Source organism: Mytilus edulis, chromosome 11 (genome assembly GCF_963676685.1).
Source record: "Mytilus edulis chromosome 11, xbMytEdul2.2, whole genome shotgun sequence".
Lineage (NCBI taxonomy): Eukaryota > Metazoa > Mollusca > Bivalvia > Mytilida > Mytilidae > Mytilus > Mytilus edulis.
The window spans coordinates 12,868,916-12,925,332 of NC_092354.1; the positions used below are offsets into that span (position 1 = coordinate 12,868,916).

Genomic DNA, 56,417 nt, shown 5'->3' on the forward strand with positions numbered 1-56,417 from the left:
CTTGCAATATAGCCTACTGAAAATACACAAAACCTCCACATTTTCAGCTGAAAATACACAAACCTCCATTGATGACAAAGCATTGAACGAGCACAATTTTACAGCTGAAGAGATAAGACTTTTAAAAAAGATTTATTGTATAACCCTAAAAATTCAAGGACATGTCCATTGAAGTTAAGAACTTGCCTTAATGAACAAGATCTTTGAGAAAAACAAACTTAATTTAATTTGGGAAATTCAACCAAATGAAGGAAATATTAAAACAAAATGCGAACTTTTATCAAATACATGCTAAAAAAAACCCGAATATTTCGTTTGCCAATCCTTGCGGCCAAAATGAGTAGAATAAACAACTAAATAATAATTGTCCGTTTCATGTGTCAATTCAATTGTTATATTAAATTGTTCTAACACAAAATATGATATTCAGGATGAACTTTTAACAGAAAACAACACATTAGTTTTCGGCTATCGACGGTAGAATAAAAAACTAAAATTTTTTAGTAAAATTTATACTAAATTTAAACAACAAGAATATTTAAATTTTAATATTCCTAAATACCTTAGAAAAAAACTCACTAAATTAAGAATAAGTGCACACTCATTAGCAATAGAAACTGGGAGGTATGCAAGACCAAAAATACCATCTAATGAGAGATTTTGTAAATTTTGCACAGAAAAAATTGAAAATGAGATTCATTTCTTGATTGAATGTCCGCAATATAAAAACATTAGATCTAAATATAAAATAAATGATATTAATTCAAATAATTTGGATGAAAATTTTACCAAAATGTTAAATCCTATGTCTGAAAAGGAATTAAAATCTATTTGTATGTATATTGAAGAAGCTCTTGATTTGAGAGACCACCATACCGTTTCATCAGATAATAATCTTTTACAGTAGTTTGTGCATATACATATATATATATATAAATATCTTGTATTGTGTGTTTTAAGTAAATATATGAAAATCTATAATAATACTGAAATATAAGTCTATGGTATCAATATCAGTCTATAATGTATTTGTATACATAGAATTGGCTCATGACTTGTTACATGAATCTTTATTTCATTTATATGTTGTTTTAATATTATAATTGTCTGTATTTGGATCACGCCTCTATTGTGCTCTTTCCAATAAAATATTGAATTGAATTGAAATACATTGTTATGTTAATGTTTCTTCAATCTCAAGTCGCCAATAATATATTTTAATGCATTCAAATAGCACTAATATTGGTTTAAGATTTGTGTTTTGCACTAATTGGTATGGAATTTACATGTAGAAAACTTCTCTTTGTTGGAGAAAAAATGAAAACAACACGTTATTAAAATCATGCATCCGCTTTTCTCGATAAATTGTATGTGCGAACGAATAGAAAGGCTAACGTAGAAACCGAACGAGTACCTACCATCAAAAGCAAATATATACTACATAATATTTGTCGGGGATGTTTTCTTTCCTGGTATAAAAATTATGATATTCAAGATTTCAGCTGAGTACAAGAGCTGATAATCTCTACCTGTGGTGTTATCTTTTTATATAATCACAATTGTTATTAATAATTGAGTTAATTACACGTAGATCCTCTGAGGATCAACACATGGAACTTGCAATGGATCTCATTCCATGAAAAACAAACTGTCATATTCATCCATTTTCAGTTGGAACTGTTTACATTGTCGTTCCACAGATGCAAACATAATTGGGAAATATAGCCAAAGACAAAATTACATAGATCTGCAAAACTGTGATACTAATAAAGATTAAGATCACGTAGAGAGTTTACCCTGAGTGTTTTGGAGGGCCACCAGATGAGTGTGATTGTGCCGAGTGGTCCCGGTTACAACTCGGTACTGAACAGATGTGTTCATATCTACAAATGGTTGACTGACAACCCCTTCTCCCATTAAACCGTCTGCATGTCTCCTTCCCTGCATGAGTATAGGACGAAGGTTTTGAAGTACCTTTCCACCAAGACTGAATTAATTGACATATTTACAATGTGAGGTAGCCGGAATCTGGAGCGTAAGAGCACTGTTTTAAGATGGGGAACATCAATGCACCTGCGAAATTTATGTTGGTGTTGTAAACACATCACTCTCTGTCATGACAAGTAATTAATTGGTATATGCGCTTTGAATACAGCATATAATCTAGGTAATTTTGAGTGTTAAGAGCCTCAGTTTCCAGCAACTGTACATAATAGAAATATTGGCCATTGACCCCTGACAAAGTGTTATTGACTCCAATTTGGGTTTTACAGGGCCTTACTTGAGCGCCAATTGCCCCCGTTATCCTGAGAAATTAAAATTTCATTGTTATCCGATTGAAATACATTGGAACAAGCAAAGTCAATAATGTCTAAATGTTTAGAGTCCACTATTGGCACTGATTTTAGGCATAATTGCGGGTCCTGCCACGAAAAAAAATCACTGACTCCAGGTACTGTACCGTTCTGTGAAGTTTCTGGTAATACCGTAGCACTCAATTGGTTAGTCTTTAGTTGATCCATCAATGTATACCGGATATAAGGTCCTTTCCGCCCCGTTGATGGGAATGCACATATAATCCGCTACTTCCAGCTCTCATGTCAGGTTGACGCTCCGCGTCATTCGGCGCCATGTTTGACGTTCCGCTTACTTGCGTTTATTTCACTAATGACTTATCTACCGCACGCATTAACATATTTTCCTATCCTAGCGGGATATCGAAAGTTTTAACGACTTCTAATGTCAACAAAGATAACGATTCAAAGCTGTTTAACAATTGGTCTGCGGTATGTTCTTCATGTTTTGCGGTTGCCAACGCTAGCACCTTCTCGATATCCCCCATTGCTATAAAAATGACAAAAAGCGTGTTTGTCGATTACGTTCGAATTTAACCCCCCTCCCCCCCAAGGGTGACTGGGGAATAAAAATATGGTCATAGTGCCGTAATGAGGCGTCCGTTTGGCTGTGCGGGATGTATCACGTTCGCAGTCACGTTCGGTAAGAATGGGGACGTTAAATCCGATGCCTCGTGTATAGAGAGTGCCACGCTCTTTGCACACGTTAAGAACCCTTGCAACAACTCTTTGAGGGGTCCGTAGGTGGCCTGTTGCAAGGCAAAATTTCTGTCCCTGTCCAATATACCCTCATTTTCCAGTGGCAGTTCAAATTTCCCCGACCATCATCACAGATGTCCTCTATTGTGACAATAACTACCTACTGTATTTATTGTGAACTTGTTCTCGTCCTGAATATGCATTAATGTTTTGCCACTGGACTGGTTATGCAACCAACAATCAATCAATCGAATTTGATCAGTTGTATAGTCTGAATCGGGAAAATTGAATAGTCTGAAACGGGAATCCAAGCACAAGTTCGTAACGATGATCAGTTTCTAATCAGTGCGTTTACTTTTGCATGGTACACAAACGGGTACAACAACAGAACAGTCGCAAAAAATACAACCACTGCAACATGCGGGACAATCCAATTTTAACGATTTAATTTCTTCGGCCGATAGTTGGAACCACTGGGAAAATCCCAGTATAGCTTTCAATTGTTCATTGTTGGGCCACTGATTGTGACACTATGCTGAACGACTGTATGATGGCGGCCATGTTGTCACCAACGCTTTCTGTTGTATTTCCGGTCGAAACATTTGTATTCATCCACGGACTATTTTCACCAACTACCGGATTGCGATAATCTTCTGACGCGATTGTGGTTCTGTCGGGAGCTCTTGTCATGTTGTAGTGGAATAGCGTCGGGATTCAGGCTCAGATTCGCGAATGTTTTTATTTCATTATTCTGGTACTTTGTCTGGCTTGTGCTCCCGTAGTACATCTTTAGAATGTTGGGGAAAAGTCTTGGAAAATACAAATTTTCAATTTCTTGAAAATTCTTTTGAGCCGCCGCTATTATAATAATGTAGGAATACCAAATTGTAGGAAAAGAGGCAACATTGAAAAGTATCTTATTAAATGGCTAGGTTGCATTTCGGCGTTTTAAAACACAATGAGAGATCTACCCCATATATAGGAAATGAGAATATGAAGTGTCCGTCCGTGAATAAAGAAATGATTTTTCACATGATATATTCGTTTAACAGTTCCGGTGGAATGTTTTTTTTTAATTCTCCTTCAATATTGTCACTATACCGCACTTTGTTAAAATGGAATTCCTGACTCGTCACAGTTCATGTTATTTTCCTTCTTTTGTCTGACTATGACGGGAATTGGTGCTCCTATTGGTTGTTCTGTACTGTTTTTATTTATTATCTGTTGCATGTTAGTCTAACTGAGAATCTGTGGTTCTCGGTTAATACAAGGAAATGGCTAGGTTACTAAACCTGCTGGTCTTGTTGAATGTTGGTAGTATTTGGCAGGACTGATAGGTTCTGTCATCGGCATATATACTGGCTGAAACGATTAACGTATAACAATATTAATTTTCCTAATGTATCGAATAATATCAATCACGAATAATGGTGAAATATTTGTCACTATATGTAAAAAGACCGACCTTGTGTGGACTTAAACATAAATTAATTATTATCGTAAATAAATGTGAAATATTTGTCACTGTGTGAAAACAAACGAAATCCAAAAATATGCATGAGTGAACTTTAAAATAATGTGATATCCATAGGACAAATATGAATACTCGTTCAAATTATGAATAAAAATATATTATATAACATCATCTAACCTTCTCGAATTCTCCTTTCATAGTCTTCATCACCGCATTTATTTGGCAAACTTCATTCCATTCTTTTTAACCTAGGACTATTTATTTTTTTATATCTCGACCTATTGTCATATCAATTCATAATTTATAGAAATGGTGTACAATTTTATGTTTTTCAATATTAATCTGTAAATGGATTATTTTAATGTAAGTAAATAATCAATATCCATATTTAATCTCAAAACTATAGACTACAAGCTATTGAGTAATCAAAAATCAGTTTCCAGTACTTCTTTCATTTGACACAGCTCCCATAATTCGTCAGTTCGAAGGCTGATACTGCGGCTTGTAGTTTAACTTGATACGTGTATGTACACACATCCTCTGTATGGTGTGAGTGCTATATATATCGCTTTTTTTTCCAAAATTTAATTCCGCTCTCAACTTCACCAGCAAAACCCCATGTATATTCAATTTGGTTCATCATTTTGCTTCATAACAGACTAAGCGCTACAACGTTAATAAAGCAACATAGCTTCCGTTTCATTAACTTTGAATAATAGTTTTCAAATACTTATTTACTCCTATATATATATATATGTATATATATAAAGGCTTGTCATCCTTCCATTTTCCATGTGTCGTACTGACTTTCTGTGCTGCGTCTGATCATGACTTTTAGTGCCTGGTGTAAAACAAGAGAAAGTTCTAGTATATATAGATGTTTATTTCTTGAAATCAGTAATCAAAGTGCTACAGATTTTATACAATAAAATAGCAAGTCTCACTTGATAATAAATTTAGAATTTCACAAATGAACTAAATTAAGGGACATAACTCTATGCAAATTTTAACTAATTAAATGAAACTTGCCCAAACTCTATTTTATCAAGTGAAACAGCTTTACAAAACTTAACGTACAGGTTAATGCATAATACAATATGTTAAATAAACCGAATCATTTCGAATAAAAGAATACTTAATTTCAAATGTTTTGTATAATAATTTGTTGCTATGGAAACAATAAACTTTTAAAATTAATAAAATCATGGTCATACTATCTTAATATTTAAACGCATAAAATCTAATACCAAATACAATTTATTCTGAATAGATTTGTATGTAAAATAACTTTGCATAATTCTTAAACAGTAATTACTCTTATTGCAAAATATTAAAATATAGAATATACCCATGTTGCTTAGCAACAAACATGTACTTCTGTCACGAGTTCCGTGTATGTGTGTATAATAATAAAATTAACTAAATTCAATTTAAATATAAGTTCTTAGGTCAATTCAAAAGTTCAAACAATTTTGTTAACAAACTGAAATCCTGCGGACAAGTGTCGCTTACCATAACCTATTTTATGAACTTAATATACAATCTATATACAAAATATAATAACACAACTTACTGAATAATAAAGTAGAAAATAAGGTTTCATGTCTTTGTTATTTAGCTTTCGATTTAACTCTATAATCATTGCTTTTTCAACAAAAGACATTTCTCCCGGCAAATAAAATTACAAAATATCTCCCCTGGACATTGTAATACTTCAAGTTAATACGGATACAGTATGAAATATTTCCGGACTTTCTCTAATCTTTTGAAAGTAACTATTTTAAAATCAACTATATATTTCTAAACATAGAATAGATTTGTATAAAATAAATTCTTGAAACGTTTCTCAATTGTTTACATAAATAAAAAGTATTGTGTCCTAAGCGTAACCAACACAAAAGTAATTAACCACAATGGAAACGAAAGAAAATATATACAAAATATATACAATTTATTTAAGTGAATTTCATAAACTGAATCTGAACTTTAGTTAGCTTTTTCAAAAATATAAAGTAATTAAAACTGTTTAATTCAAATAAAACAAAATACAAAAAATATAATTCAACTTACCTGGTGTAAAACAAGAGAAAGTTCTAGTAAATATAGATGTTTATTTCTTGAAATCAGTAATCAAAGTGACCGTTGAAAACATAAATTGTTTCCATGCGGGCGTGGTCACATGGTCACTGATTTCTTAACTTTCTCCTGTTTTCACCAATCCAAAATTACCTTGTAAAGATCCCTTGACCACAACCTATTTTCACTGGTTGGTCAATAATCAAGTCATGGGTGACAGGTGTTATTAACAATTTCCACACGAGTAATAGGAAAAGGTTGTTTAACAAAAGCCTTAATTTATATGTAAGGTACATAATCCAAAGTCAATAATTTAGCGCTTACATGTCTCTTTGTTATCCGTCTTAATTACGTAATCTTAATATATTCAAGTTGTATGTGATTCTTCTTTATCAAAAATGAACATTCCAAAAATAATGTAACCTATGTGAGAAGAAAATTTAGAAATAAAATAAAAATTTAAACTTCAAAATACTTTAACTCAAATTGTAAAAATTGAATAATTTTCACTTTAGTTTTGTCAAATTGTGAATTGCCAAAGACAAAATTTTAATATAACGCATGTAACACAATTTTCTTAAATTCATATGTAATGTCTGCGTAAGGTGTGCATCATCCCGGACACTTGTTCTTTCGAGGCCTGGTTCTTGTGAATAAAATACAATGATGTTTTAATAATTTATTCTGAAGTGTGTTATTAATCTGTGATCAATTATATATAAGGAATAAAAGGGCCTTATTATAAATATACATGCACATTTGGATAACAATTAATGCAATGCAGTATGGGTTTTGCTCACTGCTGAAGGCCGTACGGTGACCCATACTTGTTAATTTTAGTGTGCTGTTGGTCTCTTGTGGAGAGTGTGTCATTGGCATCATACCTAACCTTCTTGTTTGACAGTATGTTTGTTGTAAACTTTTAAAGAATCGTATTTTGATCATTTAAGGAACAAGTAATGATTGATCATTAATATTGTTTTTGATTAAAAATTTGTCCAATCGATTAATAATTTTGGTTGAAACGACCTCCTTTGATTCTACAGCGGGTGGCATATCAATTTCCCAATATGAAGGACGTATTGGTATCTTAATAAGGGGAACTTGAAGACAAGAAGTACCAGAGGTAATCTCCCATCATTAAATATGTAAAATGTGATAGATATTTTCTTAAATTTGGCCTGTTTGGTTTTGGTATTGTATCTATCCGACCATTTAATAACGGTTCTGGTAAATCTTGAAATATGATATATTTCGCAATTTAATAATTTTCTTTAAACTAAGAGGTTCTTGTAGATCTTTACCAAACATGAAGTATCTGAATGATTATAAATCTTAAAGTCTGGAACATTTATATTTTTTTTTTCTTCAAATGCAGAACTAGTCTACCCTGCATTTCTATTCATTGTTATTAAGTGAAAAATTGCTGTAGCGGGTAAATGTGTTTTTTTTCTTATGGGACAATTCTAAATATTCAGGGTCATCAACTATTTGAGTAGCATTCAAGGAAGTGTAACTGGGACTAAAAGCAATGACTGAAAATAATTTTGACGTTTTTTTATGCTATTTGAAGTTTATCAATATGAAAACATCAGATTCTTTTTTGGAGTATACAAAATTTTGGGATGAATAATAACAGTTACCAATATAAAATCCAGGACACTAGTGATGCATTGTTTTTAAAATTGTCCACCATTCTTAAATGATGGACAGGAGAGGCTTGTAGTGCGGTGACAGAAGTGTAAAAAGTCGTCTAGATCGCGAGTTTAATCTCCCCAAATAACACACGGCTAAAAATGGTCTTAACTTAAAGACAAATATGTCTTCTTTAGTTTTTGCCCTGTCGTCAGAATTTCGTACGGTCACATTTTTCTAAAAAGTCGTTTTAATGACTAGTAGTATATTGGAGAGTTTCAACCCCCCTTTTTCAAAATGAAAAAATGTGTATGTTTTCTCACATTTAATTGAAATAGTTTTTCCTGAAGCCATTTTTATATGTCAAAATATTCTATTTAGTATTTTATTTTCTTCTAATCTATAAAATTTGCGAAGTTTGGACTGTTTAAAATTGAGGTAATTTTAATTGCAAATTCAGACACAAACTTTGGTTTCTTCTTCATAGCAGTAATAAAAATTATCCCATAATATTTTAAGCATATAGTATTTCCTAAAACTAATAAGTGATAAAAATTTCGGAACCAAAATATGAAAAAAACCTTAAGAAATCAATGGAAAAAGAATGGACTAAAAACTTTAATTTCAACACGGAACTTAATCACTTGCCTTCCGTCACATTTTGTGTATTAGTCAATAATTTGCTCTCAACTGATATATGGAATTACTACCTTTTCGCTATTATATACACATATTTTCAATTAAAGTGCACATATATGCCACATACTTAGTTTGTATATGTTTATATTCTATGTTTTTTTGTTACAAAACATCAAATATACTTTGTCAGAAAAGTCTTATTGTAAAATCAAAATAATTGACGGATAGTTTCAGTAAATATTCCGTGATATGTGAAGTCCGTTGCAACTTGCTCCAATAAGTCCAAAGAAAAGAATAAAGTCGTTCAATTTTATGCAGTGCTTAATATGCAAAAATAAAACTCGACTGGAATTTTGAGTCAATTTAACCATATAGGGAAGTCGACTTTTGTATCTGCATCGAATAAAAGATTGGATGAGGTGAACATGTTTCATGAAAAGGCACTTGTTTCTGTCAATATGGGTTTACTATCCATACCCGTACGAAAAATCACCCGTACGGGTATGGATAGTCAACCCCATATTGACAGAAACAAGTGCCTATGATTTCATGCGATAGCTGTTAATTCGAAGAACTCCGTGCAGGCAGTTTACCATCGTTCATGCTACAAAAGTTACACAAGTTAACACATTTGTGCCCCCTTTTAGAGCGAGGAAGCTTCTTATCTGATATTTAATGACGACATACAATTATCGGACTGTTGTCCCACAGTTTCGAGTATTTGTATGCGTTCTAGAATGCAGTCGTTCAACTGGAGCGCTTGTACATTTTGTTGCAACAAAACATTTTAGAAATATAAAAAAAACTACGCAAGTTTGAATCAGATGAGCGTATGAAGAATGTTTTATCTGTGTCAGACAAAGTTAAAATTGAAATAGTTTTTCCGTCCATCTTTTAAACTTCAAGCACTCTGTCATTTTGGTTGCATAACAAATCATTTGCTAAAAACGAAAAAAGACCCAAAAAAATCCAAACCCGTGGAAGCAGATATCTCAGATCACGATACTGAAAACTGACCTCTAAATCTCAATGTCAACGGTAGTAGACACAAATAACGGACAGATATTTCATTCCGCTGCAAGTATACTTAGAAAAGACATCGAAACTCTAAAGAAGAATACCCAACTTCGGATGAATTGTCTCTTCCTTCTTCAATTCAGTCAATTTTTGCCTTCGTATTTATTGCAATTCATTTTATAGTTACTCGATGAAACTGCATACAGCCAAGACTATTCTCAGGAAATGGCACCAGAGAAATTGCGTAAATGCTAAGACATTGTTTTAAAGTCAATCGTGTGTGTGGCCAATTTTGTTTTACTATTTTTTATTTAGGATTGGCTTTACAAATGTACCATGAGTTTGGTTCAAAACACCTTGTTGAAACATTGAATGCCAATGGACTTTATGCTTCTTAAAGTAATGTGCGACGCTATATAATGTATTGCCAACCATGAAATTGAGCGAATTCAAGATAGTGTGTACATCTCGTATAATGTTTCCTCAGCATCTTTGCAGACACGCATATGGATGTCATCACACCTTCCTAAACCCCCTTTTAGATCTCTGTTAAATCTTGGATGAATTGATAGGGATGGTTTGAAGCTGGTATTTTTTTAGGAACAAATGTCTTCGGACTTCCTACAATACCTTGTCTATACTTGTAAAGAAAAACTCAAAATAACGTGTTTGCTGTGAGCAGAACCTTTCATGTGCAGACATGTGGCCATGAGTGAAATGAGTAGAAATATTAAAACATGTCTTGTGACGGTTGATGAAAATGAAGATGATGAAGATAACGGTTGATTTGGTATAAAGCTTGTTGCACTGGTACACCCAGGTTAGGGGAGTGTTGGTGCGCCCTTAAAAAAGTTTAACCCGGCCACATTCTGTATGTGTCAGTTTCAAGTCACGAGATGGTAATGCAGTGTTTGTCGTTTGTTTCTATTTGTTTCTTATTCATTTTGTATATTAATCGGGCCGTTAGATTTTTCGTTTGTTTTACATTATTTGTTTCGGGAATTGAAGACTATGCAGTATGAATTTTACTCATTGTTAAAGCCCGTACAGGACCTATAATTGTAAGTTAATTTATGTCTCATTTGCAATCATATCACATCTTCTTTTTTTATATGGAATACTTTTGAAGTTTGTGGTACGTTGCAAGGAAAAAAAGGGGGGATATATAGGTACAAAACCTATAATGTAATAGGTTTTAACCAGAGTAAAATACACAACAACAGATAATACTATGGAAGCAGTAATAATTGTGAAAAAAAACTTAAAGCAACGAGTAGTCTTTAAAAAAAAACTAAAGTATCCGCAAATTCAATTTGAAGTCATATTTGACTGTAGTGTTCTATTGCTTTGGTTTGATGCCTCACCCAATATGATGGTTTAAAAAATAATTTTAAAGTATTGTCCTGCATGACACTTGATGTTTACCTGAAATTGAAATTTGTCATAAGGTTAAGGTGCTCTAGACATTTTATAGGTTGAAAACTTGATTTTTGAAGTTTTGTTTATAAAACGTCGTTTTATGATTTTTTTTGATAAAAAAATCTCAATGATTAAGGTTTATGTATAATAAAAAACATTACTAAAGCCAAAACAGTATCATTTGTATTTAGGTAGAGTTTAGAAATATAAAAAAAATGTCAAAATTGAAACCCTCCCAAATTTTCACAGATTTTTACATATGACCTTTGACCTCAATTTTAAAAAAATGTGACCATATCAAGTCTTGACGACAGGCATATTATTATAGTACACGATTTCCTCTTTCCAATGATATATTATATAGGTGTGTGTTCGGTGGGGAGATTAAATTAAAAAAAATCTGCCTTCAGTCACCGCACTATTGTGTCCCTTTTGTGATGAGTTAGATGACGTGTAGGAAAGTGTCTAACCTGAGAAGGTTGGGATTGCTTTTTGTTCCCTTAACTAAGATTTAAACCACACACCTCTTGGAAGTGACACTTTCTGTCACATTGGAAACACTTAATATTAAATGTTGGACATAATCTTCTATTAGTACAAGACTAACCACAACCAAAGAATACATAATCTTGTCTGTACTGCCTTATCTCTAGTCTTTCAGGATAGCTAGGGATTATCATCGAATGAGGTGTGACTGTCTTGATTTACCAAATATTTAATAGCCTTTAACAAAAGATGGAACAATTTCATTAATATCTTGAGAAGTGCATGGTGTACTGCAGTGAGCACATTCAGCCAAACTAAGACATTCTTTAGAAATATCGACAAGTGTGGCTGAATGTGCTAACTCTAATAGCTATATCTAAATAATTTCTGAATTCCTCAAGTCTTTGGAGCTTTTTTGTTATTGTCGCTTCTACTAAGATTTAAACCTGGAAGCTGTTCCTCTGCCTTTTCTGATTTCTTTCATTCTCTTCTAATGAAGTCATTAACACCTTATTGTACACAACATCCAAAGCATCATTAAAACCTTGTTGTATACAACATCCAAAGCATCATTAACACCTTGTTGTGTACAACATTCAAAGCATCATTAACACCTTATTGTATACAACATCCAAAGCATCATACGTTTCTGTAAAAACAAATTATTTGAATTATATAAAAAGATTTGTTTTGGTTTTATAATATGCTAAAATTAGTAATACCTACCTATTGTATTTATTGTGAACTTGTTCTCGTCCTGAATATGCATTACTTTTTTGCCACTGGACTGGTTAAGCAACCAACAATCAATCAATCAATCGAATTAGATCAGTTGTATAGTCTGAATCGGGAAAATTGAATAGTCTGAAACGGGAATCTAAGCACAAGTTCGTATCGATGATCAATTCTAATCAGTGCGTGTACTTTTGCATGGTACACAAACGGGCACAACGGCAGAACAGTCGCAAAAAATACAACCACTGCAACATGCGGGACAATCCAATTTTAACGACCAGAAAGTCCGATTGCCATCGTCATCGGTTTCAGACGAGTAATACTTCAAAGTGGAAATTGCTTCGTCCGATAGTTGGAACCATTGGGGAAATCCCAGTATAGCTTTCAATTGTTCATTGTTGGGCCACCGACTGTGACACTGTGCTGAACGACTGTATGATGGCGGCCATGTTGTTGTCACCAACGCTTTCTAGTGTATTTCCGGTCAAAACATTCATCCACGGACTATTTTCACCAACTACAGGATTGCATAAATCTTCTGACGCGATTGTGGTTCTGTCGGGAGCTCTGTCATGTTGTAGTGGAATAGCGACGGGATTCAGGCTCGTATTCGCGAATGTTTCTGTTTCATTATTCTGGTCCTCTGTCTGGCTTGTGCTCCCGTAGTACATCTTTAGAATGTTGGGGAAAAGTCGTGGAAAATACAAATTTTCGATTTCTTGAAAATTCTTTTGAGCCGCTGCTAGTATAATAATGTAGGAATACCAAATTGTAGGAAATGAGGCAACATTGAAAAGTATCTTATTAAATGGCTAGGTTACATTTCGGCGTTTTAAAACACAATGAGAGATCTACCCCATATAAAGGCTAGTAGGAAATGCAAAAACGGTAGCCAAATTTCCTCATTATCGGAAATATTTTCCGAAAACGACTTTTGCCAGGAGAAAGTGCGGTAAATTGGCTACATTTGGCTACCTTTTTGTTACTGCTGGTAACATTTTGGCTACATTTTTGTTACCCGCTGGTTACTTTTGGCGACATTTTGAATACCGCTTGTTACATTTTCGGTAATTTGAATACCGCTTTGCGGTAACTTTACACAAACTTCTCAAAAATGAAAATCTTGATATGATCTGATGGATTATTTATTGCTCTAGTAGTATAACACTACTTTTAGTCAATTATGTAGAATTTATTGCTAGAATTCTTGTTTTTTTTTTTTGGGTAAAAACGGTCGGTAGGCTTAGATGTATAAATGTGTTCTTTTTGGACATATAAATTAAAAGGGTCTAAGTGTCAAATTGCTATATTTGTTTTATTCATCAGTTTGTGTGCCACTATTAACTCTTTCTTAATCTGATTATTTCCTACAGGCATAAACATTTCATTATTTTGGTACCTCAAGAAGTATATTTGTTTTATTCATCAGTTTGTGTGCCACTATTAACTCTTTCTTAATCTGATTATTTCCTACAGGCATAAACATTTCATTATTTTGGTACCTCAAGAAGTATAGTTTTTCCTTGTCTACGATACTAAATATTTTGTCAACATCAATGGAAGGTGCCAATACCTCGTCTTTTTTATAATATTCTTGTACTGGTCACGTTATGATCGGTCTGTTATCTAGTACTAGCTAGCTGTCAGTTACAGTTAGTTTTCACATGCTGAAGATTTGATAGTACATATCAATTCAATAAATAAGTACAGATGTATATTGTGTCAAGCTTTCTTCCTTTTAAATCAAGATTTGTTGATATTGATTTGTATTGTGCATGTTACCATTTAGTTGTTCCGATGATATATATGTTTAATGTGTGTAACCCTCCACAAACACGAAGTACGTGAGTTCTAAGTCCGGAGCATATGTCTTAGTTAGTATTTGTCTATTGTATGTATTTGTGTTTACTTCGGAGCAGGGTCTTTGTTGCTGTCCTTGATATATAATAACATATCCGCATGTTTTCACACTTTGATTGAGGAGATTGTTATATTGGGTAGCCTAGATAACATTGTTGAAAGCTGTATGGTAATCTCTGTTTATGACTTTAAACTGTTGTTGATCATTTGTCGGATTGGCATTGATTTCATATATCTTCATTTAATTTGATAAATATAGAAACAAAATACTATAAACCAAGTTTGACCATTTGAGTAAGAAATGCTTACTTAAGTAGCACACCAAGAGCAAAATGGAACTAGCGCACTACTTTTGAACAGAACATGGTTTTGTTTTGGGTGAATAAATAAACAGAAACTTTTAAAATGAATTTTATTTATTTCTAAAATGTACAAAACATTATCGCATCTCTAGCGTAAAAAATGTATAATAAGTAAAAAAAAGTATTGCTGCTAATCATTTGATCAAATACTCATGACTTTGAAATAAAATAAAATTGACTGATATATATATATAAAAAAAACAAGGCTAAAGTCTCTTCTTGTTAACTTTTGATTTAAAAAATGGGAAATAAGCATAATAATCATTTTCTATAAATAAAAACAGAATGACGTACTTCTTATTCAATATCTTTGATCATACATTCATTAATTCATATATTTATGACTTCGAAATTAAACTAAAAATATTGCCCATGAAATATAACACAAACAATCATAGAGTCTTTATTTTGGTTACTGTTGATGCAAACTATGACAAATAATCATAACAAACAATCATTTTCAATGAATAAAAACATGATACAGTACTTTGTCAACATTTTTCTTATTCAATGATTCATTAATAATATATATATATTCCCAATAAAAATATATAACAAACAAAACTAATGTATCCTTTTGTTAAATCTTGATTCAAACAATGGCACACATAAGCATAAAAAATCATTTTCTATGAATAAAAAATAGGATACAGTACTTCTTATTCAATATCTTTGATCATAGATTCATTTATTCATATATTTATGGCTTTGAAATTAAACTAAAAATATTGCCCATGAAATATAACACAAACAATCATAGAGTCTTTGTTTTGGTTACTGTTGATGCAAACTATGACAAATAATTATAACAAACAATCATTTTCAATGAATAAAAACATGATACAGTACTTTGTCAACATATTTCTTATCCATTGATTCATTGATAATATATATATTCCCAATAACTATATATAACAAACAAAACTAGTCTTTTTTTGTTAAATCTTGATTCAAACAATGGCAAACATAAGCATAGAAATTATTTTCTATAAATAATAAACAGAATACAATTAAACTTAAAATATTGTCCATGAAATATAACACAAACAATAATAGAGTCTCTATTTTAGTTCAACTTGATTTAATACAATGACAAATAAGCATACTACAATTTTCAGATAATGTGAACACATTGGATTGATCTTAACAAAATCCGATCGTTAAAGAAACATGATTTGTTTATTCTCATTCTTCTTTCTACATGAATTCTGTCCACAATAATTTTCCATATTCAGATAACGTGAACACATTTGATTGATCTGAGCAAAATCCGATCGTTAAAGAAACATGATTTGTTAACTCTCATTCTTCTTCTTTCTACATGAATTCTGTCCACAATAATTTTTCATATGTCCGTGTCGTTTTCCGAATTCCTTGCTTTCAAGTTAACCTTAACGTTGTTTACAAGTTTACGTTGTAACACATGTATTCGATACCATTGTAACAGAGGACTCAAATGACGTCACAGCGAGAAGGAAATAAAGGGAGATAAACAAGTTTGGTATTTCCGTATTTTTCGACACCAATATTTACCTGTTATTTTTAGTACCAACGAGGTTTTGAATTATTGTATAAAAATAAATTTCAACATTTAAAACATAAATTCTTGTGATTTACACCTTTTCCTAAATAATTTTTTTCTACCTTTGCATTTCACCTTTAACTGAAGAAAATTGAAAACTCAAAAGTGAAAAAAATCAAAGTGGAAAATTTTGAAGAGGAAAAAGAGTAAAGGAGAAATTTTTGTCAATTACAAATGCATTTAAACTTAGAAAACCGTCAACTGAAAAGAAAAATAAATATCTCAAACCGAGAAACTGAGTATGTTCTGCTTCAATATTGTGATGTAAACAAAAACAGTAGCTAGTTAAAAAAACTTCTTCAGATTCGAAAGAAAAAAACGGAAAAAGGAAAAACAAAGGCTGCGGCTGCCATAGCATCAAAAAGGTACGAATCTAATTAAATTTTGTACGATACAAAACAAAAATGCTGTTCTTGACAAAATATTAGTAAATTATAGTAATCTTCTACGTCAAAAAAAGCTATGTAATTAAAGCCATGGGCCAAAAAATTCTCAAAGTCTAAATCCTCGTCTTGACAAAAAGTTGAAGCTGAGATGAAATGTTGTTGAGATTGAAAACAAAATAATCCAAATGAAAGATCCATAAATAAAGCATAAATAGATAAACTGAAATAAAGGTAAAAATTAAACCAATGAGCAATATCAGTCTCTGAAAAAAATGAAAAAAAAATCAAACAGGTGCAAATTTTGCATACATAAAAGGAAAAAAAAAGAAATATTGTTATCAAGTAGATTAGGGTTAAAACTCAGAAAGCTTACAACAAAATACAAAAGCCAAATATCTACGAATTAAACCCATAAATAATTCCCTAACCCTAACCCAATGTCTAAATTGACCTTTCTTGTAAATATTGTCTTCTTCTGTTTATATTCTTTCTTGTCTACTTATCTAAAATAATCACATTCAAAGGTTATTAAAACTCGCAAATTATCTTTGATACGTTCCCCACAATTTATCAGTTATCGACCTAAAGTTGCAATGGACAGTGTTATCCAATAAAAGCCGTTGATTCATAAGCGTCATTTCACATATTTTTGAAATATAAAAAATTTCCCCCTCAATTTCAGTTACCACAAAATTAGATTGATAATTTCTGCACATTTTCCACCAACAATTTTTAAAATCGACCGAAAAATAAAGAAGTTGAGATTAAAATAGAGGACCTACCTTTTCAAGTCTAGTCTCTTCTAATATCAGCATTAAAGTGATGGATTTTGGTAAATTAATGTAAAAGTATATAATGCTATTTGTACAGATCAGCGGTAATGGGCGACTAGAGTATGCTCTCATGCTAACTAATTTATGTTACTCGTTATTTGACTAAAATTACAGTTATTGTTAATCCCAAAACTGTTTAGGATTCCTAAATGCCAAAAATTTAATCTCAAATATATCTACAAGCGAAATTCATAAGCATGAAGAAGAAAAATAAACCCCCAACTTGTATCTAATTGTAGTTTTTTGCCCCCTAGGGTCGGTATTTAAATCCAACTTTGTAACAATATGCCAGAGGTTATAATTGATCTAAAGCCTGTTTTGGATAGCAAAAGTATAGTTCTTTCACAAAATATAAAACATTTTGGACCAAAGACTGACATATAAGCACAAAAGTATATCGATCACTTTGATCAGTTGATAAGTTAAATTTGGAAAAAAAGCTAAGGACACAAAAATGGTAGTCACCTTTAATCGCTCGTAATTTCACTATATGTGATGCTTTCGAGAATCCAAAACCTGTTTTAGAATTCTGAAATGTTGATCTTTAACTCCATATATAGGTGCGGGAGTTATTTAAAAAATTATAGACGTACAATGAACCCTTAAACAGCCCAAAACTTGCATTTTATCGCTTTTGGAGGTATTTCAGATCTAGAAAATGACCCAAGTTCTCAGAAGTGCAACTAGATTGGTCCATGAAACAGTAGTTCGCTAGAGTAAGTTGATGGGCACAACATAAACAAAAAATGCAAAGGGTAGAACAAACAAAAAAAATCTCAGTCAATAGGGTTTGAACTAGTTTTTGAGAAAATGTAGGTTAGGCTTAACTTTCAAAAACGAAAAAGTCCCCCCAAAAAATTCGGTAGATAGGAGTCAAACCCAATTTTGCATGATGCTTTGATGGGTCCCTGCCCAACTTCCTGCCAAATTTTAGAGGTATATGATATAAAGATTCTAGCTACATATCTGTATTTAACACGATTTAAAGATCTTGAGAATATGAACTGGGTATACCAGGTAGACCCCAATAAATGAAAAGTCGTGTTTTGAACTTAGAGCCCCCATTTTTAGGGGAGGGTTAGAGGGCGTTTAGGTGGCATGGGACGGGTAATTTAGCTAACCCCTATCGACCGTAAATAAATTTCCATACCCTCGTTAGGAAAGGCATAGGGTTAGATTTCAAAGTTGACGTTTTGTCCCTTAAAAACACGACTTACGAAAGAAATGAAGTGCATGGGGTATCAGGGCCCCTGTCTCTAACCACCGAAACGCAATCGATCCTTTCCCATCGTCTCGTAACCCACGGGTCGTGTCACTTTACTACCGCAGAAAATTTGTGGCTGCACACTTTCCCATAATTAGGGAGATGAGAATATGAAGTGTTCGTCCGTGAATAATGAAATGATTTTTCACATGATATATTCGTATGGGTTGTTCTGTACTGTTTTTATTTATTATCTGTTGCATGTTAGTATAACTGAGAATCTGTGGTTCTCGGTTAACACCAGGAATGGTTAGGTTACTTCACCTGCTAGTCTTGTTGAATGTTGGTAGTGTTTGGTAGGACTGATAGGTTCTGTCATCGGCATATATACTGGCTGAAACGATTAACGTATAACAATATTAATTTTCCAAATGTATCGAATAATATCAATCACGAATAATGGTGAACTATTTGTCACTGTATCTAAAAAGACCGACCTTGTGTGAACTTAAACATAAATTAATTATTATCTTAAATAAATGTGAAATATTTGTTACTGTGTGAAAACAAACGAAATCCAAAAATATGCATGAGTGAACTTTAAAATAATGTGATATCCATAGGACAAATATGAATACTCGTACAAATTATGAATAAAAATATATTATATAACATCATCTAACCTTCTCGAATTCTCCTTTCATAGTCTTCATCACCGCATTTATTTGGCAAACTTCATTCTATTCTTTTTAACCTAGGACCATTTAGTTTTTTTTATATCTCGGCCTATTGTCATATAAATTCATATTTTATAGAAATTGTGTACAATTTTATGTTTTTCTATATTAATCTGTAAATGGATTATTTTAATGTAAGTAAATAATCAATATCCATATTTAAAACTCAAAACTATGTAGATTACAAGCTATTGAGGGATCAAAAATTAGTTTCCAGTACTTCTTTCATTTGACACAGCTCCCAGAATTCGTCAGTTCGAAGGCTGATACTGTGGCTTGTAGTTTAACTTGATACGTGTATGTACACACAGCCTCTGTATGGTGTGAGTGCTATATATATATCGCTTTTTTCCTAAATTTAATTCCGCTCTCTGAACTTCACCAGCAAAACCCCATGTATATTCAATTTGGTTCATCATTTTTGCTTCATGACAACGTTAATAAATCTTCCGTTTTATTAACTTTGAATAATAGTTTTCAAATACTTATTTACAATTATTAACACAATTTTCTTAAATTCATATGTAATGTCTGCGTAAGGTGTGCATCATCCCGGACACTTGTTCTTTCGAGGCCTGGTTCTTGTGAATAAAATACAATGCTGTTTTAATAATTTATTCCAAACAGCAATCTACATGGAAGTGTGATATATAATCTGTGATCATTTATATATAAGGAATAAAAGGGCCTTATTATAAATATACATGCACATTTGAATAATAAATAATGCTATGCGGTATGGGTTTTGCTCATTGCTGAAGGCCGTACGGTGACCCATACTTGTTAATTTTTGTGTCCTGTTGGTCTATTGTGGTGTGTGTGTTATTGGCAATCATACCTAATCTTCTTGTTTGACAGTATATTTGTTGTAAACTTTTAAAGATTCGTATTTTGATATTTAAGGAACAAGTAATGATTGATCATTAATATTGTTTTTGATTAAAAATTCGTCCAATCCGATTAATAATTTTGGTTGAAACGACCTCCATTGATTCTACAGCGAGTGGCATATCAATTTCCCAATATGAAGGACGTATTGGTATCTTAACACTTTCACTACTGAATTAATTTTTTTCGCGGGATTCCCTTGCCGAAATTTATTTGCACGAGCCGTTTGCCTGACCGGGATTAAATTGACATGTGCTTCAGCAAAAACGACCTCGTAGTTTTGGTCATTGAGTTGTGCGGTCAAATTATGATAAAATGTAGATAAATATCATAGGTTTAGCGTCCGTTACCTCTTCTTAGAGTGAGAAGCAGTTTACCTTAAAAACGCGTGTCGAAAACGTAGATTGATTGAGTCGGAAGATAATTTTTATCATTGCCTACCGTATATCACTTTCACTTCCATTCGGCAACATTTCTTTAGCACACGTGTGTTTCAAAATTCTATTTCTATGAGGTACTGAATTATTTTCTTTCAAAACCCGTTTCCGTTTTCGTGGCAAAAAATACTTGTAAATCGAGACTCGTTCACGTAGATTTTGGCCGCCATTTGTTTACGGTTTCGAAAGAAGAAAGATAACTCGGGCTCGATAACGGACAATAACTCTTCCAGACGAGTTGTATAATACCCCCAGCGTTGATGTGCGATTACTGAACTAATTAAAAATAATTTTTAACTGCAATAATATCGATTGAACTTCTTTACTTTATGACTTAACCCCAGTAATGCCTAAATTATTCTACATGTGAATGAGATAAAGCTTTCCAATAAATAAAAGTAAATGAACCCAAAAAGTGATTTATTTTGTTTAAAGTTCTAAATCGATGAAATTTCCAATAAATTTGATTTGGGTCATGGGGGTTGTATAATATAAAAAAAAAATAAGCATAAATAAATGTACTACAAATAAGCAAATATTCAGCTGTATCTCGAGAAAAAGAGCCTAGTGATTTTTTTTTTAATTGTTGAAATTAAAATCTGAACTATGTAGTCAAAATTTAGGATGTATAAGATAACATAAAATTGATAAATACATCAACTGATGTTTGTTAAGGCAGCACAAATAAATACCAAAAGCTGACAGTTAATATTTTATAAATTTATTTTCATCATTATCATAGTTAAATTTATAAATCACATGCAGTAGAGGTAAAAAAGATAATATATACAGACAACTACTGGGTACTGTTTTATTTAAACTCATGATATATACACAGATTCAAGTCATTGAAAACTAGTTCCAAAAAGGGATTAAAATACAACATGTACATGTTTTACTGCAAAATGCAGTTTTAAAATTCATTGATGGAAAGCTACTTCAGGGAGCTGATATAGGTTGTAATAACATTTGGAAGCTATGAAATTTGTTTTAGTTTATAATGCTGCGTACTCGTTGAATAGGAGGATTCATGTCATAAATTTTTATTTTAAAATTGAGTGAGGACAATGGAAACTATTTTTTTTCTGTTTGTATTGTTGGGTTATTTAATGGAACGGTTTGTCAAAAAGTGAATAAAAATTACTTGAGTGAGGTTCTTATACTATAACCGTTGTTACCAGTCTATTAATTAATCTATTACATCCATCAGCAAGTGTTACTTACATAAAAGCCTATATATTGATGTGGTATGAAGATACCTGCTTATGTGTACTATTCCCATAAACAGTGTAAATGTAAGAAGCTGACTTACAAGGTAACAGCTACAAGATCCTAATGTGGTCCCATTATCCCATTTCCAATTTGATCATTTTTTCTCTTACTCCTTACTTCTACATGTATATGACTTGGCATCTGAGAGAAGAAGCAATTTACATACCATTTGAAGTCCCTTTTTAAACACAAAAAAGATGTTTCCTAGTGTTAAAAATGGTTGCTTATATTAGCATTACAAATTGTAATAAACTTTAGGCACTGCCGCACTGGTCATGCATTTTTTGTATTTGTGTGGTGTGTGCAATATGAGGGGGGAGATCTTCCTCATAATTTCCAAAACAAAAAATGAACCCCTATTAATTGTTTTCAGAAACATACAGGAACAGTATTATTTTATAATAATAAATTATGCCATCTCAAGATTAATCAGAAGCAGCAGACAACACTTTTGGGGAAAAATCACTTCTCTTCAGCAATTTTTTTTCTTCTTTTTTTTCCCTTTCCAATTCTGAAAAAAGACTCCGACTCAATCGGTAATGAAAGGTTGACTGTCAAACAAACGGCAACGAGAAATAATAATTTACAGTCGTGCACCTGATGACGACAATCAAAGTCTCGATTTCAGGTTGTTTTACAAATATCCTTCTCACAACTCCAAAATATACGTATACTCACTACTTTTGTACAAGTTACACGACTTTCATGACCGCAGGTTAAGTTTTCTAAATGTTTCAACTCGAAATGAAACTCCTGACCACGATTGTTTATGATTTTTGTTTTTCACAAGGGTTTTTTTTCAACAATCTTTGAAAAAACATATTTTTACAGTGCTTTTACGCCCGATTCTAAAATATCGAATGCATTTGGTGTTTATCATAACATCTTATCATGGGACAATGCTAAATATTCAGGGGCATCAATTATTTGAGTAGCATGCAAGGAAGTGTTCACTGGGACTAAAAGCAATGACTGAAAATAATTTTGAAGTTTTTTATGCTATTTGAAGTTTAATTTAATGCGTTTCCCTCAGTTTTAGTTTGTTACCCCGATTTTGTTATTTGTCCATGGATTTATGGGTTTGAACAGCGGTATACTACTGTTGCCTGTATTCTTAAATGATGGACAGGAGAGGCTTGTGTCCCTTTTGTGATGAGTTAGATGACGTGTAGGAAAGTGTCTAACCTGAGAAGGTTGGGATTGCTTTTTGTTCCTATAACTAAGATTTTAACCACACACCTCTTGGAAGTGACATTTTCTGTCACATTAGAAACACTTCACATTAAATGCTGGACATAATTTTCTATTAGTACAAGACTAACCACAACCGAAGCATACATAATATTGTCTGTACTACCTGATCTCTTGTCTTTCAAGATAGCTAGGGATTATCATCGAATGGGGTGTGACTGTCACGTCTTGATTTACCACATATTTAATAGCCTTTAAAAAAAGATGGAACCATTTCATTAATATTTTGAAATGTGCATGGTGTACTGCAGTGAGCACATTCAGCCAAACTAAGAAGTTCTTTAGAAATAGTGACAAGTGTGGCTGAAGTTGCTAACTCTAATAGCTATATCTAAATAATTTCTGAATTCCTCAAGTCTTTGGAGCTTTTTTGTTACTGTCGCTTCTACTAAGATATAAACCTGGAAGCTGTTCCTCTGCCTTTTCTGATTTCTTTCATTCTCTTCTAATGAAATCATTAACACCTTATTGTATACAACATCCAAAGCATCATTAACACTTTATTCTATATAACATCCAAAGCATCATTAACACCTTGTTTGTATACAACATCCAAATCATCATTAACACCTTGTTGTATACAACATCCAAAGCATCATTAACACCTTGTTTGTATACAACATCCAAAGCATCATTAACACCTTATTGTATACAACATCCAAAGCATCATTAACACCTTATTGTATACAACATCCAAAGCATCATTAACACCTTATTGTATATAACATCCAAAGCATCATTAACACCTTGTTTGTATACAACATCCAAAGCATTATTAACACTTTATTGTATACAACATCCAAAGCATCATTAACACCTTATTGTATACAACATCCAAAGCATCATTAACACCTTATTGTATACAACATCCAAAGCATCATTAACACCTTGTTGTATACAACATCCAAAGCATCATACGTTTCTGTAAAATTATAATGATACAATCAACAGACATAAAAGTGGATGCTATTGATACTCTTCTATAGCTTTTAACATTTAGAAAAAATACCCCCCAAAAAAAAACAATTACATATTTACCTACACAAACTATGGATGCAATATTTGAATGATTTAACTATTGATGTCTTGCTTCTTCAGTGGCTCTATTGATATATTGTCTTATCGATTGTAAATAGTTCCATTGGTTCATTGTTAGAGTCACTCCTTTGATTGTTGGTTTGTCGTTAAGCAGCTGTCTAATGTCTAGATGAATATTGTTGTCATATTTGCAGACTGTTACAAAATATTCACCAGGAAGTCTAAATAATTTCATGTACCTACATATAGGGGCATTAAAACTTGGTAGATTATTGGCAAATATGTCATTAGATGAGTTGGGTAGATATTTTTCAAAATTATATAAATTAGTAGATGCTGTTAATACTAATATAGATATTGCACCAAGCCATTTTAAGATACTTATATGAATGTTGCAGTGTTGATAGAGGTTAGATAAACTTGATGAATAAGATTTGTCCCAACATTTTGTATTTCCAGGTATATATTCAATAGAATTTATGTTCGGAAGTGACATCATGTTGCATTGGTAGAAATTGTCAAATGATTTACATTTCTAAGTGATATCTATTATATATCAGTAATTTATGAGTGAATTAAAGAACTGTGGATTCCGTGTATATTTTTAAACGAGGGTGGATTCTTTGTGTGTTACAATTACGTTCATTCAGCATTGAAAGTGGATTCATTCTGGAAAATACGGGGTGGATTCTTTGTTCTGAAAAATACTAGGGTGGATTCATTTGATCTGGGAAAATATAGCTTGGATTTGGGATGGATTCTTTTGCACCAAGAAAATATAAGGGTGGATTCAAAGTGGATTCTTTTGTTCTGGAGCAGGCAGTTTAAAACTACTCTCACTAAATGCAGCACCGCATTCGACACCTTCATTTGCAGTATATAACATTAATAGAACTTAAATAAATCGCCTTCAGGTGGATCGCTATCCTTGCCGTGGTCGGGGGGCTTGCGTGTCTCTGTGACCCCAAGAGTTATGCCAGCTGGAGCTTCGTCTCCTGGTAGGGTTACCCATGCTGGACAGGTCGAAGGGTAGAGACCAGACTAAAGTGATCCGAACATCGTGAGATGCCCGATGTTTTAAATAAAATAGGCTCTCCAACCCGTTTGCCGTGGGTTGCTACCCGTGTCGGTGGTTGACGAGATCCTTGTGGATGAGGGCTATAGCCAGACTCCTTACGGTCAGAAAATACCCGGACGGACGAGAATATAGTTCAATAAGCTGCTTTGGCTTCGATATCATCTAAACGGGAGGTCGGATGGACCCGGTTCGATCAATCGGCTGGTCATGTCGAGCCCTTCAGTTAATCCTCAACAATAAGCTTTCTTGTAACAATTTTCATAATATACACATGTGTTTTAAATTAAGCTATTTATATTTCGGATAACTGAAGAAGGCGATGGCTCATGGGTCAATCAAGTGGTACGCTTTCTTTTTCGCTTGATGGATACGCTCTGCTTGAGTATACTATTTTTGGAACATCTGGTGCTTTCCGCAGTTGATCTTAGGTGCTGATTTTGAGGACCAGCTACATTATATTTGGAGCTCGTTTTCAGCATTAGCACTTGATCCCGGTTCGCCACGGAAACACAGCATCGCCCTTGTAGGCACTCCGAGGTGGGTGGATGACAAGAATGGTGAATCTTTCTCCTTTCATATGGCACAACAAAACAAACCCTCTAAATCAGCTTTAATACATAAGAAAAGAAAATGTGATGATTCAGAGCCCTGTCGGGAAGATGACAGTTGGCCCAGATTTATTGTAATAAAAGGAACAGATGAAAAACCAATTTCAAAAATATCGCCCTTTGTAATTCACAAACAAATTCAAAGCGCTGCTAATACTGTAAAAAAAAGTTTCCAAAATGAGATCTGGCAATTTGTTGGTTGAATGTTCCAACAAAAGTCAATCAACAAATTTACTTACAATGACTACAATAACAAACTTTCCTGTTTCTGCCTCTCCTCATAACAGTTTGAACAGCTGTAAGGGGATCATTCGAGACAGAAGTCAATACCTTGGTGACCTTACCGTGGAAGAAATCGGTAAGGAACTTTCGAGTTAAGGTGTAACTGATGTTATTAGATTTCAAATTAAAAAGAATGGCAATATAATCAAATTAAATACATATCTTTTGACCTTTAGAACTCCAACTCCTCCTCCATCTATTACTTTAGGTTGCTTCGGAATCAGAGTTGACATGTTTATCCCTAACCCAAGTCAAAAGTTTGGGCATGGAAGCAAACAATGTCGTGGTAAGCAGAGATGCTTCAAGTGTTCTGACGAAGGACACGAGGGAACAAACTGTAACTCTGAATCTTCTAAATGCGTAAACTGTGGTGAATCCCATTTTTCATCGTCTAGGGACTGCCCTGTTTACCTTAAAGAAAAAAATATTATTAAAATTAAAACAGAAAGAAACATCAGTTACCCAGAAGCTAAACAGATAGCTTCTGTTTCGAATGATCTCCTTGTTTCAAACAGACCATCGTACGCCAGCAAAGTTGTCCGTTCATTCAGTCACGAGAATACACAAACTCGCATGACTTGGCCAATTGATGCGGACAATTTTACAATGCTGCCTGTTGAAACAGAACCTACCGATAAAATATTAATTCCAAGAAAACCAACATCTTCCAAAACCAGTACTCAGTCAACTCAATCTTCCATACAGAGCTCAATATCATCAACAACAAAATATGAGAAAAAGAAATCAAATAAAAAAGAAACAGTAGAAATACACAATTGGGTCGGTGAATCTGTCTGGGATCTTCCCAGTGACATAGATGATTCTTCCACCTCAAAAAGTCTGTCTTGATCTTCATCTAAGAAGTTAACTTCTTCGTCCAGTACACAGTCTACTAAAGCCCCATCTCCTCTTCGTTCTCCAGAAAAGAAGGATGTCCAAAAGAAGCCAGTAAATACATCCTCTCTGAAGTCTTCTGATTCGAGATCGCGGGGTAGGGGTCGAGGCGGAGTAAAACCAGCTGCATGTGGTCCCGGAGATCGACGACTCTCCTCGCACAACAGATTTTCAACACTTGTCGATGAAACTGAAATGGAAACCGAAAGTGTTCCGCCACCCGAAAGATCACAATCTCAGGGTGAGCGAAATAAGAATGCTGGCAAACTCGACAGCATTCGCCCTTCTATCATTAAATAATGACTAATATCATCCAATGGAATTGCCGAGGTCTTAAAATAAATCTTCTCGAGTTAACACTTCTAGTTCAGTCATTTTTACCTATTGCATTTTGTCTTCAAGAAACTCATCTAAAAGAAAGTGACAATGTATCTTTAAAAGGATACAACATGTATAGCACATTTTCTAAGGTAGATGAACGTGCTGCAGGCGGATCATCCATTTTTGTGAATGACAACGTCATTCATAGCACAGTCCAACTCACCACGGATCTGCAAGCAGTTGCAATTCGTTTATCGTTAGACAAAACAATTACTTTATGTTCGATATATATTCCACCCAATTCAATTATAGATAAAGCAAAACTCAAAAACCTCACTGATCAATTACCCTCACCATTTATACTTATGGGCGATTTCAATGCTCACAATCCATTATGGGGTAGCAAGACTCATAATGCCAAAGGTAAGATCATTGAGAACTTTGTCTCTCAAGAAGGATTATGCATTTTTAATGATGGATCTAATACGTATCTTCATCCTGGAAACGGGTCTTATTCTTCTATTGATATCACTATTTGCGATCCCTCTCTGCTTCTGGATTATTCATGGCGTGTTCATGATGATCTATGTGGAAGTGATCACTTTCCAATAGTACTTGAACATCTTTTTACTTCTGCCCAACAGAGAGTACCACGTTGGAAACTTGACAAGGCGGACTGGTCCTTGTTTGAGAATTTCTGTCAAGCGGAACTTCAGTCAAAGATGTTTGAGACTGTACAAGATCCAATTTTAACTTTTAATACAATTTTAACGTCAATTGCTGACAGAGCTATTCCTAAGACCTCGACAAATCCGAAACATCCCAGCAAACCATGGTTTGATGACGCTTGTGATCAAGCCATAGGTGACCGTAAAAAATCTGAAAGACGGTTCAATCAACAACCAACGACGGAAAACTTGAGTAATTTCCGTATTTTTCGCGCTAAGGCACGGCGGACTTGTAGGCAAGCCCGACGAACATCCTGGAAAAAATTTGTCTCGGGGATTACATCTCGCACTCCGATGACAAAAGTTTGGAATATGGTAAATAAAATAAAAGGTAAAAATTCTAAAGCCACTGTAAAACATTTGAAAGACGGCAATGATTTATTAACATCTGAAAAGGATATTGCCAACAAGCTTGGTGAAACTTTTGCGAAATCTTCTTCTTGTAACAACTACAGGGAAGACTTTAAAAAAGTTAAAAAAACAAAAAGAAAAAATTAAATTAAACTTTAAATAAAAAAATGGTGAAAATTATAATAAACTATTTTCTCTTGAAGAACTTAAAACATCTCTATCAAAAGCCCATGATACAGCTTGTGGGCCTGATAATATTCACTACCAACTCTTAAAACACTTGCCAGATTCCTCGCTAGTAGCTCTCTTGCAGCTCATGAATAACATCTGGGAATCTGGTGATTTACCATCAATCTGGAAGCTTGCAACCGTCGTGCCTATTCCAAAACCAAGTAAAGATCATACGGATCCTATTAATTATCGACCAATTGCTCTTACCAGTTGTGTCTGTAAAACACTCGAACGGATGGTCAATGATCGCCTTGTTTGGTTCTTGGAATCCAATGGGCTATTAGCCAATATTCAGTGTGGATTCCGACAGGGCCGCAGTACTCTTGATCATCTTGTTCGATTCGAATCATTTGTCCGTAATGGTTTTGCGAAAAATTAACATGTGGTGTCGGTCTTTTTCGACCTTGAGAAGGCCTATGATACTGCATGGAAATATGGTATTTTAAAAGATTTATTTGATATGGGGTTGAAAGGCAATATGCCTAATTTTATTTCTAATTTTCTTTCTAACAGACAATTTAATGTTAGAGTAAATTCGACCATGTCTGATCTGTATGATCAAGAGATGGGTGTCCCTCAGGGCAGTATTTTATCTGTTACATTATTTAGTCTTAAAATCAACAGCCTTGTTGACGTTTTAAAAAGTAATATTGAAGGTTCATTGTACGTTGATGATTTTTTAATATGTTACAGAGGCAAAAATATGAATAACATAGAAAGACAATTACAATTATGTCTTGGAAGAATTGAAAAATGGGCCTCGGAAAATGGTTTTAAATTTTCCACGTCAAAAACGGTCGGGATGCATTTTTGTAACAAAAGGAAATTGCATCTTGATCCAGAACTCACTTTGTACGGCAACCCAATTAAAATGGTTGATGAAACCAAATTTCTTGGGTTAATTTTCGATAAAAAGTTAACCTTTCTACCCCATATCAAAATGTTAAAATCGAGATGTTTAAAAGCTTTAGATATTTTAAAAGTTGTCGGCAGCACTGACTGGGGTGCTGATCGCAACATTTTACTTAATTTATATAGATCTCTAGTTAGATCTAAACTAGATTATGGCTCTATAGTGTATGGCTCTGCAAGGAAGTCCTACATACAGATTCTCGATGCTGTGCATCACCAAGGTTTGCGTCTCTGTCTTGGCGCATTTAAAACCTCACCAGTTGAGAGTCTGTATGTAGAGGCTGATGAGCACTCACTCTCTGACAGACGTTTGAAGCTTGGACTTCAATATGCTGTCAAACTAAAAGCCTATTCAGATAATCCTGCCTACAGCTGTGTTTTTAATCCGATTTATGAAGATATTTTTGCAAAACATGAAAATAAAATTCCTCCGTTAGGTATACGTTTAAAACCACATTTAGCTTCTTTTGATTTAAAATCTGTTGCTCAAGTTAAAATTTGCAAATGTCCTCCATGGGAACTTCCCAAACCAAAAATGATATTTGATCTCCGTGAACACAATAAAAATAAAACAAATCCTCTTTTAATTCAGCAATACTATGCTGAAATTAAAGCCGATTATCTAGATTTCTCAACTGTCTATACTGATGGATCAAAAGATGGTGACAGAGTTGCATCTGCTGCTGTCTTCAGGGACAGAGCTGCAACTCTGCGTTTGCCATCTGATGCATCCATCTTTACTGCTGAAGCAGAAGCAATACTTTTGGCTTTGAAATTTATTGCTTCTTCAGATAAATCCAAATTTATTATATGTTCGGATTCACTTTCATGCTTACAAGCTTTACGAAATACTAAAATTAAAAACCCAACAATTCTCAAAATTTTATATGTAATGAGGAATTTAAAAATTCTTCTGAAAGAAATAATATTTCTATGGGTTCCGAGTCATGTTGGAATCCTTGGAAACACAGCTGTAGACCTTGAGGCAAAGAATGCCCTGGGTGACCCTAACTGTGATATACCATATACTGATTTTAAATCTAATATTAGAGAATATGTTTTTAATATATTGAAAAATAAATGGAGTAAAAAAGATGATAATAAATTGCATGAAATTAAACCTAATTTAGGCAAACCTTTTAATAATATTATGTGCAGAAAAGATCAGTGTGTTATTACTAGATGTCGTATTGGTCATACTAGAATAACACGAGTATCTTTTAAAAAATGAAGATGAACCACAATGTGTTCCTTGCAACTGCAAGTATACTATTAAACATGTTTTAATTAATTGTATTGACTTTGCTGATATTCGTAAGAAGCATTTCAATGTCAATAATATGTATGATTTATTCAAAAATGTTCCTTTTACAAATATTGTTGCATTTTTAAAAGAAATTGGAATTTATTATAGAATATAAAACTGTTATTATATTTAAATCGTTTTTAATTTTTATCACGTTATTTTACTGTTGATTTTTATTTGTATATAATCAATTTGCTTTAGTCAAGAATTTTAGTATATTGAAGGACGTTTTGTCTTATTTTAAAAATATACTTTAAATTGTAAAAATATTCGAATTAGCTCTCGCCGCGATATAGCCTTTTTGTGCTAATGCGGCGTAAAGCAACCAACAATCAATCTTAAATAAATCGTAGGCCAGTTGATTGGTAATCACGGTCATTCGGTTTATATACTATGAATATGAATGATAAAACAGATGGAATGGTCTGATACTTAAATAAGTGAAGACCAGCCATGCTTTGCAATTTAGAACGAGGCGCCCGCCCCGTTTAATTCCGCTTCTGAAGTTGACATTAAAAAATTGTCTATTTCTTAATTGAGATGATAGTCCGAATTTGTTTTGGTCCCAGATGCTCTGGACTTATAATTCCCAGATGTGCTGTACTTTTAGACAATTAATCGGGACTAATAGTTTTAAAACTATGTACTTAAAATGACAAAATCATTTTTGTCACCTGTGTGACGTATTCAACTCTTTGTAAAGAATCTTTCACATGCCGTGTATACCCAAGAGTGGTATTGGGTTGAGGGTGTTTTGCAGACATTGCACGAATCACTGTTATCGAAAGTAAAGTTAATTAAAAGCCTGTTTCCATAGCAGCGTTTGAATGAACTTTATAATTTGGAACTTTTTGTACGCTTCATGGCGACTTTACTATTTACAATCAATGACAAAAATATTTTAATATACCATGTAAACTATAAAAACACAAAGTAAAAGTTTTATTGTGCAACCGACCGTTCAAGGGCTGTATAGCCAGTCAAGGTCGTTAAAAACTTCCATTTGTTGTTATTGTGCAGCAAAAACTTCCATTTGTTGTTTATTGGGCATATATGGCGTCCTCACCTGTTCCTATGCATCAAAATATGATTAAGCTCATCAAACGCCTTCCGGCACCGAGCCGACCGTGCGAGGGCTGAAAAGCCAGTGAAGGTCGTTAAACACTTCCACATATATTATGAAACCTATATTATTGTCAAAGAGATAATATTAAATACATTTATCGAATGTTTCACAAATTGATGATTGCCTTCTGTCAAGGTTAACCAAACTAAACGAAAGTTTACAATTGGTACTTTGGACTGAGAGTTATGATACTACTTATAATTTAAAAGTTGTACTAGCATTTACAATTATTTTCCTGTCACCTGTGTTGCGTGCAATGTCGTCTTGTTTGACCTATTCCAACGGACTACAAAACAGATGGGCCACCAGAAGGTGTTTAAAGCTCACCAAACGCCCGACCGTACGAGGGATCAATATCCAGTCAAGGTCGTTTAAACACTTCCATCATCAGGTGTCAAACAATCCTTTGGTAATCCAAGCGAGTCACGTCTTGGTCATTACAGGTTGAACAGATGAGACGTCTCGGTCATTATAGGTTGAACATATGAGACGTCTCGGTCATTATAGCTGAACGGATGAGGTTTAATGATAGATGGACCAACGACTTACTACTTTCAATGACTTAAACATGTGTGATTAAATCTTAATACATGTAGGATTACATCTCAATATAGTGTGTACTTAATACATTCATGATAAAATCTTAAAATAAAATTATTGTATTTACTTCAATGCTTTACAGCAATAGTTTATCTTTTCTTCTAAGGCTAAGGTTACCTTTCTAATGCGACATTTCTTCGAATATTTTGCTTTGTACTGCCTCGAAATTGTGCATGTGAGCCTGCTACATTTATATTCACCATCGAATGGTTGAATTGTTCTTATGTTGGGTTTGTTGATGACATCCACCACAAGTCGTGAGGATACCTTAACATTGTTCAAAGGGATCTTGGTTCAAATGGTCGGTAAGAGAATAAGGGGTTCCATTTGCTAACATCACTGATATGTCTTGTGAAGATGGAACGCCCACCTGCTGTACAATTTTCAGTTTGGTACCTTTGATAACTATTAACGCATCCAACAACGGATTTGACTGGTTAGTTCTAAACCTTGAAGAACTGGGTAACCCTAGCTACATTTTTAGATATTTCGGATTTTGTTGAAATTTTACATGGGGTGGGATGTCAACTCACTGAAATATTCCAAGAAATCCCCTACAAGATCCTATAGTTTTTGGTCATCTTCAGAGGTATATGGTGCTACAAATTCATTTAAAAAACGGAATACCACCGAACAGTCATTCGCACACACTCTGTAATCTGATTGGTGTTTAATGTTCGAAGTCACATTGGATTCCCACGTATATCAGTTAGAACCGCCCCTGTAGTTGTAAGAATAGATGACTGATATATACGTATTATTTGTGTAAAAACGTATGAATCGATTTGAGAAAAATATCAATAAATCAATGCCAATAATTAATTTTATAGATTTTTTTAGCTATACAGTATTTGCAATAGATATTTTACTTTCATTACAGTAAGCAACAAAACATAATCCTATGTTTGTTAGCAATACGGGATATTCCTGGTAAGACATTATACACAGGAAACTAGATTGTCGGGCATTAATTTTGAAACATGTCAAGTTCAATAAGTAAGTAAGATATTAGCAGCATATGAACATTTATAATTATTGAGGATATTAAAAATATAATAACATTCTGCAAATTAAGTCAATAAGCCAAACCTGCATTCACAGTCACTAGCATCTAGTTTTTCACAATAAGTAAATTATAATTCCTCTCACTATTAATTCACTGAGTTCTTAGAAGTCATAATGACGTCCTCGGTGCCCCACGACCACCTCTAAACTCCTTCCTTTCATACCGGTTTCCTTTGTCCTCAATCCTCTCTTTAAGTTCATCCAATTCGCGTTTTATATCTCCTTTAGTGTTAGTTTCCTATGAAGAGCAACGACTTGAATTAGTTTCCTTTAACTCTTTAATTTCTTTTTTCAATTTGTCAATTTCTTTATTCTCATTATGATTATCCATTCCATTGTTTCTATATTTTTCAGCCCATTTTTCATGAAGTCTTTGAATCGTTTTCATTGAATTTCCTTAGAGTGGTATGTCCTCCTGGTCTTTTGATATCGATTTTTTTCTGTAGCTTCGCTTTATAGTTTCTGAATTTCAGCGGTAAAGTTATCAAACAGTTCTTTTGTTGATTCGATCATTGATGTACGAAATGTCTGGCGCATGGTTTTCGTGAATGTAGTCATCTTATCTTTGAAGAATGAAGAGGCTTCTTCAGATCCAAATTTAGGCGCAAAAATGCCCCTGAATTGGCAATTTTAAGGAAATTATACCGTTTTTTGGCTATTATTTTGAATGTTATTATAGATAGAGATACACTGTAAACAGCAATAATGTTCAGCAAAGTAAGATCTACAAATAAGATAATATGACTAAAATGGTCAGTTGACCCCTTAAGGAGTTATTGCCCTTTATAGTCATTTTTTACCAATTTTTCGTAATTTTTTCTAATCTTTTACAAAAATCTTCTCCTTTAAAACTACTGGTCCAAATTTAACCATACTTGGCCATAATTATCATTAAGGTATCTAGTTTAAAAAAATATGTGCGGTGACCCTGCCAACCAATCTAGATGGCCGCCTTGGCAAAAAATAGAACATAGGGGTAAAATGTAGATTTTGGCTTATAACTCTGAAACCAAAGCATTAAGAGCAATTCAAACATGGGGGTTAAATTGTTTTGCAAGTCAAGATCTATCTGCCCTGAAATTTTCAGATGAATCCGACAACTGGTTGTTGGGTTGCTGCCCCTGAATTGGAATTTTTTAAGGAAATTTTCCTGTTTATGGTTATTATCTTGAATATTATTATAGATAGAGATAAACTGTAAACAGCAATAATGTTTAGCAAAGTGAGATCAACAAACAATTCAACAACCCTCTAGGAGTTATTGCCGTTTATAGTCAATTTTTAATAATTTTGTAAATTTTTATAAATTTTAACAAAATATTTTCCTCTGTAACTAATGGGCCAAGTTCATTATAAATTGAGATAATTGTAAGAAGCAAGAATGTTCAGTAAAGTAAGATCTACAAAAACATCATCACCAAAACACAATTTTGTCATGAATCCGTCTGTGTCCTTTGTTTAATATGCACATAGACCAAGGTGAGCGACACAGGCTCTTAAGAGCCTTTAGTTATTCTAAACCTATACATGTACATGTTTATTTTTAGATGATAGACCTTACTAAAGATAGTAAAAAGAATAAAGAAAACCAAGAGGGAAATGTATGTATAGATTCAACTTATTATAAGTTATATAGTGTTAACAATATTACTAAGAAAGAGTTAAAAGTAAACATATTTTTTAAAGTACCATAGTTCTAAGTTTATTGGGGTTTTTTTTTTTTACATCTTCTCTACAATATAAATGTTTTTGCTAATAATTTTGACTTTTTATTCTACAGTGCAAAAAAAAAAGCTGATAGAAATCAGCTCTTCTGAAGATGAGGAGAAGAAAGATGTAAGCGTTAGAAATAATTCTTGTTTAATTAAGAGAAAGGGAATTAACCAGGAAGATGAAAAAACTTCTAATTAGATGAAGAAAAAAGGTATATGGACTTCGTTATGAAGAAAGTCATTGTTATTGATAACGGTTGGAGTTTAATCATAATGAAATTAAGATGTCGACTCATTCATCGACATGTAGAAAAAATAATATTATTTCTAGAAATGTAAAAAAAAAACTTATCACGTGACTGAAATATGAAATGAAGTCTTTCATTTATGAATATTCATGTATGCAAATTATTTTGTCGTGTTAACTGTCGAAGTTTAAATCAAATGAAAGTAAACTTACTATACACATTTTCCGATCTATCATCAGTTTATGATTGAATTCACTACACAAATTCGTTGATTTTTCCAACATGATAATCACATGGTTTGTAAATATTTAAACATCTTCTAGTTGTTCTTTGGTCTTGATGTGGTTAAAACGAATGTTAACTACATCATCTGTCACCTCTCCCTGAAATCTCTCTTCTGTTTCCCTCGAACAATCAACCAAATCTTCTACTCTATAACAAGATGATATATGAACATCACCTTCTACATTTACTACTCTTCCAACGCAAAACAACCCCAAGGGTGACTGGGGTATACAAATATGGTCACTTGGTCTTCTCCCGAGGGAAATGTATGTATAGATTCAACTTATTATAAGTTATATAGTGTTAACAATATTACTAAGAAAGAGTTAAAAGTAAACATATTTTTTAAAGTACCATAGTTCTAAGTTTAGTGGGTTTTTTTTTTACATCTTCTCTACAATATAAATGTTTTTGCTAATAATTTTTACTTTTTATTCTGCAGTGCAAAAAAAGAAAGCTGATAGAAATCAGCTCTTCTGAAGATGAGGAGAAGAAAGATGTAAGCGTTAGAAATAATTCTTGCTTAATTAAGAGAAAGGGAATTAACCAGGAAGATGAAAAAACTTCTAATTAGATGAAGAAAAAAGGTATATGGACTTCGTTATGAAGAAAGTCATTGTTATTGATAACGGTTGGAGTTTAATCATAATGAAATTAAGATGTCATTCATCGACATGTAGAAAAAAATAATATTATTTCTAGAAATGTAAAAAAAAAACTTATCACGTGACTGAAATATGGAATGAAGTCTTTCATTTATGAATATTCATGTATGCAAATTATTTTATCGTGTTAACTGTCGACGTTTAAATCAAATGAAAGTAAACTTACTATACACATTTTCCGATCTATCATCAGTTTATGATTGAATTCACTACACAAATTCGTTGATTTTTCCAACATGATAATCACATGGTTTGTAAATATTTAAACATCTTCTAGTTGTTCTTTGGTCTTGATGTGGTTAAAACGAATGTTAACTACACCATCTGTCACCTCTCCCTGAAATCTCTCTTCTGTTACATCACCTTCTACATTTACTACTCTTCCAACGCAAAACAACCCCAAGGGTGACTGGGGTAAAGAAATATGGTCACTTGGTCTTCTCCCGACCGGCAGAAAAAATACAACAGTAATATTATGCTTTCCTTCATCAACATTGTAAAACCCCAAGGGTGACTGGGGTATAGAAATATGGTCACTTGGTCTTCTCCCGACCGGCAGTAAAACGCTTGCTGAAGTGGGGCGTCCGTTTGGCTGTGCGGGATGTATCAAGTTCGCAGTCACGTCCGTCAGAAGGGGACGTTAAATCCGATGCCTCGTGCAAAGAGAGTGCCACGCTCTTTGCACGTTAAGAACCCTTGCAACAACTCTTTGAGGGGTCCGTAGGTGGCCTGTTACAAGGCTTACTATACACATTTTCCGATCTATCATCAGTTTATGATTGAATTCACTACACAAATTCGTTGATTTTTCCAACATGATAATCACATGGTTTGTAAATATTTAAACATCTTCTAGTTGTTCTTTGGTCTTGATGTGGTTAAAACGAATGTTAACTACATCATCTGTCACCTCTCCCTGAAATCTCTCTTCTGTTTCCCTCGAACAATCAACCAAATCTTCTACTCTATAACAAGATGATATATGAACATCACCTTCTACATTTACTACTCTTCCAACACAAAACAACCCCAAGGGTGACTGGGGTATAGAAATATGGTCACTTGGTCTTCTCCCGACCGGCAGAAAAAATACAACAGTAATATTATGCTTTCCTTCATCAACATTGTAAAACCCCAAGGGTGACTGGGGTATAGAAATATGGTCACTTGGTCTTCTCCCGACCGGCAGTAAAACGCTTGCTGAAGTGGGGCGTCCGTTTGGCTGTGCGGGATGTATCAAGTTCGCAGTCACGTCCGTCAGAAGGGGACGTTAAATCCGATGCCTCGTGCAAAGAGAGTGCCACGCTCTTTGCACGTTAAGAACCCTTGCAACAACTCTTTGAGGGGTCCGTAGGTTGCCTGTTACAAGGCAAAATTTCTGTCCCTATCCAATATACCCTCATTTTCCAGTGGCAGTCCAAATTTCCCCGACCATCATCCTAGATGGCCTCTATTACAACAACCTACCTATTGTATTTAATGTGAACTTGTTCTCGTCCTGAATATGCCTGAAATATTTGCCACTGGACGTTAAGCAACCAACAATCAATCAATCAACATTGTAAAGATTAGAAATATCACATATAAATAAGTGGCACACATAACCACACTGTTTGGAGTCACAGGTGCGCGGTCTTATTGGAAAAGATAGCACACAATGACCCGATCGTCGATCGATCACTTGTAACATTTGGGTCGTATATGATCGAGGGCCGAATTGTTGGCTTACTGACGAGAAAGTTTAAGGGAGATAATAACAAAGGTGAACAAATAAACAGACGAAGAGGAGATCAGACACACAAGATTAACAAATTAAATAAGTACCTTCGTAATCACACACAGCCTGCACGTTCACACTATGGAAACCCTTTCTGTTGACAAAAGCTGCCTCGTCCTCTGATGGCCCGCCCTTGTATCTTGATGTGTGTGCAATCAATGCACCCCAAAACATTTGGGAAGTTCATTTGTCTGTGGAAACCACACTTCACCCTGTTTTTAGAATTGATGTCTTTTGGCCACTGGATGAAGTTGTCTTTCACATCAAGTAAAGCATTGGTAATATCATTCACTGCTCTAGATACAGTTGCTTTGTCGTAGCTCATTGTATCTCCAATTATTTGTAAAAATGACCCAGAGGCATGAAACCTCAAGGCTATGCAGACTTGTTGTTCTACTGTTAGAGCAGTTTCCTTTGCTGTAGATCTTCTCAATTTATCTCCCACAATATTAAAAATGTAGGCTATAGAGTCTCTTCCAAACCTATATCTTATCCTCATTTCATTGTCAGTCAAATTGTTTAGATGCGAAACCATTCCTCTGAAGATTCTCTCTTTTCTTTGCCTAGGTACCATTAACAGAGCAGCCATTTTGTAAATTAAAACTCTTCGTTAAGTATTTAACGAAGGTCTATAGCAGCATTAGATTTTATAGAAGTTATCGACAGTTTAACGTTGCGTTAAATCTAACGTAGAGATGAACAACAGGATTAACCATGCGTTAAATTTTAACGAAGCGTTAGCATATTTTAACGACAGCGTTAGACTTAACGACAAGTTGAACAACTGGCCCCTGATATACATAAATTGTTGTTACAATCAAATGATTTTGAAACCTTTTTCACATTCTTTCTTAATCAAATCCGAAACAACTGTAGATTGCGACCTAGCTGAGTAATTATTTTTTGCATACTTTTGTATCCCATGTATCGTATTTAACCATAGAATCGAAACCATTTCTTAATCCATTTATCAAATATGATCTGAAATTTATATCTGGATGATTCTGTAGCTCATGCTCAAGTTTTTCTATGTTGACAGCAGTTGATGCTTTCATCGAATAATTTTCCAAAGGTATATGTAGTCATGATTTGTTATCAGATAAGTCTGAGTAACGTCTTTGCTACTAGTGTTATTTTTGTAGGTTTGTGAATATTTTTGAGGTACATGATGGTTTTGTCTATTACCTGTGCATGTATGTGCTGGGTGACCTGTAGATCTAGAAGAAGGTTGCATGTTGTTCTGAAACAACCCCTGACATTATTATAATTGTCACATACTTCTTTACCGTCGTAAAATACTCTACTACGACCTTGTTTATCAAGCTTGTTTTGCATGTTTGGTCTGACGGACCTGTTGTTACCTAAGTTGCTATCTACATGTATACCCTGATGATCAGAAATCTGCAATGCACAAAATTCTGTGGCATGATCAACTTGATGACATAAGTTGCATGCATTTACTCTAATACCCCCACTAACTAGTGAAAGAATGTCGCGGGCTTTTTTACTCCAATCGACCTTGATATGTTTCTCTCTTAGGAGTGTAGCTGCCTTTACGGAGAACAGCTTATGGTAGGTATAAAATTTATCTCCATAAAATTTATGAACCTGAATCAAATCTGCTTCATAAGCATCCAGCTCTTCACGTCTTTCGGGATATGACACGCACATGATTCGTTTATATTTTCCAAAGGCCTGAATAAAATCTTGTATATTCAGGTTCCTGTTAAGACGGGGGTCAGGCTTTCTTGATAAATTAACCTTTATTCCATCAGCAGTGACATTGTGTTTGAGGGTTTTTGTAATTTGATATTAGTAATGTATTAAAATTAATATCCTTACCCTCAATAATATTCCTTTGAATATTTGGCGACACAATATCAACGTTAGTGAAAGAATCCGATCTCGCTCCATTTCTTGTTGAATCCATTTCGGCACTAGTATGGTGAGAAAATGGTAAGGCACTTGTCGACGGACTAAAGCTGAAGTTGTATTGTGCGGCGGTTCTTTGGGTTGTACCAGAAACTAGTATAAGCGGGACATCGGAAGCGTTCCGTTGTTCGTATCAATTAGCTAGATCGTAGGTCTTGTTCAAGGAATCCGGTGATGGTCTTATGTGGGAAACGGATGGTTGCATGCTTGCCATACACTGTAAACGTGTTGACCATTGTTGATGTAAACAAAGCGGCCATATTGTTTACATTGGAGTCCGCACGTACGTCGTTTCCGGTTACACTATCCATGCGCGTTGATGGGGCGGAACTTCCTTCATCTGTGGGCGGGTCTTGAAGTACTTCTCTTGTTGGTTGCCTAATATGGTCATCCGCTGCGACGGGTGCACCTTATCGAATTTCGTTGTTGCATAGGCGCTCCTTATCGAATTTCGTTGTTGCATAGGCGCTCCTTGTTGTCTTTATACAGTTGTGTAAGTACTGTTTTAGACCAGCTTTTTGGAATGTTTATTCCTAACTTCCGAAATTCGTCCCGAAATCTTGCACCTGTCCAATTTTCTGAATTTTCCATATCCCATTGCGAGCTTTGTGTGACATTTTCTTCGTTGTTATATGGATGTTGTCGGTTACGTGAACAACGGTTGCGTCTGGTCGAAGAAGCCATGTTATTTACTAAAGTTTATATAGCCGTAAAATCACGAAACTGTTGAATAGAACTGATTCAAGTTCTCAAATTTCGGGAAATAGTAGTCCAATGTTGAATATAATTTACTAAAGTTTGTATAGCCATAAAACCACGAAACTGTTGAATAAAACTGATTCAAGTTCTCAAATTTCGGGAAATAGTAGTCCAATGTTGAATATAATTTACTAAAGTTTGTATAGCCATAAAACCACGAAACTGTTGAATAAAACCGATTCAAGTTCTCAAATTTCGGGAAATAGTAGTCCAATGTTGAATATAATTTACTAAAGTTTGTATAGCCGTAAAACCACGAAACTTGAATAAAACTGATTCAAGTTCTCAAATTTCGGAAAATTGTAGTCCAATGTTGAATATAATTTACTAAAGTTTGTATAGCCATAAAACCACGAAACTGTTGAATAAAACCGATTTAAGTTCTCAAATTTCGGGAAATAGAAGTCCAATGTTGAATATAATTTACTAAAGTTTGTATAGCCGTAAAACCACGAAACTGTTGAATAAAACCGATTCAAGTTCTCAAATTTCGGGAAATAGTAGTCCAATGTTGAATATAATTTACTAAAGTTTGTATAGCCGTAAAACCACGAAACTTGAATAAAACTGATTCAAGTTCTCAAATTTCGGAAAATTGTAGTCCAATGTTGAATATAATTTACTAAAGTTTGTATAGCCATAAAACCACGAAACTGTTGAATAAAACCGATTTAAGTTCTCAAATTTCGGGAAATAGAAGTCCAATGTTGAATATAATTTACTAAAGTTTGTATAGCCGTAAAACCACGAAACTTGAATAAAACTGATTCAAGTTCTCAAATTTCGGGAAATAGTAGTCCAATGATGAATATAATTTACTAAAGTTTGTATAGCCATAAAACCACGAAACTGTTGAATAAAACTGATTCAAGTTCTCAAATTTCGGGAAATAGTAGTCCAATGTTGAATATAATTTACTAAAGTTTGTATAGCCATAAAACCACGAAACTGTTGAATAAAACTGATTCAAGTTCTCAAATTTCGGGAAATAGAAGTCCAATGTTGAATATAATTTACTAAAGTTTGTATAGCCGTAAAACCACGAAACTGTTGAATAAAACCGATTCAAGTTCTCAAAGTTCGGGAAATAGTAGTCCAATGTTGAATATAATTTACTAAAGTTTGTATAGCCGTAAAACCACGAAACTGTTGAATAAAACTGATTCAAGTTCTCAAATTTCGGGAAATAGTAGTCCAATGTTGAATATAATTTACTTAAGTTTGTATAGCCATAAAACCACGAAACTGTTGAATAAAACCGATTTAAGTTCTCAAATTTCGGGAAATAGTATTCCAATGTTGAATATAATTTACTAAAGTTTGTATAGCCATAAAACCACGAAACTGTTGAATAAAACCGATTTAAGTTCTCAAATTTTGGGAAATAGTAGTCCAATGTTGAATATAATTTACTAAAGTTTGTACAGCCATAAAACCACGAAACTGTTGAATAAAACTGATTCAAGTTCTCAAATTTCGGGAAATAGTATTCCAATGTTGAATATAATTTACTAAAGTTTGTATAGCCGTAAAACCACGAAACTTAAATAAAACTGATTCAAGATCTCAAATTTCGGGAAATAGTATTCCAATTTTGAATATAATTTACTAAAGTTTGTATAGCCATAAAACAACGAAACTGTTGAATAAAACCGATTCAAGTTCTCAAATTTCGGGAAATAGAAGTCCAATGTTGAATATAATTTACTAAAGTTTGTATAGCCGTAAAACCACGAAACTTGAATAAAACTGATTCAAGTTCTCAAATTTCGGGAAATAGTAGTCCAATTTTGAATATAATTTACTAAAGTTTGTATAGCCATAAAACCACGAAACTGTTGAATAAAACTGATTCAACTTCTCAAATTTCGGAAAATAGTAGTCCATTGTTGAATATCAAGAAGTGATTGGAAAAACGAATTTAAACTGCAATGAATATTATGTACGAGATCACTAATTTACCATGAGTTTATAAAGAATTGTCTACAGTTCTTCTGAATAATCGTTATCACTATTAGGAAAATGAAAGTCGTTTATAAAATACCTTGTGTCTCCAAGGCAGGAGAATGAAAACAGAGTTATATAAATCCGATTTCCAGTCCAAACAATCTTCCACAATAAAGTCTCAAGTTTAAACAGCAATAAGAAAAACTGTAAAATGAAATTGAAAACTTATTCCTATAGAGTAAACGTCCTTTGTATTCAACAGCCAAATCAAAAGTGAGAAGCTGGCAGCTTGAAATTGTAACCTGAGAACCTAATCCCTGATATCAGACAGACCAAATTATGCACGACCTTTGACCTTACAATGGAATCAACTGCCCCATCTCATGGAAGAAACCATTCCGTCTGAATAAACAACACTTATACTCATAAGTTTATCTTTCAAAATGAATTCTGATTAAACCATGCAAAAAATCATTCAAATTGAGGATTGTTTACTGCAACCAAGTTCAATGGTACAAGACGGTTAAGGAATAAATGTAGGACAGACTCCTTGAACTAGTGTTTGATAAACATATGATAATTAGTTGCAAACTATAAAAATTGATTTAAATAATACCATGAAAAAATTAGTTGCAAACTATAAAAATTGATTTAAATAATACAATGAAAAAGACAGTCCAAATTGAGAAATGTTTACTGCAACCAAGTTCAATGGTACATGGTGGTAAAGGGATAAATGTAGAACAGACTCCTTGAACTAGTGTTTGATAAATATATGATAATTAGTTGCAAACTATAAAAATTGATTTAAATAATACCATGAAAAAGACAGTCCAAATTGAGAAATGTTTACTGGAACTTAGTTCAATGGTACAAGGTGGCAAAGGGATACATGTAGAACAGAGTTTAAGACACATTGAACAAGTGTTTGATAATCATATGATAACTAGCTGTTATCTTTCAAAATGAATTCTGATTAAACCATGCAAAAAATCATTCAAATTGAGGATTGTTTACTGCAACCAAGTTCAATGGTACAAGACGGTTAAGGAATAAATGTAGGACAGACTCCTTGAACTAGTGTTTGATAAACATATGATAATTAGTTGCAAACTATAAAAATTGATTTAAATAATACCATGAAAAAATTAGTTGCAAACTATAAAAATTGATTTAAATAATACAATGAAAAAGACAGTCCAAATTGAGAAATGTTTACTGCAACCAAGTTCAATGGTACATGGTGGTAAAGGGATAAATGTAGAACAGACTCCTTGAACTAGTGTTTGATAAATATATGATAATTAGTTGCAAACTATAAAAATTGATTTAAATAATACCATGAAAAAGACAGTCCAAATTGAGAAATGTTTACTGGAACTTAGTTCAATGGTACAAGGTGGCAAAGGGATACATGTAGAACAGAGTTTAAGACACATTGAACAAGTGTTTGATAATCATATGATAACTAGCTGTTATCTTTCAAAATGAATTCTGATTAAACCATGCAAAAAATCATTCAAATTGAGGATTGTTTACTGCAACCAAGTTCAATGGTACAAGACGGTTAAGGAATAAATGTAGGACAGACTCCTTGAACTAGTGTTTGATAAACATATGATAATTAGTTGCAAACTATAAAAATTGATTTAAATAATACCATGAAAAAATTAGTTGCAAACTATAAAAATTGATTTAAATAATACAATGAAAAAGACAGTCCAAATTGAGAAATGTTTACTGCAACCAAGTTCAATGGTACATGGTGGTAAAGGGATAAATGTAGAACAGACTCCTTGAACTAGTGTTTGATAAATATATGATAATTAGTTGCAAACTATAAAAATTGATTTAAATAATACCATGAAAAAAGACAGTCCAAATTGAGAAATGTTTACTGGAACTTAGTTCAATGGTACAAGGTGGCAAAGGGATACATGTAGAACAGAGTTTAAGACACATTGAACAAGTGTTTGATAATCATATGATAACTAGCTGTTATCTTTCAAAATGAATTCTGATTAAACCATGCAAAAAATCATTCAAATTGAGGATTGTTTACTGCAACCAAGTTCAATGGTACAAGACGGTTAAGGAATAAATGTAGGACAGACTCCTTGAACTAGTGTTTGATAAACATATGATAATTAGTTGCAAACTATAAAAATTGATTTAAATAATACCATGAAAAAATTAGTTGCAAACTATAAAAATTGATTTAAATAATACAATGAAAAAGACAGTCCAAATTGAGAAATGTTTACTGCAACCAAGTTCAATGGTACATGGTGGTAAAGGGATAAATGTAGAACAGACTCCTTGAACTAGTGTTTGATAAATATATGATAATTAGTTGCAAACTATAAAAATTGATTTAAATAATACCATGAAAAAGACAGTCCAAATTGAGAAATGTTTACTGGAACTTAGTTCAATGGTACAAGGTGGCAAAGGGATACATGTAGAACAGAGTTTAAGACACATTGAACAAGTGTTTGATAATCATATGATAACTAGCTGTTATCTTTCAAAATGAATTCTGATTAAACCATGCAAAAAATCATTCAAATTGAGGATTGTTTACTGCAACCAAGTTCAATGGTACAAGACGGTTAAGGAATAAATGTAGGACAGACTCCTTGAACTAGTGTTTGATAAACATATGATAATTAGTTGCAAACTATAAAAATTGATTTAAATAATACCATGAAAAAATTAGTTGCAAACTATAAAAATTGATTTAAATAATACAATGAAAAAGACAGTCCAAATTGAGAAATGTTTACTGCAACCAAGTTCAATGGTACATGGTGGTAAAGGGATAAATGTAGAACAGACTCCTTGAACTAGTGTTTGATAAATATATGATAATTAGTTGCAAACTATAAAAATTGATTTAAATAATACCATGAAAAAGACAGTCCAAATTGAGAAATGTTTACTGGAACTTAGTTCAATGGTACAAGGTGGCAAAGGGATACATGTAGAACAGAGTTTAAGACACATTGAACAAGTGTTTGATAATCATATGATAACTAGCTGTTATCTTTCAAAATGAATTCTGATTAAACCATGCAAAAAATCATTCAAATTGAGGATTGTTTACTGCAACCAAGTTCAATGGTACAAGACGGTTAAGGAATAAATGTAGGACAGACTCCTTGAACTAGTGTTTGATAAACATATGATAATTAGTTGCAAACTATAAAAATTGATTTAAATAATACCATGAAAAAATTAGTTGCAAACTATAAAAATTGATTTAAATAATACAATGAAAAAGACAGTCCAAATTGAGAAATGTTTACTGCAACCAAGTTCAATGGTACATGGTGGTAAAGGGATAAATGTAGAACAGACTCCTTGAACTAGTGTTTGATAAATATATGATAATTAGTTGCAAACTATAAAAATTGATTTAAATAATACCATGAAAAAAGACAGTCCAAATTGAGAAATGTTTACTGGAACTTAGTTCAATGGTACAAGGTGGCAAAGGGATACATGTAGAACAGAGTTTAAGACACATTGAACAAGTGTTTGATAATCATATGATAACTAGCTGTTATCTTTCAAAATGAATTCTGATTAAACCATGCAAAAAATCATTCAAATTGAGGATTGTTTACTGCAACCAAGTTCAATGGTACAAGACGGTTAAGGAATAAATGTAGGACAGACTCCTTGAACTAGTGTTTGATAAACATATGATAATTAGTTGCAAACTATAAAAATTGATTTAAATAATACCATGAAAAAATTAGTTGCAAACTATAAAAATTGATTTAAATAATACAATGAAAAAGACAGTCCAAATTGAGAAATGTTTACTGCAACCAAGTTCAATGGTACATGGTGGTAAAGGGATAAATGTAGAACAGACTCCTTGAACTAGTGTTTGATAAATATATGATAATTAGTTGCAAACTATAAAAATTGATTTAAATAATACCATGAAAAAGACAGTCCAAATTGAGAAATGTTTACTGGAACTTAGTTCAATGGTACAAGGTGGCAAAGGGATACATGTAGAACAGAGTTTAAGACATGATAATTAGTTACAAACTATAAAAATGAAAAAGACAGTCCAAATTGAGAAATGTTTACTGAAACCAAGTTCAATGGTACAAGGTGGTAAAGGGAAGTTTTTTTTCACATTTTAAAAGATTCTTGTTGATGTAATTCCAATGAATGTTTTAATGAATTTTGAAAAAGTAGGAAAGTAAAAATTAATCTGTGAAACTAGAATTGAGAGTGTACACTTTTATATTTAAACTTAATACTGATTATACACCAATCCATTTCACACGAAAACACAATTTCATTATCATTTGTCAATGACGTAATGCTAGGCATTCTTTTAAGTGAAACTGACTACATGTGAAGGAAGATAAAATTTTAATAATTAGGTTTCCGTATTATGTGAATTCTGGATTAAGACTTTGATTACTGGTTTATATCCATCAATATAACATTCCTTTAAATACAGTTTTGTTTATATTAATATGATGACATTAAGGAGTACTGGAACATAATCATTTAAAATACTACGGGCGTATCACGCGCTCTTGGTACAACTTTTTATATGCATACATGTATAGTGTATTGTATTTTTAAAAGATGGTAATGGTCAACTCTTATTCTACAACGAATATTTGTCATTAATATGAAACTTAATTTTTTTTAAATATATTTTACACACTAATAATGTAATTCTTTCTAGCATTAAACATATTAAAGGTTAGAGTATTTAAATCATAACACCAAGCCTTAACGACATTCGAAATAAACTCATAAAATCATAGATATCGATACCAGGACTAAATTTTGTATATATGCCAGATGCGAGCATACTTTACTTTTGCATTATAAGTTTATCCGGGATTTAGAACAATAGACTGACGTCAGAGAAATGGGTTAATCTTGAATACAACTACAACAATATTATTAAAGACAAAACATTTTGCTACATGTGACTTAAGTAATTTGGTCTCGCATCGAATTTTGTAGATCCGTAACTTTCGATCGGTCCTATTTGGGTCGAAATGAATAATCATATATTTTCATCCAAAAGGATGTTTATATATGGGTCATTTTCAAAAAATGTAGATATTTTGTAATGGTGTTTTTCAAAAAAAAAATTACTCATATCGTTTTAAATTTTATTTTGTTTCAACACAGAACTATTCAACTGTATGAAAAAATAACAGAGCATTACTTTTGAATGCACAAAATGTCAAAAATAAAAAAAATGTACCTCTTGCTGTCTGCAAGTGTCACTTGTGTTACAATAACAACTTATTTGAAAAAAAAATACTTTATTATTTAAAACCATCTTTGTAAACGTTCTAAAAGGATTATTAGTTGAAAAATACTCGAATGTTATACATTTTATTAATTTTAAAGATTTTTTAATATTATTTTTAAGTCAGTCACAGAAAAAGCTAATTTTAAGTAATAAACTTTGGTAATTTATGTGAAAACAAGTTAAATAAAAATATTCGTTCTCTCTCGAATGAAATGAACTGGCAATGCATTGTCCAAAAGCGAAACAATTATTAATTTAATTCAGGGGTTCATCTTTAGCATGCATTTTTCTATCAGTAACGCAAGTGACAATTTGGTAACACAAAAATGAAAAAAGTAACACTAGTGACAATCATACAAAATAACAACATATTTGATACAGTAAAAAAAAATATCAATGTTTCTGAAATATCTAATATGACATTCTTTGTTGTTCATTCATATCTAATGCGGGGTTCACACATTGCCGATTATTGCTCCCGTTTGAGATCAGACAGCGATACGACACGAAAAGTGAAAAAGTCGGATTAGTATCCTCAATTATCTGGAATGTCCTATTATTGTCTGAACGCAGTCGTTTTAGTTCGTAACAGATTCCTACTGGTCGGGAAGGGTCCGAATAGTTCGGCAAAGCACCCCGACAGTTAGGTGCGTCCCGTAACATTCGGGGAAACTCAGCCGATTTTGTCTAGTCGGATTACAATCGTGCCTATGTCGTGACAGATTCTGCTGTATCGGATCGAATTCCTAACAATGTTCTGTGTATTCGGGACGGTGTCCTGTGGAACGGGAATGATCTGGAGAAGTCCCGACAATAACAGAATACAATACGACTGAGACCAGACAAAGCCGTTTGCAATGCGATAGAGCGGACCGTGATAGGATTACGTTCCGACAGTACCTGATCATCCCGATTATGCCGACAGTTTTCGAACGGATAACTTCCGTCAGCGTCGGTTCAATGTCTTGTCACTATCTGATCTCTGTCGGATTACATTCGGTAGAATCGGGACGCAGTCGTGACAGACTCGGTCGAATTTTACCTGGCGAAAGATACAAATCGAATTTCCATCCACGATTCACAGGATCTTGATCAGACTTTTGACAAATTTTAATCGGGAATGGTCCTGTCAAGGACGGCAGTAAAAATCGTGAATGTGTGACCCCAGCTTTAAACCTATATTGATCTAGACACACATTTGAGGTCTATCAGTTAGGTCACATTTGATCATTTCAAGGGCTTGTTTCCAAAGACTGACATCAACGATGTACTTTTGTCCAACAAGTTTGGGTTCTGGAATTGTTCCCAAAACGTTCTCCATGTCGTACCAACATTCGTCTCTTACTGCAAGAGGCCAATAAAAGGATGGATTGTCTAGGTTTCCTATTCTGTGCATACAACTTACAAACACCTCGGTTTCATCGCAATCTGTGACGATTCCAGGGTACGGTTTTTTGTCATAAGCCACTAGTACATACTGTCCAAGTAAATCTTGAGGACTTAGATCTGAGACATTGAGATAGTTGTGTCTACTCCCGCCTGGGTTATCGCCATTGTCAGTGTGTTCTTTTGTATTAACATCTTCGAATTCGTTACCACTATTGAGTTCACCTCTTCTATCGGAAGAAATGCCGTCACCTGCAACCGACTCATCACTGATGCCTGTACTATTTTCATTGTAGTCGTTCTGTCCAGTTTGTTCCATTGGTAGTAAAACAATGAAATGATTGGGTACCCAATTGTTCCTTCTCATGTCGTTTCTCGTTGTAGTCCACATTATAAAACTTGTTTCTTTGCTTTTTATTTCTCTAGGTTTTATCATGCGATGAAGGTCTCTTCTGACGTTAGAGTTACCAAGGTTTGGATATACCGAATATATGTGACGACATAGCACACTAGCTAGGGCAAATACTTGCCAAATTCCCATATAAGATTTATTCTTGCAAATTTTCAGGACCTCTCTCTCATATAACCTTTCGATTTCTCCATTTGACAATACTTCATTTGCATATTCATCCGAGTAAAACGCAAAAGTTTTCGCAAGAGAATTATTCTTTTCCCGAAATCCCCTTTCCAAGAAACCTTGATTCAAGTATGCATCCTTGAAAATACAGGATTCGAGAATAATTCGGACTCTTATTTCCTCACTCATACCTTCCTTTCCAGAGACAAGTATACTACCCGAGTATGGTAAACAATTACCATCTGCACTGACTTTGACAGGATGAAGCGTTACATCATGTGGTATGTCAGATGGCAGAATTGAATGTGTGCTTTCATCAATTGCGATCCCAGTATTTGTGATATTTGGCGAGTAATTATAGTCTATTCTGTAACCCTTCTCATCTATGATTCGATAGATATTTTCGCATTTTTCTAGTATTTCCTCGTATGTCTGACATTGTCCAAGTTCGGTTAATGTGCGTGCGAAATAATACTTCCTTTTAGCTACTGTCCTATCTTCAGGTACCTGTATTTCTGGTGATTGTAGTGACCGGTGTCCTTCTTTATCATTGCACGCTCCTTGGTGTTCTGTTTCTGGTTGTTCACTTTTTTTTCGTTTTTCTGTTGTTTTAGCTTTTCTGTTGATCAGGGAATGCACTTTCATATCGTGTCCTGCATGAAATGAGCCTTTGACGCAAGTGCAGCTCACATCTCTGTACAGTATATTTCCATATCCAGAGTACCATATTTGGTGGAGTTTTAACGTTCCTGGAACGGGTTTGAGTGTTTCCTTTGATAAAATTATTGCCTTATTGTCTATTTCTTGCTGTCTTACTTCATACACAAATACGGCAGAATCCTGGAAGTTCTTTACAAAAGACTTGGCACTCATTATATCTTTCCCATGAAGCACCAGGTCATTTGCTCGTCTTTTCAGAGCTCCACCTACACCGTCTGGCACTCCTTTTCCGTGTCCACTTTCATGGAAGTTCCATTCTCCAGATAAATTTCTGACTGTCATTTCGTGCGTAAAAAGTAAGAAATTGCCCTTCTGCTTGTATTGCGTTGACGGACCATCGCTAAAAAAGTGCACAGTGTCAACATCCTTGTTGGCTTGTAGAAGTTTATCCAAAATGGGGTCCATAAATGCCCAAACTGAGCAAGGATTGTGATCTAGACTATCTGACACTGCGCAAAATGTTTGTGAACTTAATGCAGTGTAAAAGACTCCAGTGTGAAGTGTTAATTGCTTTTTCGATGCCCCAAAATGCATGCTTTGTATTTCATTTGCTAATTTGCATTGGAAATTTTCAGCAAAATCGACGTGAACGAGTGCTTCGTTTGGCTTTAAATTTTCTTTGATATTTCTGTAATGTTTCATCTGATTTGCTATGTTGAATGCGTGTATTTTGAACCTTTGCATCTCTGTAGAAAAGGTATCCATCAACACATGAATGCTATCTGTGACTGTTTCCTTGACGGTCAAAGTGATTTCTTTCTCGTCACCTTTAATATTTCTTTTCTCCTTCTTTGTTTTCCATTGCAGCAAGGATGTTTCCTCATTATTGTCTCCCTGATCGTTTGTAATGATATTTATTTCTTTGCATTTCTCACATTTTCCATACATGCAATCCAAATCTTTTATGTCACAACTGAAAGTTTTTATCAGATCAGAAAGAGATTTCGATTCGACATGTTGTAATTTGAATAGTGAGTCTACTAGAAACTGCATGTTCTCGTGTTTCTTACAACCACAGGTGTCCCTATCAGATTCTTTTGGGGGTTGAACCCAGAATGGTCTAAGTCGACTAAATGTTGTGTAGCTTACAGTTATGTTTGTATTTTCAATCAAAAACTTCTCGTGTAACTTTTCTACAGTGTCATTTAATATTCTCCTTTGTTTTTTCACACCATTTTTAGTCACAGTGTCCTTCATACTAGGTGTTATCTTGCTGTTGTCGTCTCTTTCATAGAATTCAAAAATTTTCGGTTCGAGTCTGTATGACAAGGACACTTTCTTAAAACGAGTTGTACCTGCTTTCATTTTAAGCTCTTCTCTTGCTTTGTCTATTAACTTATATTTCTTAAGCAGTCTTCCCTGTGTCAACTCTGCTAGATACTTCTGTTGCTGTCTTTTAGCTCGACCATATTTTGTCTTCAGTTCATCACTCAACGAAAGTTGAAACATAAGAGTTTTCTTTGCCTTGTTTTTCATTTTTCGTCTATTTCGTCTACTTCCCTTCATTTTTCTATTTTCTGTGTTCCAATTCCGTAATAATTTGTTTGTTTTGGTTCTTGGTGTATCAGGACATTTCATTAAAGGTGAATTCTTCCTTTGTCTACTTAGTCGGACGTATAGCTTTTGATTGAGTCGTCTTGCTGCTTCAAGTTGATCTTTTAATTTCATATTGTCTCTATAGCATTTTGCTATTCTTCTTTTCTTTCTCCGTGTATTGTGAAGACCGACCTGTGGAGTTGGATCAGGTACATGTATTAACGGACCTGGCACAGGAGAGGATGGAGGCGTAAGAATTTGAGCATGATTGTTAGCCTTTCTTTTTCTTTCTGCTATCTTTTTTTTTCTTCCATTCTTTTCTTTGTCTACGCTGTTCTCATTAATATGTTTCCACTTCCTACTGCAAAATCTTGTTGATATTTCGCTCTGCACTTTGCCTGGTGTTCTGCCCTTTTAAAAGGATCTGCGTCTCGTTTTTGTCGATAGCGACGTTGTTTTTCTGCATTTGTGATTACCATTCTAAATTTCCTGAAAATATATAGAAGAAATATTTATCCATAAAACAGATAAAACATTATTATGATAAATCCGACTGTTTTATGTCATTTGTGTTACTGCATTTGTCACTTGTGTTACTTTTTCTATTATAATAGGATAAACAAACTTTGTGACAAAGAATTCATTATAACTCTGATAAAAATTAGTGTAAATGGTATTTTTATCGTTATCATCTTGCTAAATTGATAATTTTTCATTTAATAACATACAAAGAACTATTGATTTGTCATTTGTGTTACCAATTTTGTCATTTGTGTTACTTTTTTAATGGTAACACAAATGACAGTAACACAAGTGACATACGGGCATGTAAATAGCACTTTTTATGAAATATATTCTCCCTGACAGCATGATTTATCTTCTGTCATAGTAAGTGTTCTAAAACAAAAACACTGGTCATTAAAAGAATATGAATTTAATATGTAGACTGTTTATTATTGCAATAACATTGTGGACAAAAATAAAAGTTATGCTATAACTGTACATACCTTTAAACTCAAGTTTGATGTTAAAACTGCATCATGTTGTCTGCTAAACTACCCATAATTCCAAAGAGGAAGTGCTGCTACCGGGAGAAACTATTTTTGATTTAAATTCATAAAGAGAGATAACCCGAACTTTAATTTTGTTTTACAAAGTAACACAAGTGACAAATTAAAACGGCCCACCTAACACAACTATTTTAATATTTTTTTCATAGATAATTGCCTTTTTTTCTTTTAAAGTTTCTAAATTCAAAAGAAGTAAATGGATAGAAAAATAACACACCAAAGCAGAAACAAAATATTCAGTATTATGCAAAGATTTTTGTATATCTTTATCATACTGCGGCGCACTTACATGCATTTTCAAGCATACCTAGCAATTTGAAATGCATATGTTATCACATAGAATTGTAGATAAGGGATATTTTCTGTTTAGATATTATTTCTTACATTTTATTGTCGAATTACGAAAAGAAAAAACATGATTTTTTAAAAACATTTGTCCAGAAATCAACTGCATATGTTAATTTACACAAATATCTACATTTTTTGAAAATGACCCATATACACTTAAGTTGAGAATGGAAATGGGGAGGGGAACAGTGTGTCAAAGCGATAACAACCCGACCAAAGAGCAGACAACAGCCGAAGGCCACAAAAGGGTCTTTGCGACTCTTTCATAATCTTTGCTATAAGTGCTTTACTGTTGTGTAAATTTTATTTCGGTAAAAATATAATTTTTTAAACATCTGTTCTTTAAATCGATAAGCCCTAAAATTGCTGCAAATACTGTGTATATGTCGTGTACATTTTATTATTTTGTACAGGTTATTACTTGTACAAAATTTTCTGTATGATGCCATCATACAGGTTATTACTTGTATAAATATATTGTACAAGTAATAACCTGTACAAATTTTGTGGAGAAAAAGATAATAACTTGTACAACTCATTATCTTTCGTATTTTTTTAAATTTATATTGTGTTAGTTTTTCTGTTCTTATTTTCAAGTGTTTATCAGTATTATTTTTGAAATGTTAGAAGTTTACAAATGAACGAAGGACGCAAAGTAATGACATAAGCTCATGTGACATCTTATGCAAATTTAGCTAAACAGCTAGATTCCACGTAAATACGGACTTCTGGTGCAAAGTGACATGGTCGTTTAAAGCAAAAATAAATTGGTACCCTTCATTCATTTATTTCAGCTCTGGCCAAATGAGTTTAACATGTTTAAGTTCTGTAATTACATTAGCCGTAAATTCCCTTCCATTATCACTTTGCAGTATATGTGGAGATCCCATAAGTAGAAAAAAAGTGGTCCTGGTAGTGCATGATCCACTTGTATTCTTCATCTGGAAATGACTGATAGTCAACAAGGTCTACTTGACAACGGGAATTAAAGTCTGTAGAAGTGATAGGACGAACAACTAATTTTGTGGTTGCAGTACGACTTTTCCTCAAAATACACTGTTCACACATCTGAATGAAAATTCTGATAATTTCTCTGCTGATATTGGCAAATTGTTTTATTAACTCCTTGTATGTCTTGTGGATGCCTCCATGGCCAATTCCAGAATGTGCAGTTCTAATTAATGGATAAAGTTCATCTACTGTACAATAGTAAAACAAAAATGTCGCCTTTGAGAATGAGTTTTTCAATGCCTGCTACACTCAAAATATCATATTGCCTTAAGAAATATCTTTGAAGAGCAGTCTTTTTGGAACTTAATTTTTCCCAATAGTCTCTCTGTATCTTTCACGTGTAAATAATGAAATATTAAGAGATTTATTATTGTCATCACACAATTTAATTATTTCATCATTAAATTTCTTTTCTATACTGTTTTCCATCTCTGCACTTTAGTTTTGACTACTTAAATGAACAGTTTTGCTATATACTTGATATATTAAATGTACTCACATATTGAGAGTTTATACCTTTAGGCAAAGTAATGAATTACATGTATATGTTAAAAGGGAAACAATTTGTTGTGAACTTCAAATAGGCCAATGTAAAATAATGATTTGTACAAGTTATTATCTTTTTCTCCACAAAATTTGTACAGGTTATTACTTGTACAATTATATTTATACAAGTAATAACCTGTATGATGGAAAATTTTGTACAAGTAATAACCTGTACAAAATAATAACATGTACACGACATATATATGGATGTCCATGGGAATAATCTTTGAAAGCTTTGTCAACTTTGTCAACTTTGTATGTCTGATTTGTTTAGAAGGAACAAACACTCAGTATAAAAACAGCAACTTGTATTCAATATATGTATAGTCTTGTATGATTTTAAATTTTAGTTTCTTGTGTATAATTCGGAGTTTAGTATGACGTCCATTATCACTGTACTATTATGCATATTTTAGGGGCCAGCTGAAGGACACCTACGGGTGCGGGAATTCTCGCTACATTGAAGACCCATTGGTTGCCTTCGGCTGTTGTTTGCTCTATGGTCGGGTGGTTGTCGCTTTGACATATTCACCATTTCCTTTCTCAATTTTATATATATAAATAAGATGCGGTATGAGTGGCAATCTGACAACACTTGCCAAAGTGGATCGTCCTGTTTGGCTGTTCAGCATGTACAAGTACGCAGCCAAGTCCGGGTCAGAATTGTGACGTTAAATCCGAGCGATGTCGCGTGTATAATTTCT

At 33.4% G+C, this 56,417-nt stretch overlaps 2 protein-coding genes across 2 annotated transcripts; one reads left to right on the top strand and one right to left on the bottom strand.

Annotated features, from left to right (window-relative positions):
* The first annotated feature begins 26,583 nt into the window (after positions 1–26,583).
* Positions 26,584–27,201, top strand: LOC139493989 (uncharacterized). The gene has a single exon (XM_071282158.1). It carries the CDS (start codon positions 26,584–26,586, stop codon positions 27,199–27,201), a length of 618 nt encoding a protein of 205 aa, XP_071138259.1.
* An 11,451-nt stretch (positions 27,202–38,652) lies between these two features.
* LOC139493990 (putative nuclease HARBI1) lies at positions 38,653–39,162 on the bottom strand. Its single transcript, XM_071282159.1, has one exon. The coding sequence runs from the start codon at positions 39,160–39,162 to the stop codon at positions 38,653–38,655; it is 510 nt and encodes a 169-aa protein (XP_071138260.1).
* Between the last annotated feature and the right edge of the window lie 17,255 nt (positions 39,163–56,417).

Bases quoted from the DNA above. Each gene is read 5' to 3' on its own strand.
- LOC139493990 (XM_071282159.1), bottom strand. From the start codon at position 39,162: ATGGCTGCTCTGTTAATGGTACCTAGGCAAAGAAAAGAGAGAATCTTC.
- LOC139493989 (XM_071282158.1), top strand. From the start codon at position 26,584: ATGTTTATCCCTAACCCAAGTCAAAAGTTTGGGCATGGAAGCAAACAA.